This window comes from Aegilops tauschii, chromosome 2 (genome assembly GCF_002575655.3).
Source record: "Aegilops tauschii subsp. strangulata cultivar AL8/78 chromosome 2, Aet v6.0, whole genome shotgun sequence".
Taxonomy (NCBI): Eukaryota; Viridiplantae; Streptophyta; class Magnoliopsida; order Poales; family Poaceae; genus Aegilops; species Aegilops tauschii.
Genome location: NC_053036.3, coordinates 60,542,458 through 60,614,546, shown reverse-complemented (window position 1 = coordinate 60,614,546; position 72,089 = coordinate 60,542,458).

The window sequence follows — 72,089 nt, the reverse complement described above, 5'->3', positions numbered from 1 at the left end:
GCAGCCGGGATGCATCCGGCCGGGTGGCTAAATGGGCCATTGCGCTTGCACCTTACACAATCTTCTACCAGCCCCGCACCGCCATCAAGTCCCAAGCATTGGCCGACTTCCTCGTCGACTGGGCCGAGACCCAGTACCTACCGTCGGCTCCCGACTCTACTCATTGGCGGATGCACTTCGATGGGTCCAAGATGCGCACCGGCTTTGGAGCCGGCATCGTCCTCACCTCTCCCAAAGGCGACAAGCTCAGATACACGCTGCAAATCCACTTTGCCGCCTCCAACAACGTGGCTGAATACGAGGTGCTCATACACGGGCTCCGGCTAGCCAAAGAGCTCGGCATACGCCGGATCCTGTGTTATGGCGACTCGGACTTGGTGGTCCAACAGTCATCTGGCGACTGGGACGCCAAGGATGCAAACATGGCGAGCTATCGATTCCTCGTCCAGCAGATCAGTGGGTACTTCGCAGGGTGCGAGTTCCTTCATGTGCCACGGGCCGGCAACGACCAGGCAGACGCCCTGGCACGGATCGGCTCCACCCGACAGGCTATACCAACCAGTGTCTCTCTCTAGCGGCTCCTCAAACCATCTATCAAGCCGTCTCCAGAGTCGGACTCTATCTTCGTACCACCCGCCCCCGATGCAGCCGGATCCGACTGGAGGAACCCAGCAAATGGCTCGGGGACTTCGACAAGCGGCCCAGGGACGGTCGCAGTCGCACCCGGCTCAGGGACTTCAGAACCCGGCCTGGGGACAACAGCAGTCGACCCGGGGACTGCACCGACACAAGAAGCGGTGGCCGACTCCAACTCTCCACCACCCAACCCACCCATCCGAGTCACAGTGGCCGTACTAACAGTAGAAGAAGTCACAGCTCCATCATGGGCCCAGCCCATCCTCAACTTCCTAGTCAACAGAGAGCTGCCGACTGATGAGATCTCGGCAAGACTAGTGCAACGCCGAGCCGGAGCATATGCAATAATAAACAGAGAACTTGTCAAGCGTAGCGTCACTGGGGTCTTCCAGCGCTGCGTCGAGCCAGAAAAGGGTGTAGCAATCCTCAAGGATATCCACCAAGGCGAATGCGGCCACCACACAGCTTCAAGATCACTTGTGGCCAAAGCCTTCCGCCACGGTTTCTTCTGGCTGACTGCCTTGCAAGATGCCAAAGAAATAGTCAAATGCTGCAAAGGATGCCAAGTCTTCAGTTCCAAACAACACCTGCCGGCTTCCGCACTCAAGACCATCCCCCACACCTGGCCCTTTGCCGTCTGGGGCTGGACATGGTGGGCCCATTCAAGACAGCCCGCGGCGGCTTGACACATCTGATTGTCGCCATGGACAAATTTACCAAGTGGATCGAAGCGAAGCCGATCAAGAAGCTGAACAGGCCGACGGCCGTGACATTTATTGCCGACATCACTACTCGGTATGGCGTGCCGCACAGCATCATCACTAACAACGGCACAAACTTTGCCAAAGGAGCACTGGCACGTTTCTGCGCGACACAAGGCATCCGACTGGACTTAGCGTCCGTTGCCCACCCGCAGTCAAACGGCCAGGTCGAGCGAGCAAACGGCCTCATCCTCTCCGGCATCAAGCCCCGCCTGGTCGTACCGCTGGAGCGCTCGGCCGGCTGCTGGCTCGACGAGCTGTCGGCTGTCCTCTAGAGTCTGCGTACTACCCCAAACAAGTCAACCGGCTTCACTCCGTTCTTCCTTGTATATGGTGCCGAGGCCGTCATCCCAACTGACATCGAGTTCGACTCGCCTCGGGTCACCATGTACACGGAAGCGGAGGCCAAGGAAGTGCGAGAAGACGGCATCGACCTGCTGGAAGAAGGCCGGCTGCTAGCACTCAGCCGGTCCGCCATCTACCAGCAGGGTTTGCGCCGTTACCACAACCGGAAGGTCAAGCCAAGATCCTTCCAAGAGGGCGACCTTGTGCTTCGGCTGATCCAGCGAACAGCCGGCCAACACAAGCTCTTGGCCCCTTGGGAAGGCCCTTTCGTCATCAGCAGGGCACTAGGCAACGACTCCTACTACTTGATCGACGCACAAAAACCAAGAGCGCGCAAGAGGGATGATTCCGGCAAGGAGTCGGAGCGACCATGGAACGCAAACCTCCTGAGAAGATTTTACAGTTGAAAGCAGTATGTATTATGCTACCATTCTTTTTTTATGAGACAAACGGGCCCCCTGAGGCACACTCGGGAACTGCCCTCCTTTATCTATGAATGACGAGTGTCATACTCATGAATGTATTATTACATTTGGTTTTTTGTCCGGCACCGGGTTCGACTAGTCGGCCCGGGGACTGGCCGCCTTAAGTTATATTAAAAGTTCTACCTGAAGTCAGACAAGTAGTGTGCCGGCACCCGAGCAATCTCTTGTCGAAAGTCGCAGCTCGAAGAACCGACTGTCCGACTGGCAAGAGCCAAAGGCAGAAAGGATGCCCACACGAAAAACGGCTAAGGACCAACGAACTTATATAACGCAAAGACGACCTCCAACCATGCCTACCGGTTGTCAAAACAGCCGGCTGGCCGGCCTGCCATCACTTCTCTATAATCCAATAAAGCTAGAGTACTTGCCCTCACAAGCACTTCCCCAGCCACAGATTATAGAGCAGCTGTCCGGCTGGGAAGGCGGCAACCAAGGGAGGGCGGCAAAGGAAACAGCCGAAGGATGAAAAGCAAAGAACAAGGGAAAGCCAAACGCATGCATAATTATATTTACACATAAGGCCCCCAACAGGCCGGCAGTCAATATAGTTCGAATACACCCCCAGCGGGTGGAATTGTGCAAACTTAACAAAATACTGTTCCAAGAATGGTGAAACAGAAAAGTAGAGGCAGCAGACTAGACTAAGGGCGCAGCAAGGAAGCCGGGCTGGTCGGTGGAGACGGCGCCACCGGCTGGAGGAGTGGTCGGCTGGTGGGTCTCGGCTTGATCATCGCCGGCTGCAGGCAGTGCACCCGCGTGTGCCTTGTTGCTGGAGGCACGGTCAAGCTGAGGCTGACCGGCCGCTCCACCATCTGGCGCGGCGTCTTCACCCTCCACCTCCTCCTCCTCGCCCTCGTCGCTGGAGTCGATCTCCTCCGCCGAGTCCTTCTTGTCTGCCAGGTTCAGCCCGAACCACTCCTCCGGCTGGGCAACGCCGTTGTCGTCCACCTCAGGAGCGAAGGCGCTGGTGTCGGTGTAGTCGGCAATCGCCGAAGCCCGCTGGATGATAGCCGGCCGCGCCTGCTCCAGCTCCATGTCGTCCTCCTGGCGCCAGGTGGCCAGCTGGTCCAGACTCATCTCGGGATACCAGGCCTTGGCGAACTCCAGCGCCCGCCTGGCGCCGGACCGAGACGCAGAAGCCTTGCAGGCCTTGAAGCGGCCGACCGCCACCTCCAGCCAGTCGGCAGTCCGACTGGGGGTGCGGGGAATCACCTCACTAGGCCAAAGAGCGGCCAACACCTGCGCGCCAACACGCTGAAGCCGGCGGAGCATGCGGTGAGCCGGCCGGAGGCGGGCCTGAATCGCCAAGAGCTGCTCCTCCAGCGACCGGCGAGCGTTCGGCGCGATCTCGGTGCCAGCCTGCCTTCGTGCCTCGCGGTGGGCCTCGACGACCTGGTTGGTGGCGGTAGAGTAGCCAGGGAAGTACTCTGCGCAAGAAAGAAAGAGAAAGAAGAGAAAAACACCAAGTCAGAAAATGAGCCAAATGGCAAGCGGCAAGCAAGGACGAAGAAGAAGGCGGCCTACCGTCAACCAAGTCTTCGATCTGGCCATAGCCGTTGATCAGTGTCTGCTTCGCTTCGGCCCAGCTGGCCGCCTCTGTCTCATACTCGGCTTGGAGGGCGGCCTCGCTGTCCTACACCGCCTTCAGGGCCGCCTTGTGGCTCTTCTCCTGGTCGGCCAACCTCTTGGCCAGGCGGTCACGCTCCTGTGCCAAGGCGTTAAACTCGGCCTCCTTAGCACGGAGGGCGGCCTGAGCCCCGCCCAGCTGCTCCCTCAGACTGGCGTTGGCCGCTGCAGGGATGGCAGAAAAGAAAGAAGCAATAAGGAAGAAGTCGTCAAGGAAGATCCGACCCGACTGCTCAGCAGTCGGCCCCAATCTCGGGGACTACACCCAGTGGGTGCGCTGACGCGCCCCCACGTGAGATAAAAGACGAAGCACTTACCCCAGCTCTCAAATAGGTCAGCATTCTTCTGGGTCAGCTCCCGAGCCTGGGAGTTGAAGGCAGCGGCGCGGAGGTTGTGATAGTCCTGCAAGACAGGCAGAGGAGCGAATGAGAACAAGATAGCAAAACAAAGCCCGCTAAGAAGTACCAAGCCGCCTGCTCAGCAGCCGACTCGGAACTCGGGGACTACACCCAGTGGGTGCACTGACGCGCCCCCACGGAAGAAACCAAGATCAAAAAAGCAAAAATAGGAAGACTAACCCGAATGGACGCCCGCGTCGCAAGGAACTCGTCATTGTATTTCCTCAGCGCCGCAGCCTGGGACTGAAGCCGGTTCCTGACGTCCTGAGCTGCCACGTTCACCACAGCCGTCCCTCCACCCGGCGTCCACCCCGAGCTGACGCTGGCCGCCTCCACGTCTTGGGCCGATGAACTGAGGCCCGCGGCTTTCTGCGGGTCCGATGCGGCCTTCCCCGTGCGCTGGCGCGATAGCGACCGGACCACCAGGTCCGTCCTCGCAGCCGGCTCGCCCCCAGCCGATTGCGCAGGCGGCATGTTAGGCCGGCCGCCTTGAGCCGCCCCAGTCGGCGGAGCCGGTGCCGCCTCCCTCTCCGGGACGACGACGTCGTCCTCCCTCTCCAATCCCGGCTGGTCGCCGTCGGCTTCCTCTGGCGGGGGCTCTGGGCCTCAGGCGCCGCGACGCGCAGAGGGGTGACGAGCAAGGCCCCCTCGCTATTGCCGCGGCCGCAGCCTCCGCTTGGGCCTTAGCCGCTCCGTCGGCGCGCGCCTTCACTGCCTCCTCCTCCCGTGCCGCCTTGGCGGCAGCCGCCCTCAACTCCTCCGCCTCCCGCTCCTCCCGCGCCTCCCGCGCGTTTCGCTCCGTTGCTGCCTGAAGCTCGGCGCGGGGGTCCATGCGGCGGGTGCTCCTGGATCCTCCCGGCGATCCAACGACGGAGGCGGCAGCAACCCGCTCGAGCGAAAGCGGAGCCCTGATTTTTTTGAGAAAAGGGCATGCATTCAGAAATCACCAAGAAAAGAAGAAAGAATGTACAAAGTAATATACAATTACGCCGACACCATCTGCGGCTGCTTCACCACCTTGCGGAAGCGGGCCGCCTTCGCGGCCGCCTCATCCCGCCTGGTCGCCGCCGCCCCACCCTTGGGCTTCTTCGGTCGGCTCCCGAACAAGCCCGACGCGGCACGGCGCTTCTGCCCGCCGCCCCGAGTAGGCGGCGCGGCGGAGGAACCCGCGCCGTGGCCAGACGCCGGCTGGCGGCGTGGGACGACTTCCGCCTCGTCGTCGTCCGGCAAGTCGTCGAAACTGGCTCCAAGCCCGGAGCCGCCTGCTTCGCCGCCACCCGCCTCGGTGTTGTCCTCCATGGCGACCGCCCCCAAATCGTGGTCCTCCAGGTCATGCTCCGCCTGGTCGGGGAGGAATCGGCGCTCCGCCACCGACGCGGCTGCAGGTCGAAGGAGAGGGCTCTGCCAAGGCGTGCTGACTGGTCAGAGACGGCAAGAAGGAATTCGGCAACAAAACTAAAAAAGAAAAGGAAAAAGAAAACATATCGTGGGCGGAGGATGTGCACGAGAATAAGGTCCTTGCCAAACCGGCACTCTGCGGAGAGCTTGCAGTTCGCAAGGTAATTCACCATGTGGGCCACCTCGTCGTGCGGCATGTCCTTGGTGCACATCCGACTCGGATCGAGCTGGCCGCTCATCTGACAGATCAGGTGAGGGCGGCTCTGGAGCGGAAGCACCCGGCGCACGACGAAGGCGGCCAGCAAGTCGGACCCAGTCAGGCCCTCTGACTGGATCATCACCCGTAGTCGGGCGACGGCCGCGGCTCCAGCCTGCGTCAGCGTCGCGGCCCGATAGGACCAATGGGGCCGCCTCCCAGCCGGCGGGCCGGCTACATAAGCCGGCAAGTTGACGTAGTTGCTTTGTGGGGCGACGTTCTTCACGTAGAAATATGACTTCTGCCAGCGCTTCACCGACTGGATTAACGTGATGACGGGGAAGGGGTTGTCGGCCGCCGACCTCCGCATCGCGTTGAAGGCGCCGCTCTGGGCAGGCACGCCCTGCATGCGGGTGCCCAGCTTAGATTGGAAGAACTCCCCCAGAGCTCGAGGGTGGGGAGAACGCCAAGGAAGCCTTCGCACAAGGTGACGAAGGCGGACAGCAGCACCACCGTGTTCGGGGTGAGGTGGTGTGGCTGGAGTTGATAGAAGTCGAGGAAAGAGCGGAAGAAAGCGCTCGCCGGCAAGCTGATGCCGCGCAGGAAATGCGAGCGGAAGACTACCCGCTCGCCTTCCTCCGGCTCCGGCGTGATCTCCTTCGCAGGCGTGAGGCGGACCCGCACCTGGTCCGCGTCGGTCAACCGCCGCGTCTTGTGGAGGAACTCGATGTGGTCCATGTGGACGTTGGAGCCGTCCCAGTCCCCGTCGTACTGCATGGTGGCGAGAAGCTAGCGAGGAAGAGTGCGGCGGCGGAGAAAGCACGGCCCTGCGGCGGCAGAGCTGCGGGGCGGAGTGAAGAATGGTGGGACGGCGCGGCGGCGAGGCGGTACTGCAAGGGAAGGCAGGAGGAAGAAGATGGCGGAGAGGAGAGGAGCGTGCGAGCGTCTGCCGCTTCCCCCTCCTCCCCCTACTTATAGCCTCGTGCGGCGAAGCCGAGGAGGCGAGGCGTGGGGAGGAACGTGGGATTAACTACGCCCACTCCCCCACGTCCCGCAATTAGTGCGCCCTAATGGCGTGCGGAAACCGCCGCCGGAAGACGTGCGGACGGCTTTGGGCCGCAAAAAATCCGCGCCTGGGCCTAGGCGTGGGAGTGGTGGGCCCTCGGCCTGCGGCGACGTCTTGTCACGCGCGTGGGTTGGCAGGCTCTTCTTCAGCCAAGGGACGCCACGTGGTTCACACGCGGCGAGCGGCTGGCCCGCAGCACGACGCACGCGCCAACAGACTCCCGCCTTCCTACTTTAAAATTTTCGCCAAGACGGCGCGCCCAACCTAAGCCGGCTCCCAGCTGCTGGCTCGTCAAGATAAGAAGCTGACTGAGCTTCTCGACCTCCTCTCAGCCTCGAAGCCCAACCAGCTTCGGAGACTACTGTCGGAGTAAATGGCCACGTGTAGCCTAACCGACTCCCCCTGGCTCTTCGAAAAATTATCAGGGCGTTCAGGCCTTCAAGCATACAAAGCATAGGGCCACCTTCCCCCGGCCGGCTATCCCCAGGGCCGACTCCCAGAAGGCGACCCAGCCTCAGAAACCTCCCCCAAGAAAGATACAAGATAGCCGACTCCAGGGAGCTGGCCCCAAGAGGACCGACTCCTAGAAGCCGGCCATGAAGAAAGCCGACTCCCAGAAGCCGGCCATGAAGAAAGCCGGCCAAGACTGCACCTACTAAGACTGTACCCACGTAACGGAGATAGGATGGGGCGTGGCCGCAGTACAGCCCACTACCCCTGAATCCCGGAACAGGCATGGCCACAGGGCGCCGTACGGGCCAGCCATCCCCCGTCCGGCGCGGCACTATAGCCATGTTGGCCTCGATGTCACCCACGACAAGTGCCAGTACGGCCCATGGGCGGCGGGCCCCTTTGCCAGAGAGACATCTGAAGATGGCCTGGCCTCCTCTAGTCGGCCAGGGATGTGGCCAGCTCCCAATAGCCTGCTACCTCCCTCCCTCGAAGCATGCGCCCCATTAAGGAGACAAGACGAGGTAAGGCTACAGTGAGAGCTCGCAAGGCGGTGACAATGTAGCCACGCTTACCTCGACAAAGCCCTCATCATCAGAGGCGAGGCAACAGTAACCAGCCGCCGACAAAGCCCCCAAGTAGTGGGGCTGGCCTGCCGGCCAAGAGGCCGGCAGCAGGCGGGACCCACCAGTCGGCGGGTCCCAATGACCGGCGGAGAAGCCGGCGAGCATAGACACTGACGGCTGGGACCCGTGCCCAGCCGGATTACCATTGTACCCCTGGGGGGTAGGCCTATATAAACCCCCGGGACACCCATGCAAAGGGTTGATCTCATAGAATCCCACACACCACATAGAGAGAAAAGGAGAGCTAGCCTTGCCCTTCAAAGATTTAGACAAAACTGAGCTTGGATAGAACTGAAGAAGATTCGACAGCTCCTGACCTCTGTTCCTATGGGGGAAAGAAGGTGTGGCTTTGGACCCCAAACTCTTCCATGACATCCCGTTTCCAGGCACCGGCGATGTTTTACTGGCTCCCACAATGATAAGCCACCCGTTGGCATATGTCGCACCTACCACCCGACAGTCGTCGAGCCACTGACCAACGGCGACGGCGGCGCCTTGCGCCGTTGTTCGCGTACTCCTGGATGTTGGCCTAGCTTCAAGGAAGGCCAAAATGTTCTGGACTTCGGAGCGAGTCAACTGGCGGGAGGAGGCGACTGGCGTTGGTGCCAGGAAGCGGTCGACGGCGGCCATCCATGCCGCTGAGGGGGGCACTGGCAGCTGCGCGGGGACAGGCGCTGTCAACGGCGCGGCGGAGACATTCGTGTGTGCACGGGCTCCGTCACAGGCGCGCACGTCAGTGCACGCGCAGGCGCATGCGCTGGCAGGTGCACGGGCACCGGTACGGGCGTGCGCATCAGTGCACGCGCAGGCGCATGCGCTGGCAGGTGCACGGGCGCGTGAAAGTCGGCGGGGACCTCGTGGAACCCCATGGCATCAAGCTCGGCGACAATGTGTGGCTCCCAGCCCATCAATACCACGGGGATGGGCGCTGGCGCAGTTGGGGCGGCGGGAGCCGGAACGGGAGCGAGGACATGCACGACGTCTTCCCGCAAGGCCAGTTCAAGCTCGTCCCAAAGTGCCTTATGTTCTTGAGACTCCGGCTGGGTGTCTTCCTCAGGAAACTGGAAGACTAAGGGCAGACCATCGTGATGCAGCATGGCGTACGTTTAGGTCAGGCTGGTTGGAGGTAGACGACATGAGAATCGGAGAGGAAGAGAGAAGATTGTAGCGATACCGGGTAGTGCGGGGTTGATTTTAAACTGCGGCGCTGGCGACATTAAAAGTGGGAGTAGTTGGGACGAAGGTGGGCGGTGGAGCCTGGTCAAAGGGCTCGCCTCCCGGTGAGCCTGCACAGTGGTCTGCTCGCATGCCTCCCTGTCAGCCGGTGCAGCGGTCTACTCGCACGCCTCCCGTCGACTCACACGCTTGCTCGGACGGCACCTGCCGATGAGAAGCGGGACTCATGGCGGCACATAAACGCCCACGGTTTCAATAGTGAAAACGTTCGCCTTAACGTGACAGGTCTTTGTTCCAAAATACCTTGGCTCTTCATTTGTGCAACTTGTCATAAGCAGCTTGTCTCAAATTGAAGAAAAAAATTACAAAGTAATATTTGTGCCATATCACGTGACCATGCTCAGTTTCAAGAATTTATGGTCACTTTTGGATTTTCTGAAATTTAAGATCCAGAATTCGAAACAATATCATAACCTGCATCATGCAATAAATTTTCAAGCCATACATCTGTCCTGCTGTATTCCTTAAGAAAGGATTTGGTCAAACATTTTGCTTAGTTAGACTTCAGACAAGATATATATGCAGAGCCATCCTGGTGTAGTAGTAGTACTAGGCAATGCAGTTGATGGGTGACATTGGCGAGCGGCGACCGAGGGAATTGAACCTTGCTCGACACGGTAGGTAATGCTGTCTAGTTACTAAAGCATCCCTCTGTTGTTCATCGGTAGTCATTATGGACCCGGGACATGAGGGGAATTTCCTAGGGCTGGAATTCTGGCCGCCAGATATTTTGACTCGAAACGCGGAGGCTCGACTGGTTGGGGTCGCCTAATGTGCGTACCACGCACGCCACCAGAAGGACACGAGCCCGGTTTTTTTTAGGATCAACACGAGCCAAGGTCTGGCTGGTACGCCGTTGGGTCCTACCATTCGAGAATACAAAAGGAACCTTTTAAATTGCCGAACGAATCTATGTGTATTACAATGCCCGTATTTTCCTTGCAAATACTAATCTCAACGTGGTAATTGATTTATGACGAGTTGTTGAATTAGATTGAGTTTGTGATATAGTGATCTCAACGTGGATTTCACATTTCATGGTATCCCTGGTAAGTTTTTCAATGCAAATTCAAATTTAAAAGATGAACAATATGGAGGTGAGAAAACATTGTATGTATCAAGCATATGACCACACACACGCACACACACACACAGACACCCACACACGAACACAACAACAATCCAATAAGTATAGTGCATCTATTTTTCCAAACCATGCATGTATGACACGAATTCAAAAATACTCCTTATGTTCCTAAATATTAGTCTTTTAGATATTCGAACAAGCGACTACATACGGAGCAAAATGAGTGAATCTACACTCTAAAATATGTCTATCTACATCCGTATGTGCCAGTCCACTTGAAATCTCTAAAAAGACTAATATTTTGGAACGAAGGGAGTAAAATGTAAAACATGCATGGTCCTCAATTAAATATTTAAAACGAACATGAAGCTGAAACATGAATATTAAGTCTAGTACTACAGTACATGCAAATGTTGTGTTTAATTAGGCGGAGCTATGATTGTCGGGGGTCACCCCCTCAACCTTAGATAAAATTGTGAAGTTCTGTTTAGGGTTGTTTAGATTATATTTGTCCCCACCTTCCCAACCACCGATTGGTTGTGCACCCCCACCCCTCCTCCCCGGGAGAATATCATGTGCCCCCATACCTTAGATATGCCGATACGAGTTGCTTGGAGCTTGTAGATCTGAGATATAGCAGCTCACATGATGTCTTAATATTTTTACAGGAAACCTTGATGAGTTTGAGAATTGCACACAATTTGTACAAAAACTACTCAGATGCCCTTGGATCCCATATCCAACGACCTCGAAGCTCGTATCACCGTAGCATCTAAGATGAAGGAGGACATCATATTCTCCTGTATGTAAGAATATCATGTGCTACCACACCTTAGATGCTTTGGTGATACAAGCTCTTCGGAGCCGTTGGATTTGTGACCCAACTCCTCCTCGGTGGTTTGAATGGTTTTTTTTGCAGAAAAGCCCCCAAAGAGTTTGGCCACTGCTTACAAGAACAAAGACTGCTCAGATGCCATTGGATCTCAGAACAAACGACCTCGAAGCTCGTATCACCGTAGCATCCAAGCTGCGAGAGCACCTTATGTTTTCTCGCACGGGAGAATATGAGGTGCTCCCGCACCATAGATTCTATGGTGATACGAGTTCACGGAGATCTAACGGCCCACAGTAGGAGGTTTGAATGTTTTTGCAATATACGGCTAAGAGAGTTTGGGAATTGCACAGAAAGTACAAGTACTACGCATGTGCCATCTGATCACTGATCATACGACCTAGATGCTCATATCACCGTAGCGGGTAATTATGCTACGGGGAGCACCTAATATAAGCAACGGGCAGCCGTTGGATCCAAGATGCAGCGGCACACACGAGGCCTGAATGTTTTATTTGCAAAAAAACCTTTGGAGTGTTTGCAAATTGCGCATAATTACAAAGACTACTCCCAAGCCATTGGATCTCACTTCCAACGGTGTAAAAACCCGTATCACCATAGCATCTAAGCTGCGGGGTGGATGTGATATTCTATGCCGCTGACATTTTTGTTCGTGAACTTGCAAAATATGTGTAACTTGTGCCGTTACTTGTCTAACTGCGCAAAGTGTTTGTTCAAAAAAACCATCCTACACTGAAATATGGGGGTCCCACTTGTCATTAATCAAATTTGGACCTAGAACTAACAAATATGAAAGACGAGATTCGAACTGGCAACCTGGACTACAAAGCGTAAGTCGATAGCCTGAAACAACAACGGTTGTTGTCTTTGTCCCATAACTTGATTTTATACAGTATTACGTTGAGTAGAGTAGAGGGAGTGCCTCGTCAACACGTGTATGACCGTTGACTCACTTACTGGTGGGTCCCAGGTCTGCGATCTCTCTCTTCTCTCCATCGTCTAACCTTTGCACGGGCACACACGAAGAGCGGCGCTAACTTGCCGTGGCGTTATGACAACTAAAAAAAGCTTGGAAAATAGAAGAATCGCCTAGAACAAGAAACGTTGTCGCTGGTCGAGACGGAGCTAACCACACCTATCCACCGTGCCAAGTTAGCGTGATGAAGCTGTGTGGCTAGTGGGGTGTTTTCGACCGACTGGCTGGGTCCCGAGGTCGAACCATAGGTACTACGTCTGATACAGTAAATTTTTACACGCACATTTTTCCTTCGTGCCGAGACATGGCACACCCTACCGCGGGGTTTCGGGGTCATCCTGGGTGGTGCACACATATATTCTTCCTGACGTGGGACGCCCTACCGCGCATTTTCGCCAAAGCAAGTAAATGAGTCATCAAATCACGAAAGACCACTTTTCCCGCCGAGTACATCAGTGAAGCACGGTGGCTAGCTAGTTGGGCTAGTTCGACCGATTAGCTAGGCCGCCGCCACATTTGTTTTTTCACCCTTTTTTTATCTACTTGCCGGCAGGTATAATTTAAATATCCACCGCGGCGTTGCTCTGGTGTTTGAGTGCGGCAAGATTTTTAAGTTTTTTATTGACGGGAGCAGGCGCGGCAGGATTTTTAATTTTTTGATTGACGGGAGCAGGCGCGGCAGCAATTAGTCACGATGACTCCGCTTGTAAAACCAGCTGCTCCCTGATGTGAGAAGTTGTCGACTAGTGTTTTACCATGGTGAAAACCAAAAGATTCCCCGCTCCTCGGCTGGCTCCCTCCGCCTTCCCGTGGATTGCATTGCCTTTCAGCCGTTTCGCCCCCTGCATCACCAACGTCATGCGCCTCGAGAAGCAGAGGGACTTCAATGGTGTTTAGGCGCCCTCTGCATGGGCATGTCCATGTCTCGGCGCAACATGGCCGTTGGATCAAACTTAGACGGTGCAGATCAGTCACTGTAGCACAAAGCGTGTGGGTGTGTTTGGTTGCATTCTCATCTCAATATACTCCTCTGTCAAGGTGTGCAAGTCACCTTACGAAAACCAAATAATCACAAAACACTTAGGCACGGTACATTAACTCCCTCCCCGTTTCTTGTTTTGTGACATATCAACCAATAAGAGACGTGGGCCGTGCATGCTTTCAATGACTTGAGACTAATAAACATGACATGGAGTGGTTAGTTCATTGCATGCAATGCTATTAATTAGCAAAAAGACCTTAAGTTTTCTCGTTTTCCTCTCCGCCTTGGTCGCAGTGCACAACGTAAGATGACTTATTTGTGTTAGCATACTAGTGTGGACTCATGCACCCTTCATGCACCGTGCCAAACACCCAAAAGTGGGTCGAGAAGGGAACTTTTGCTCCCATCCCGTGCACCCTTCATACACCCTGCCTAACACTATTCGTGCTTCATATGGTTCATGTTTCATGGAGTACTGTAGAACTGTACTCTCCGTGCGCTGTAGACCTGGTTCTGTTAACATTGATCTCACCGTTCATTCTCGACCGGACAGTCGAGAAAGCTGTACTATGTTACTACATTACTGTTCATATATTTGACATGCGCACAACATCATTTGTTGTCGTCCTATCTTACTACACTAGCAACAAGATTATGTAGTACTGACGTATGAACCACTGCACATGCCTAGTCGTAGGAGCACTACGTATGTTCAAGTGGCTGCCGTGTTTCGCACTCCTCCGTCATAAGAGTGGAAACGCTTGCTGTAATCATATTTTTCTTCAGAAAAACAGTGGACACGCTCTACCATGCGGATCCTCCTCCAGCCATGCACTAAATTACTCACTTTCGCCGATGTGTGGGACAGCCAGCATCGGGGTCCACCAGCCATGCACTAAATTACTCCGTAGTAGAGTGGTGGTAGACTACCCCGATCGAAGCGCCGCAGTAATGCCCAATGAGCCGTCAAATCACAAAACCCCCTCCTTTCCAGCAGTAAGTTGGACGGACGAAGCAACCATCATTTCACTCTTCTCTCTCAGCATCCTCTCTACCCAACTCACTTCTCCCTCATCTTGTTCCTCATTTCTTCAAGAAAACCCCGACCTGCTTCTGCCATTGTTCTTCTCTCCCAATGAAGGAAAGGTGAGCACATCAATGGTGTTGATTCTGGCCAAGGCCCGGTCTTGCAACCCCGAGACTGATCCTATTAGTCCCTCTCTTTTCTTCTTTTGGGTTTGTGATTATGGTTTCTTTTCTTTTATTTCTATTTGACAGCTTCTTGATGGATGCTGGAGCACCGGCCGAAGTGATGTCTATGGCTCTGGCCAAAACCGTCGAGGCTCATGGTACGAAGAAGCGCAAGCACCCCTCCGAGATTACCACAGAAAAGCTCAAAGCCATCGCCCTGTCCAAGCCCCCCTATCCGGGATCCCTCATTAAGCAAGTCCAGGTAATATCTCTTCTTGACGATCTTTTTCTCGATCTTGATCATGTTTTTTCATCTAACACGCAGTACTAGTACTAGTAGTACAACTTTATGGGTGATCTTGCATGTGATTTTTGTGTGCCAAATGACGGTTCTAAATTCGTCTTTTGACCAAAGCATGCGAGAGGTTGACACTGATTTCTTATAGATTACTTTCAACTACTCCCTCTGTCCCAAATTTCTTGTCTTAGATTTGTCTAGATACAGACGTATCTAATACTAAAATGTGACTTGATACATCCGTATCTAGACAAATCTAAGACAAGAATTTTGGGACGGAGGGAGTACTTTATGAACGTCAATGCTACCTTTGAAGAGGGTATATTTGCCTCAGTAACTTGTGTTATGGATATTGCAAGTAATCCCTCTGCTCTCATGCCTTTGAAGACATGTTCTAGTGTCTTTGTTCACTCATTTCTGTGCGTATATGTAGTCATATATGGAGTATAATATCGAAAATCATCTTATATTTCTGAACGGACGTAGTAATAAAATTTGGTTTCTGTTTGAATTAGAACCAGGTCCGCGGTGGAGATGAAGTTCTCAAAGTCATGCCGTGTGAACTGGAAGACCAGAGGATGAGTTGAACTGCTAAACTATCCAGCTGCTATGTCCTTGTCGCCACGTGTCCTGAACTAGTGTTTTCCTGTAGCATTGTTGTCAGGCGTGTTCTTGAGGCTGTACTTGACCACAACAATTTCCTGGCTATGCCTTCAATTACGAAGGGTGTGGTTCTTGTAAAGCTTCCCAACAAATCTGATGCGGCCTGTCTTCATGATCATGTTTATGAGTGGAAAGACCACTCTGTTAGGTTCTCCAAGGTTGAGGAGATGGTGATGGTGCATGTAGACATCTCTCACGAAGTCCATGGCCTAGTCAGTAATGCGGGGTTCATCCCGTAGGTCGGTGGCAAGAAATAGTCTGCAGAGTTTAATTAGTGCAACTTTGCTTGTCTGTAGTAAGTACTATTGTTCAGTACTTGATTTGTGTTTGTGAACCCTGTATTGTTTATTAGTACTGCCGCTTTTGGTGTGTGGTCAGTCCTGAAAACTGTCTATGTTAATGTCTGTCCACTCAATTCAGTCTGTATATTTTGAAGTATCCATATCATATTTTTTATGAGGACGGTTTATCAATTATGGTTACACTCCAATATCTGTATGCATTGCAGAGTTTATCGTACCCACCAGGATTTCTAGTCCCATGGATGTTCGGTCCATACGATTTGTCATGACCTTTGGACTGTCCTGCTTGTGGGAGTAGGCGGACACCTGCATGCCACCCATAGTTGGACGATCAATTTTTGTTTAGTACTTCAACATAGTGATTTCCTGGTTAGGATTCACTGATGTCACATCAGGTAAATCTTATCGATTTACTATCTAAATCTTATTGATTTAATGTCATGTTTTCTTTCTTTTCCTGCAATTTTACGATACAGGTTTTGCCATGTGAGACTCATCACAGAATAAACCATTTGGTTTGCTCTATGATGGCTATTTTTGCAGGTTTCACTTCTTATGTCATGTCAGTAATGAATGCACTGTCCATCACTTATATTACTCGAAAAAATTGGATCAGTCTGTTGTCTGAGTACAAGCTGAATCCCTATGATGAACTGCAGTTTGGTTTAACAAAAACGCCACAATTAGTACTTCTCGCGTTTAAAAGAAATGAAGAAAAAAACTTGATCATGGTCACGAAGCCTAGTCAAGTTAGAAAGCTGATCATAGCAGACCAGACACGATCGCCACTGTCTCGCACATCGGTTCCACTTTCAGCAACGGATCGAGCACCGGCAGTTGCTCTAGCACTGACAGCGGCAACAACTCAGTCTGATCCAGCTGAGGATTGGGCACCGACCGCGTCAGCAGATCAGGCTGATCTACCGGAGGATCGGGCAATGACACCGGCACCTGCTCCGACACCGGCACCAGCTCTACAAGGAGCACCATCTCCGGCAGCAGTAGCGGCTTCGGCACCTGCACCAACACTTGCACTTGCATCTGCTCCGGCCCGTGCAGTGGCAACCGAACGAGCAGTTGCACCGGCAACAGACTGGGCTGCAGTTCGCACTTCATATACCAAAGTCCTTACAAAAACCGACATGTCCACCTTCTTGGTAAGCATTGGCCGCCCAAGTGTTTCATTCTTTTTTCTTTCCATGTTGTTTTGCATGATTCACTGTGTTGATCTAACTGTTTGGGTATGTCTTCTTGTTTGCAAACAGAGAATTCCTAGAGCAACGAGGCAGTCGTTCAACAATCCGGGCGACAGCGGCCAAGTTTCTCTTACCATGCGCAGCCTTGGTGTGAATGAACCTGCTCAATATACCGTAAGTACAAAGGATGGTCGCATGATGATTGATGCTAAAGGATGGTCAAGGTTCAAATCTAAATCCTATCTTGCCGTAGGGGATGATCTCAAAATTGAACTTTCTCGGCAAGGAGAGCTGGTCCAAATCAACTTTGAAATTCTTCAGTAGCAGCACGCAACTGCCGAACTGATCTATCCTACGTGAGATTTTGATGTAATAATCTGGCATGGTGAAACAAGTGTCCTGTGTGTATAAGTAATATGATAGTATTATTTATCACATGGTATATCATTGTTAGAATTGCAACTCTCATTGCTGGTTAGGGCCGTCGTTCGATTTCATTCCAACAGCTGCCGTGCTTTATTCAATTTTGTGTATTCGCCTTGCAACAACATCTAAAACCAGTGCCGTACCGATCGCTTGCAATATGAAAAGCTCTGAGGTAGAACATATGGGCCCCCAAACGTGCAGGGTGGGCCTGCGGCCCAAAGCCTAGAACCGTGAGCCTGTCTGAGTATTATATTCTCAGCTGAACCCCCATAATGCCCGTGTGTTGCACGTAACATCAAGATGCATTTGTATGAGTATTTTATCTTGTGAGAGAAAAGGATGAACGAGGGAAGGCCTTAATTGCAAATGTGGAGAGGTGTGTGGGTACCTTTTTGCAAAATTGCCATAGTTTGCTTCCTATCCGTCAGATATAAATCGGACGGCCTATATTGCAGGATGGCAGGCACACCATCATCACCAACTCGTCTATACTGTGTTAAAAACAACTCTGTTTTTTATAATTATATATATATTCCCCTTGATTTTTCTTATGTATAAAGTTGTGATATATAAGATTTGTATATTTCTTTACAGAGGGACTATCTCTCTATCAAAAATATATTTTTGTGTAACTAGTTACTCCTGTCTTTCAACTTCCTTTCGCTGATATGTGGGGCATCCAACAACGGGGCCACGTGCCATATGCACAAATTAGAGTGCACAACTGCACGGTAGACACACCCCGGTCGTAGCGCCGCAGTAATGCCGAATGAGCCGTCAAATCACAAACCCCCCTTTCCAACTTTAGCAGTAAGCTGGATGGACGAAGCGGCAATATTTCACCGGGCCTGAATCCCCTTCTCCCTCGTCTGCTTGTTCAGAGAAAACCCCCTCTCGGCGATTGCATAGGGTTTTCTCATGGAGAACCATGTACGAATTCTTCATCCATCCCCGATAAATCCAAGTCCCTTAGTCGCGGGTAATCCTAGGATGGCAGCCGCCGCCGTTGATGCATTTTTCTTCCTACTGAACCTAGTGTGTTTCATTTGCAGTGCCCAAAGTGCGAGGACCCTACAGGTTTCTGCGCCCTCGGCGAGACGCCACACTTGTTCCTTCACATCCTAACACAGGATTTTAAAACGCTCATAGTATGTTCCTAGAATCCTCTTTTCTATCCGGGAGGGTGAGGTTTTTTTGAACACGCTGTTGACTAATTTGGAAATTTGGATTGCTATATTTGGATAAAAGGTACTCCCTCCGTTCCAAAATAGATGACCCAACTTTGTACTAAAGTTAGTACAAAGTTGGGTCATCTATTTTGGAACGGAGGGAGTACTACCAGTACGATGGTCAACACTGACGTGAAGGAGGAAGTTATTTCTAGATTTGGATAGGGAATACATTGTGTTCTCATATTATTTTTCCTGCAGTGCATTATTTGCTCTGCCAGAACACATGTACTCAAGATGCTCGGCCTTGCCATAACTGAATACACCAGTTTAATGGTCACAGTGAAGACAAGCCATGGATATAAGTTTCGAGTCGGGTTCATGAACCAAGAAGATCGCTGCTTTTTTTATGGCCGAACTTGGATAAACTTTCTCAAGTGTTACAGACTGAAAGTTGGCGCACGAATGTTGATGGAAATAGCAGAACCTGGTCTCATCTTCACTGCGATCTTCCACTCCGATGTCGTTCCAATTGTTCATCCATGTTAGTTTTTTTATCTGGTTCTTGCTTGTTGCCTCGATTACTTCTTAATCCACCTGTTCTGTCTAACTAATCACAATTTAACTTTAGAAGTAGCAACGAATCTCTCATGAAGATGCTACTTCTAACAAATATTTTCTTATAATTGGTGGCATGTGTAGGTTTTTTCAGAGTTAAGCAGGCTGCTCGTTTGTTATTCTGTAACAACTCGGCTGTTACTGATGGCACTGAAGTTGACTGAGACGACATTCAGAAGTTCCTACACTTTATTGATCGTCTTGAGGTCCTTGTGGGGCGTTTCAATGGTGGAAGGCCACGTGGGATATGTGTGCCACTGCTGCACTCGTTGAACAGGTCCAACTGTGTCGAGAAACTTATGGTACAAGTTGTTTTCTGTTATATATGTTGTTCATAAACTATTGCTTATACACAGTTTTATAGCTGTGATCTTCTTGAAACAGAAACTACCCAGTTCTATTGTTCCTATACAGATGCCTGACCATGGTCGGGTCAGACTTGCGGTTGGTCACAACATGATGTTTATGTCGACCTACTCCATTCCCCTTGGAGGTGAAAAGATACTTATTCATAGGTGGTCTCAAATAATGAAGGCCCGTCCATCTTGGAGAATATGACAGAAGATTATGTTCCTGCTTTTCCATGGCTCTAAAGCGAATATCCTGTTTATTGACCACATTGTGAGATGAAGCCGCTTTCAGAAGGTTGTGGATGCACGGGGTGGCGCCTGGGCCTTGTCCTGGGGCTTGGCGGCCTCACCCTTGGTTAACTGTAGGCAAAGTAGCACTGTTCGAGGCGTGCTTTGTACGGTTGAACCTGTATAAGTACTCATATTGTTTTCAGCTATGGTTGTTAAGTGCCCCTGCTGGTTTCAGTTAAGGTTGTTAAGTACTCCTGCTGCTTTTACAGTCTGTCGTGTTTCTTCAGTCCTGTCTTCCTCCAGCCGCCAAAACCAGACCAGCGCCGGCGGGGCCGCCTGCTTCCGCCTCCCACGGCTGGCTGCGCCTCAACGCACGCATCGCCGCCCCACCATCTCCTAAATCGTTAACGCTGACGTCCGAGGCCTCGCCGTCGTCCTCTGGGCGCTTTGGTGCGCTCGCCGCGGCGCCGCCCTCTCGCGTTGTCAACATGGTTAACAAATAACAGGAATCGACAGAAGTACGTGGAGAGGATGACAATACGGGCCCACCATGTCGGCGTATGGAAAAATAAAATGCTTCCTCCTAGTGTTTTCCTGACATCTGGGACCCACGACATTGTGAGCGTATATAGTCAATAGATAAGAGAACAACACAAGATCGGCTGACACCTGGGACGTAGCTGCTCGAGCAGTATTTTTTTGTTATTGTTGAGACGGAGCAGGGTTTGCACTGGGCTGTGGCCCGTCTAGCCCAGGCTTATATTTTATGTTCACCATGTGACCAGCCCAGCTATTTTTTCTTTGTGAAAATGAGCCCAGTTTATTTTTTCTGAAGAATACCTAATCCAGGCCTATTTATTTTTCTACGCCCTGATGGGCTGCAACTCTTTCAGGATGCCTGCAAATCTTGAAAGTAATATGAAATTGGTTGTAAATATAAAAACATATGACAAATTGGCAATTACTTTATAATTTATGAATTTTTTCACATTTTCAGATTCCTATTTCACTGGGCATTAACCTAATTTAAATATATCTTCAAAGTACTTTAAATCTGGCTCGACATTTCGGTATTAAAAATAGTTTGGAACCCACAGAAATATGCGAAATTGGCCCTGGCCAACCAAAAAAATGGACTACAATAAATTGCATAAGAAGTCGCAATGAACTATATATAAATTATTAAAAAAAGAGGGAATGGTCTGACTTATGGGCCTATTAAGTTGATGCGTATGCAAGATTTTTTTAGTTATTATATATGTCAACAAACGATTCTAGCAGACGTAACCGTTGGATGTCAATCCAACGGCCGTCGTGTTTCTTCAATCTCTGACCTTCCTGCTCCAGCCGCCAAACCCAGCGCCGGCGGGACCGCCTGCTCCCGCCTCCCGTGCAGGCCTCACCGCCCCTACTACTCCCACCGCTGACCAGGGTATCCCTCTACTCACCCACACCCCCTGTTATTCTGCGGCGACGGCAGCCTCACACCGCAGCCGTACCAGTGAACCCTCGTACTCCTCTCCGCGTGGGCATCCACTGCCGCGTCTTCCCCGACTCCGTGTCGTCCCCTTCCTAGGCCCCACTGTCGTCCACCGCCCTGGTGCTCTCGGCGCGGCGTGGTCAACGTGGTCAAGGAACGACTTCCATCGGAAGAGTACTGTCATGGAGAGGCTGACAGCTGGGTCCACGGCAGCCGCAAGGAAGTGCCTCCTTATTACGCGGAAAATAATTATTCCTCCACCTGACAGTAGGGACCCACTGGACGGGCAACCGTATTTGGCGAAAAAAAACGTTCCCCCCTGACTGCTGGGACCCACCGGACGAGCCTCCGTTTTCGTGAAAAAAAACGTTCCCCCGCTGTCAGCTCGGACCCAACGGAAGTGCCTCCTTATTACGCACAAAAAAAATGAATACTCCCCCTGCTAGTTGGGACCCAGTATAGTGGAGGCTGACTTGTGGGCCTACTAAGTTGACGGGGACGGAGGGCTTTGTCAACTTAGTCAATATGCATGATTCTAGTTCCATTGACCGTACGATGTCCATCCAACGGCCGTAGTGCTTCTTCAACCTCTGGTCTTGTTGCTCTAGCCGCCCAAACCAGCGCCGGTCGTGCCTCGTGCTCCTGCCTACCGTGGCCGGCTGCGATGCCGCGGAGGCCTCACCACCCCCTACTACTCCCACCGCTGGCCAGGCCATCCCTCTACTCACCCACACCCCCTTTTTTCTGCGGCGACGACAGCCTCACACCGCAGCCGAACCAGTGAACCCTCGTACTCCTCTCCGCGTGGGCATCCACTGCCGCGTCTTCCCTGCCTCCACGTCGTCCCCTTCCTAGGCCTCGCCTCGTCCACCGCCTTGGTGCTCTCGGCGCGGCGTGGTCAATGTGGTCAACGACCAACTTCCATCGGAAGAGTACTGTACGTGGAGAGGCTGACAGCTGGGTCCACGGCCACAGCAAGGAACTGCCTCCTTATTACGCGCAAAATAATTATTCCTCCAACTGACAGCGGGGACCCACCGGATGGGCCACCATATTTCATGAAAAAAAAATTCTCCCCGACTGCTGGGACCCACCAGCTACATCTTCGCACGCAAGGAAGTGCGTCCGGGCAAAAAAAATGATTCGCCCCCCTGACTGCTGGGACCCACCAGCTACATCTTCGCACGCAAGGAAGTGCTTGACAGTTGGGACCCACCTGGTCGACGCGTACGTAGCATCGTCATTTTGGTCGCGAACGTGTACATACATATTGGTCGATGTAGAGGCGCGCACATGTCGTAGTAGAGGCGCGCACGTAGCATGTACACGTACGTACAGCGGCCAGTGTGCAAGAAAGAAAATACGGCCACGTACGTACATACGGGCAGGGTCTCGAATGCCTACTCGCTTATACGTATGGCCAGGGCTCGTGTACATGGCTGGGTCGGAACGGAGAAACAACGTCGTCGTCATGTTCATGGGGAGCCAACCGGCTGGGTCGGAACGGAAAGCGTCGTCATGTTCATCGGGAGGGCTTGGACGGAACAGCCGATGGAAACGAGGCCTGGCGTACCACAGAATGGAGGAAACGGCCTTGTGTTCAACCGGCCACGTTCGAAACGGATCCTGTTCATCGGGAGGGGTCTAGCGTATCGCAAAACGGAGGAAACGGACCTCCTACGGTCGAAACGGGGGTCCTGTTGATCGGGAGGGGTGTGGCGTACCGCAAAACGGAGGAAACAGACTTGTGTTGGAGCGCTACGGTCGGAACAGGGGTCATGTTCATCGGGAGGGGTATGGCGTACCGCAAAATGGGACTCCACGAGATACTGTTCATCTCCACCATCGACCCCCTCAAGCCTCCACGGGCTACTGTTCATCCACCGTCGACCTCCTCCAGCCTCCACCTGCGGCTGTTCATCCACGGGCTCGTGTTCATCCAGCCTCCACCACGCGCTACTCCACCGGCTACTGTTCAACCAGCCCTCTCCACGGGCTCCTGTTCAACCACCCCTCCACGGGCTACTGTTCATCTAGCCATCCACCGTCTACTGTTCATCCTGCCCTCCACGGGGTGGTCCTGTTCATCCTGCCCTCCACGGGGTCCTGTTCATCTAGCCCTAACCGGCTCGATCGATCGGGGTCCTGTTCATCCAGATGCAACACCACGGGGTCCTGTTCATCCACCCCCACGGGGAACTGTTCATCCAAACACCCCCAGCAACGCTCATTGTTCATCGAGAGGCACCATCGATCGGCTTTAGTTAGCAGCAGTAGCGAAGGAATCACTCGATCGGGTTCAGTTAACAGCCATCGATCTATCGCTCGGGTTCAGTAACGCGTAGCCTGCAGTGCAATCGCTCGGGTTCAGTTTGAGCCCAACGCCTCGCTCGGGTTCAGTTAGAGCCCAACGCCTCGCACCCACGCGCGTGCGTGTACGAGAGAAACGCGCATCGCTCGGCCCCGACCACCCACCGTAACCGGGAACACCCCGATATTTTCCTCGCCCTCGCTTCTACCTCGGTTTTTTCCGTCATGGACGGCCCAAAGAATGTCATGCAGCTGCGTCTCCGGCCCGCCCAGGACGAAAAGCCCATTTTCTGTCATGATTTCTTTCATAGAAGTAGGACCCCACCACATCTATGATGATACCGGGTTTTGTCACAATTATCGTCATAGAAGTGTCATAAGTATGACTGAAAAAAATTCGTTCGGCCCAAAATGTCACGGATGTGTCTTTTTTTTGTAGTGATGGTGGGTACCCAGGATATAGTTTATTGCTCTTCTGAAGTGGTTACATTCCGGACTTGTTTTGTTGTCGCGTTTATTTGCACCTGTGGCCAACTTAGACGCCTAGTGTATGTAATATGCTACTTTGGTGTTCCCTATATTTGCACTGGTGGCCAACTTAAAGGCCCAGTGTATGTAATATGCTACTTTGTTCTTCCCTATATTTGCACTGGTGGTGAACTTTGATCCCCGTTGGATGTAATGTGTGTAATCATCGTAATCCTAATAGCTTAGCATTAGTTGCTTGCCTATTTATTTCCTTATAGTCTTGTTTATTTGTTTGCTTGTAGTCATTACAGTTCTTTTTCCTCAGTTTGCTAGTGGCCTCAATAACCATGGGCCACATATGGACCGTGGTAACCATGGGCCTGCTACCTGCTCTGGTGACCATCGGCCTCCTACGGGCCGTAGGATCCTTGGGCCAAAAATGGGTTGTACTATTCATGGGCCAAAACCAGACCACAATATGGGTCGTAAACGGGCCAAAATCGGAACCATCCGTTTATGGGCCCAGATCATAACGGGTCATTGACAGGCCGGAAGACAACACATGCTTAATTACATCGACATGCATAACAGGTTGTTAATGGGTCGGAATACATGACGAGATGAAAATGGCCCAATGGGTTACCGGGCCGATTGTAACCATGAGCTGAATTTGGCCCATTAGAAGAACTGGCCAGTAACAGACCGTAAGTAATCAAGGGCCGAAAATGAGCCCAAAATTTTATGGGCCCTTAGAAGGCTGAAAGATAACACAATGCGGAAAACGGCCCAATAGAATCATGGGCCGTTAATGGGTCCAAAGCAATGTACTATTCTTTACGGGCCAGGATCACCACGGGTCGTTAAAGGGGCGAGAGATACAAAAGGCCTCATATGGGTTGAAAGAAGTCACGGGCCATACATGGGTCAAAAGTGACAATGGGCTGGAATCATATTGGATGGCCGACATGATGCTACTGGGTCGAATTTGGAAGGGGCATAACGGGCCGTGAGTATAGGGGGCGTTAATGGGCTATATGCGAACAAGCCGTTAATGGGCTTTCCATGGTCCGGCCCGCTAACTTTTGACCAAGCCAAACAGGCCGACCCTTTTAACCTAAATGGGCCACTCATGGGGTCGTTCCACTTGTCGACCTTTCATTGGTGCGTCATGTCCATAAGACGGTTTACATCTGTCACAACGCCGAGCTGACATGTGGTACCATCACTGGTACGCGTTGGTGCTATACAAATGATTTTTAACCCCTCTCCGCGACGGCATTTGGAACCGTCGCCTAGTGAGTGACGGCGATAGGGGTCCTTCCCACACGACCCAAAAACCATCGGGGATATGCCCTCCTGGCACACACGCTCGGCAAAATGAGTTCGTGTGCGACCGGCGAGCGCTCAAATACGGAAATACGTACAGTAGAGCTAAAAAAATACAATTATACAGGCAAAATTGTTTCCGGTCGCAAGTACATCCCACACAGTCAGTCCCCGCTAAACATTTCCGTTCGTATGTACATCCCACACAGTCGCTCCAAGGAAAACATTTCCATTCACAGGTACATCACACACAATTTTTCCTGTTAAATCATTTGTGATAGCGTTGCCATTGCAGACGATATTAACAATTTTATCGTTTGTGTCACTGAATGCATCACACATGGTGTGTAGAAGAAACTGTGTAGCAAAGGCTGTCCATCACACACAGTTTTTATGTGGTAAACGTTTACGCAAGGTGGCCTAACGTAGATAGTTTTCAAGAGAAAGTCATGTGTGCAGTGGAGATTGATCGCACACGTAGTGGATCCTAGAAACGTTTCTGATCTCCACGTCTATCGCAGACGTTTCGCTTTCGCAAACTGTGTGCAGTGTAATCCCTAATTTAAAAATCACATGTTTTGAATTTGAAAGTAGGCAATCACTTATTTCATATCCAACCATGTTTATTACAAATATAGGTTCAACCATGAATGCATAATTCGATGCACATGTACATATACTAAAGAACTACAGAAGCACCAAGTAAAGAATGATGAACCACAGTTGTACTAAAGACTGTAAAGAGAGAGGTGAAAGACATTCTGGTTGCTGGAGAAGGTGAAGCGGAATGCCCATATTGTGCCCTCCTCCATGCGTAATGCGCGCACGACTCTAGGCCAACCCCTTGTGATGGCTGCCCGTCCATCCTTCATTGTCTTCATTATGACTTCTCGATGCTCATTGTAGTCTGGATGAAATACTTTAACCTTCATTGCGTGTCCACCAATCATGTACTTTGAGAGGTAATCTTGAATGAACTGCTTCGGGAACCACTGGGAACGAAAAAGATTCAGACATTGTTGTCTAACAACTCATTATGGGCAGTGAAAAGAGAAGGCTGCAGAGTTTGTAGTTACCATCCTACAGCTCACTGTTGTGTTGGATAGAGCATAAACAAAGAATTTGCTTGCCACCATTCGTATCTTTTTGCTAATAATCCTTATCAGTTTCCTCACTTGATGCTTGTTCATCAATATCTCATTGCCCCATACGCAAAAAGGGTCGATGCGTGGATCCTTGCCAAGGGCATATGTATCTACAAGCAACAAGTAAATATTAGAAGCTAACAAGTGTCCATGCCTGCATCTATATGCACTACATTATGGAACAACGGGGGGAGTACAAGCTGAGGGATGAAGCTAACCTCGGCGAAAAATAGTGGCCACTCTCGTTGTTGTCCTGCATAAGTAGTGGAAAGGCATGATAAGTACAACAACCTTAACATCAAAGAAATATAGCAAAGGTAAACAACATCATCTCCAAATGATAGCTTGAATGTGTTGGTTTCAGCATGTTGTTAAAGCAGATATAAAATGGAAGGCAGTGGTACCGACAGCAGGCTTAACAACCATCAAATATTGCAATTCAAACTGGTATTGTTGAAAATGAATAGAACGTAGGTAATGCTTAAACATCACACTGGATAAATGTGTAAAACTGAAATAAAGGGCATGTGTTAACTAAACCAGGAATAACTGGAACCAAATATGGCGGTTCAAACTGGTATTGACGTAGTCGAGCGGCACAGTTCCGACATGCACAAATGAACAACACATTGTGAATGACTGAAATAAACAATAAATAAATGACCAGTATAACAACCAAATATAGCCATTGAAAACTGGACAGAGTCTCACTGCAACCAACCTAACAAGCACATATAGATAAACAGGGCATATGCTTGAAAACTGGACAAATGCTCACTGCAACCAACCTAACAAGCAGATAAAGATAAACAAGGCATCTGCTTGATAACTGGACAAATGCTAAAAAATCAACCTAACAACCAAATATAGATAAACAAGGGATTTGCTTGATAACTAGACAAATGCTAAAAAAAGCAACCTAACAACCAAATACGGATAAACAAGGTATCTGCCTGTTAACTGGAGAAATGCTCACTGTAACCAAACTAAGAACCAAATACAGATAAACAAGGCATCTCTTCGATAACTGGAAAAAATGCTCACTCCAACCAACCTAACAACCAAATGAAGATAAACAAGGCATCCACTCACTATAAACAACCAAATATAGCCATTCGTGAAACTGAAGTGGACAATTCATACTTAAACATCACATAGCCCTATTGAACAATACATTTTTGCATAACTGAAATAATTAAACATGGCACAGTTAAAGCACCGCACGGCAAATGATACTACAACAAAGGGTACGGGTTGGCAAGCTAGAAAAGGTAAGATTTGCTGATAGAATATTGCCTCACATTTCATGGACGGGATCCTTCCAGTTGGAAGAGCACAGACCCATGGCGCGCTCCCTGATGTCACAGACAGGCTGTTTCACCTTGGAAGAACCTTCATGGGTGCCCGCCTCGTAGTCGTGGTCGATGAGATCTGACTTGGCAATTGACGATCCTAAGCCGCCGCCGTAGAACGTGTCCTTCAGAAATGACAAAATGGGCTCGATGGCGTATAAAGCTCGCAAATCCTTGACCGCTTGGCGGAGGAGATCAGCGGCAGGGCCGTCGAAGAGGTCAACGGCAGTTGAACCAGAGGGGTTGGGGATGGACCACTTAACATGTGACATGGCCCACGCGAAGCCGTCGCTGTGGACGAGCTTGATGTCGTAGCCAGCTTTCCCGAGATACAGTAATACGCTAGCCCGCTGACATGAAGCCTTCGGCATGACAACGTAGTCAACATCTTCGCCGGCTTCAGCGGTGATGTGCTGCTCTGGGATCGACAGGTCGGGGTGAACGGCGTCCACCTCGCCAATGTCCGCCGGAGAGGCCATGATAAACCTCTTCTTGGCCGAACACTCGTCGGGCTCCTCGGGATACGTGGTCGAGCTTAGGCTGCGACATTCTGGAGCAGGGGATGTGGATCTAGCGGGGAGGGACACCGCAGGCCTCATCTAAAAACTCAGGGGAGTGGGGCGATGGTATCGGAATCGTTGGGTAACCTGAACTTATTATGTAAGCTAGGAGGGACGGGCATACCGGCAGGGGTTGGCGGAGGCGCCGGCGGTCGCCGCAAGCTAGGGTTTGAGGGGGGGAGGGGGCGGGCGGTGGACTGTGGAGGGAGGCGGTTGGTGTTTGAGGATACAGAGCGGCTACTGAAAATTTTAGGAATGGTGGGTGGAGATGGTGGTGGACAAGGGAGGACGACGGTTCAAATGCCTCGGCTATTGAAATTTTACTATAAGGCCGGTGCTGGAGGAGTGTGGGCGACGGTTGAAGTACGACGGCTACTAAAATTTGGGTAAAGGAATTGATGTGGGGCGGGAGTGCCCAAGATCACGCACAGTCCAATAACAATATGCGTGTATGATAATAAGGAAAAGTGGCGCGAAACCGCTGATTTTTGCAACGCTCAAGGCGGATAGTTTGTTTTTTATATTTGTAGCTAGATGGTCTATCGCACATGGTTCATCCTAATTTCCAAATAAACTTACCCGCCTTTAGCTTGCACATGTGGTGGTTTTACAACGTACTTGCGTCACACATGGTTAAGCTAGTACCTCCACCCTTTGCTCGCATTTGCGCGGTCCTGGTGATTTCAGCGCACTTGCATCGCACACGGTTGAGCTAGTACCTCCACCCCTTTGCCCGCGCTTGCGCGGTCGTGGTGATTTCAGCGCACTTGCATCGCACACGGTTGAGCCAGTACCTCCACCTTAATTTGCTCGCGCTTGCGCGGTCGTGGTGATTTCATTGCATCGCACACGGTTGAGCCAGTACATCCACCTTAATTTGCTCGCGCTCGCGCAGACGTGGTGATTCACAGCGCACTTGTATCACACACGGTTAAGATATTATACCTGTGTCTCATCAGAGTCTTTGCAGCAAAAAATAACGTTAGAGAGGGTCAAAAGACAGCCACACCAGCATGTGGAACAAATATATATGAGTGAAAAGGGTGGTTTGTGATGTTCAAAATTCCAATGCACAACTTTGACCAGGCGGGCCCACAGTTGGGCGCGTCATTGAAGATCTATGAGAGGGGCCAGAAGTCAAGAACCACCTGGAAGTGGCCAAATATATGTAGAAATATTGGGGATGTTTAAAACTTTAAATACACAATGCATAACTTTGGTGGCACCTGCCTCACAAACCCGAAAGCACCCCTGGATATATATATTTATATATATATATATATATATATATATAATGACATAATGTCGTACCTAGCTAGGATGCTTGGCCCACCACGTCCCAGTTCGTGTCAGCGGGGCGGATGCACGTAATGATCGATACTTTGGTCATACATGCATGTCGCCATGACCTACCGTAAGGCGGACCAATGAATCTATCTTTTGGTCAAATGACAGTTGTTGTTGTCAATAAACCGCTTGGGCCAATAGATTGAACCATCATAAAAATCGCACGAGAGGGACCACAAAACCAGCACCTCTTGCATGCGGCCCAAAATGATGTACGTTGGGAAGGGGTGATGTGTGTTTTCAGTATAGAATAATGTACAATTTAGATGTGGTGCCTACCTCTTGATACAGACAACAACCATGAACGCAAGGTAGTTAAGGACAGGATACGCAGGGTTTGATCTAGGTCGAACCCAGCAATCCGAGCATGTGGGAGGGAATCCTGACAACTCATGAGCTCGAGTTTTGGTTGAGCGACATGTGACGGTGACCGGCCCTAACACGAACTAGGAGGAATCCATTCATGGCCAACACATACCCCTCATTATTGGTCAAAGGGATGATATATATACACTCGGGGAGCCCACAGATCTGTGTGTCATCACAAAAAACCGCACAAGGGAGACGTGGTCGATCAGAAGACCCCATATACACTGCATGCGGCCCGAAAATCTGTATGGGTACGGTGGTGTATGATGTGTTTAAATCCCAAATGCACAACTTCGATGGGCCACCAACTACATTACAAACCGAACACCGTACCCGACTCCAAGACTGGTTCAATACGTACGATGTCAGTTTTCCAACTTCGAGGCGGCAGGGGGGGTCGTCCCATCCATGCGCTCAAATTTATTTTGTCTATCATGGGACACATCTATATATATCTATACATCTATACACCTATATAGTGTGCGAATAACTTGAAAGTTGCTCGTTGGATGAAGCCAATCCGACGGTACAGAGATGGCAAATCCGAGCACTACTGGTCGTTGGATATCATCTACATTCCACCAGATTTTTCCACATGTACAATCTAGAAGACTCCATGGTTGAACTTAAGCATAATGCGCAAACCTCAAAACACAAGCACTTTTTTGTTCTCTAGAATCTTCCATATCTTAATTCCCCAAACTTTTCTTTTTCTAAATGAATTGTCACCTTTTGTTTTTACCTTTACAATGCACAATTCCATGAATCTTAAAATAGATTTTTTTATAAAACTAATTGATTTTGGATGAGATGAACTATAAGAATTAAACGAACATCTACATCATGCATATATGACTCAAAGCTTACATGCTATAGTGTGGTATTTATTCATAATTTGGTTACCAAATCTCATGCGTGCAATGCACATGTACCTTACTAGTATCAATAGGAAACCATCATGGTTAAACCCTTCTCGTTGTTGGGTCAAAGGGATAGATTGTGTGGAGCCCCCAAATTGTCGGTAAAGGATAGTATATATACCTCGGGGAGCGCGCAAATATGTGCCGCGTCTATAAGCCGCACAAGGGAGACATGCTCGAGAAGAACACCCTACCCCTTATACCCTGCATGCAACCTGAAAAAGGTTTATATAATGGCCATGACAGGTCAAGTCAACCATTCTTTAATTTTTAGAGGAAAAAATAACCCATAAAAACATAGTAGGTTTATATAATCGCCATGACAGGTCCAGTCAATCATTCTTTAATTTTTTAGAGCAAAAAATAACCCATAAAACATAGTCTACAAATTAGCAAAACAAGGATCCCAAGGTTTATATAATTACCATGATAGGTCACTATAGAGATATAATATATCTCTATAATGACCGTGTCATAGCATTTAAATGAAGCTTGAGATATGCAACTTCCCACCGGGTCAGCCATCCTTGGACTACTCCAGCCCGAGCACGCTTAACGTCTGTGTTCTATTCGACTAGGATAGCAGATGGGAAGCCGGCCCTTGCTGATAAGAATTGCCTCCTTGCCTTTAAGGCGTTTCACGCTGGTCACCCTATGGGACCTACTCCCTCCTATCACATACATTTGTGCTTTTAGAAACTGTGTGGGATATTTTACATGGCCTGTGTGTCGCTGCTAGCCTTTAATGAGCGCTGACACTGGTAGCAGGGAAACGATGGGAGAAGAGGCGGGAAACCAATGAGAGGAGTGGCGAGAAACGGTAGCCTGTTTTGAATGAAAACCTAGTAGAGAAGGAAGCGTGAGCTACATGACGCATGCGCACAGTGCTTACCCATGTATTGCATGTGCTGTCGAAAGGGCTCAGGGTTGCCGTTCGATCTGGGAGCATCCAACGGTGCACACGTACGATCCGTGGGGTTTGGGTTCTGGCCAATCAGAACGCATGACTCAGATCACACACGCAGCAGGGGGGAGAATATCATACGAAAACAAACATTCGGTGGAAACTGGTGAAAACCACAAGAAAAAGATGTTTTGAAGGTTCAAAAAAATTTGAGAAAAATGTGGGATGTTAAGAGGATGATGTTTTATTGCCACACAAAATTTCAAGTTGAAACATGTTACGAGATGTGAGCTATGAAAAAGACAAAATCAGCGTTGAATAGTATCGAATGGTAATGTCACTATTCAGGGCTGAATTTGTCTTTTTCATAGCTCACATCTCGTAATGTTTTGTTTCAACTTGAAATTTTGTGTCGCAATAAAACATCACTTTCTGAACATCCCACATTTTGAAAATATGGTTTCCACGAAGTTTTCATTGAATATCGGCTTTCGTGAGTGAACCGTGTGCTATTCGAAAACATTTCGTGAGAAGAATCTCGGTTTTTAAATCCCCGTAAATCCAAATCTAAGCCGAAAATCGTGAAACCTCGTGGGCTATATGTCCAGGAATTTTTTTCGTCCATTGTGGCGCAAGTTTTATTACAAGCCTCTTACAAACCGGAGCTTCTCTCAGAGAAGCCTCGTGGTTCCGATAGGGACACGTGTCCCACATGTGGGTGAAACGTAATCACTGCCTCATTTCGCCTTGTATTTTCTTCTACGGACAACATGGAACGACATGATATCCGTGCTGAAATTTAAAATTATTCATGGTTCGTTTGGCCTTTTTATACACTAATTGAGTTTCCTAGGCATTTAATGTCCATAATTCAAATCTGAACTTCAAATACATGCTCCAGTTCACCAAAATGGCTAGAAAATTTGTACATGTGTCCTCGGGTGCATGTTTAGGTCCCATGCCAGGAATGGGAACGAATTACAACCGTACCCGCGTCCTAGCTCGTCCTCAAACATTTGGAATCTCTGTTTTTAAATCTCCGTAAATCCTAAACTCACGAGAAAGTCATCAAAGGTGGCATGGTGTCACGTCAAGGCACATATATGTCGTGGTAAAAACATTGTCCAATTTGGGCCAAGCTTTATTACAAACCTCTTACAAAATTGGAGCTTCTCTCAAAGAAGCCTCGTGGTTCTGATAGGGAAATGTGTTCCCCTTGTGGGCGAAACGTAATCATTGCCTCTTTTCGCCTTGTATTTTCTAACACGGGCAACATGGAACGACATGATATACATGCTGAAATTTAAACTTATTTAGGGTTCGTTTGGCCTTTTTATACACTAATTGAGTTTCCTAGGCATTTAATGTCCATAATTCAAATCTGAACTACAAATAAATGCCCCAGTTCACCAAAATGGCTAGAAAAATTATACATGTGTCCTTGGGTGCATGTTTAGGTGCCATGCCAGGAATGGGAACGAATTACAACCGTACCGGTGTCCTGGCTCGTCCTCAAACATTTCGAATCTCGGGTTTTAATTCCCCATAAATCCAAAACTCACCAGAAAGTCATCAAAGGTGGCATGGTGTCACGCCATGGCACATATATTTCATGGTAAAAACATTGCCAATTTGGGCCAAGCTTTATTACAAACTGGAGCCTATCGCAAGAACCCTCGTGGTTTCGATAGGGAAACGTGTCCCCTTGTGGGCCAAATGATAATCACTCCCTCTTCTAGCCTCGTATTTTCTTCTACACACGACACAGAAAAACGGGAGATTTGCGCTGAACTTTGAAATTATTCAGGGTTTGTTTGACCTTTTTATTCATTAATTGAGTTTTCTAGGCATTTAATGTCCATAATTCAAATCCGAACTACAAATACATGCTCCAGTGCACCAAAATGGCTAGAAAAAACGTACATTGTTTCCTTGGGGTGCATGTTTAGGTCCCATGGAACGAATGGGAACGAATTCAACCGTCTCGCCGTCCTGGCTTGGCCACAAACATTGTGAATCTCGGTTTCTAAATCTCTGTAAATCCAAAAACCACTAGGAAATCATGAAACTTGGCATGGTGTCACTACATGGTACATATAATTGTCCAATTTGGGCGAAGCTATATTACAAGCCTTTTACAAACCGGAGCCTGTCACAACCCTCGTGGTTCCGGTAGGGAAACATGCCCCTCTTGTGGGCGAAATGATAATCGCTGCCTCTTCTCGCCTTGAACTTTGTTTTCTACAGGCAACATAGAATAACAGGAGTGTCGGGCTGAAATTTGAAACTATTCAGGGTTTGTTTGGCCATTGTATATATATTACTAATTACTAAGTTTTCTACGCATTTAATGTAGTCCATAATTCAAATTTGAACTACAAGCACATGCTCAAGTGAAGCAAAATGGGTGGGAAATCGTACATGTGTCATTGGGTGCATGTTTAGGTCCCATTTAAGGAATGGGAATGAATTACAAACTTGTCGTCATCTTGAAACATTGAGAATCTCGGTTTTTAAATCCCGGTAAATAAAAAAGTCACGCAAAAACACGAAACTGGGCATGGTTTCATGACATGGCACATATATGCCGTGGTAAAAAAATCGTCCAGTTGGAGAAGAGGCGCACACATTAGTAGCCAACGAAGTCCTTTTTGAAACAAAAAGCTGACACGTTAATATCGCAAATGGTTGTATTATTATTAACCGTGTCGAAATTTAACCATACTAGGTGGCGTGCGTGCAGCTGTTTGATTAGACGGGATGAGCGCGAGAAGTCCGCCGTGCAGGCTCGACGGGACGCGTGTGAGCAGTCCGCCACACAGGCTCGACAGGACGCGTGCATCCTGTCCACCTCGCAGGCTTCACGGGACACGTGCGAGCAGTAAGGCCGCCCATGCTCACCGGGAAGCGAGCTCTTTGACCACCATGCACCAGCCGCCGCCCGCCTCGCTCACAACTTCTCCATTAATGGGTTAATTAAAGCACCTGGACGGAGGGTGTTTGCACCGAGTCGGCTGTTTGCCACGTATCACACACATCTTGTTAAGTTGAACCGTTTTTGTTGTGTTCGCTAATCAAAAACAGTTCATCCGAGTGAACCGTATGCCCTATATCACACACACCTTTATCTAGCTAACCATTTATGTTGCACTCCCTAATAGAAAATGGTTCATCGGAGCGAACTGTATGCCGTATATCACACACACATTGATATGGCTGCCCGTTTCTGTTGTTCTGCCTCATCGCAAACAGTTCGAACGGGTTAACCGTGTGCCCTGAATCGCACACGCAACTAAAATCTGAACCATGTTTGATGGCTCCGCCATCGCAACGTTTTGCACCTTTTTGACGTTTTTTTACATCCCCATTTGTGATTAATGCATCGCACATAGTTTCGTCAAAGGGTCTCTGATCGTAGTGTCGCGTTAGCAGCATCCTGCAGTAGTGCATGGGCGAATGAGAATTTTACACGTGGAAAATCACGATTGGTCCGGGCTGTTAACGGGTTATCGGATCCAAACCCGGAACCAATAGCATAATGGCGACCCGTTATGGTGGATGCCACGTGTCGTTTACAGTTGACGAAAACAATTCCATGACACACCATTTATCGTCATGGAAGTGGACACTTAATTTGAGTATTGTCATGGAACACTTCTACGACAACACGGGCATGACTATCTAGATTCTGTCATAAAATCATCATGGATGTACATGCATGACAGAAAATGTGACCTACTGTGAGTCTGTCACAAAGACTTATCATCGCGGAAGGGGTTTTTGTTGTGCGGCGTGGGGCTTGACGAATGTGGACCACCAATGATTGTCTTTGGTCCTCAGCTCAGCCCACCTCTAGGAGTCGACGTGGTTAGCAACCCCCTATGAGAGCACCATCACTCGTGGTCACACTCCATATTCTCCGCATTTGTCCCTCTTCTCCAGGCTTCAGAGTTTAAGTTCACCCTACCTTAAAAAATTTCCGTCCTCCGCAACTGATGTAGATCACATCTTCCCAAATAGTGTGCCATGGCTGAATAGCGATCCATATTTCTCCTCCGCAAGTTCCTCAAATCCTCATCCATGATGACCACCTCCTCCCAGTGCTCACAAAGTGCAAGTCCCCTTAGGGCCTCTCCAACACGAACCCTCAAACCGCCTGTCCAGACGCACTTTTTCCCGCATAAAATGTGTGTGTGTGGGGGGGGGGCTTTGCGGGCATCCAGACTGCTGCCACGTCCACTCGTGAGTGCTCTGGCCCACCCAAACCCCCTCCCCCGCACCCGCGCGCTTCCCACCTGAAAATGTCAGCGCCGCTCCAGAGCGTCAATGCCGCATTCATGCCTGGTCAGAGCGGACATCACCTCTCACTGTAGCATGCCCGCGCCGCTTCCTGGTGCATGCGACTTCTCTATGTTCAAACGACATCAGGGCCATCTGTCGCCCTACTTTAATGACAGGCGGTTGCGAAGGAACCAACTCTGGCGTCGCCCGTCCATCAGTTTGCCTCCCATCATTGCTACCCGCTCGCGATATAAACTCCGTCCCCGGCCATAGCCGCAGCCATCCTCCTTCGGCCCCTTTCTCCTCTCTGCACCACGCCCACCATGGCCTCCTCGCGCTCCAAAGCCCTTTGGTATGAACTCTCATCAGAGCAGAAGAAGGAGGTAGCCGCCATTGCTGCCCGCTGGCAGGCCAGCAGGCATGCGGAGGCCGTCGACGTCCCACTGGAGGACGCGGTCGAGAATGAGCCGGTGCCAGCCTCCTCGATAGTGCATGTGAGCATCAGCATCGGCGAGGCCCGTGCCCACTGTATCGACATGGTGTGGGAGGCCAAGTTTTGGGAGGTGCAGGCCGACCAGGCCTACAACCTCAACCTCCTCAACGAGCGCCGGCACGCGGAGGAGAACCTTCCGCCAACACGACCATCATGACGGACATGGACGTGGCGGAGTAGGAGGTGCTGCTCGAGTCCTATTGCTCCACCAAAAAAATCCGCCGTGACCTCTGCCAGTCAAGCCTCCATCAGGGGGAATTACATGCCGCCTTCAGGGTGATCAACGAGGCGGTTGACGAGGTGTTCAGCAAAAGCAATGATGAGGAGTACATCGCCAGCTGCGCAGCCGCCGTGCCCTGCGGGCGCTGCCGGCAGCAGGGAAGAATAGTGCATCGTAGGTCGTGATACGTCTCCAATGTATCTATAATTTTTTATTGTTCCATGCTATTAAAGTATCATTCTTGGATGTTTTATACTCATTTAATAGCAACTTTATATCATTTTTTGGGACTAACCTGTTGACATAGTGCCCAGTGCCAGTTGTTGCTAGCTTTTTACTTCGCAGAATATCAATACCAAACGAAGTCCAATGCCACGAAACTTTGTGGAGATTTTTCTGGACAGAAGACACCCAGGGAGCCAAGGAAGTGCACCAGAGGAAGCCCGCAGGGCCCACTATGCACCAGGGTGCGCCAAAAGTCCTAGGCGCGCCTGGTGGGTAGTGGGGCCCACGGGAGGCTTCTCCATCGACTATCAGCTCTATAAATACTCTGAAATCGCAAAAACTCTAGGGGAGTCGATGAAACACAATTCCAGCCACCGCAAGTTCTAGAACCATGACATCCAATCTAGAGGCCTTCTCCAGCACTCTGCCGGAGGGGTCAACGATCACGGAGGGGTTCTTCATCATCACCCTTGCCCCTCCGATGATGCGTGAGTAGTTCACCACAGACCTACTGGTTTGTAGGCAGTAGCTAGATGGCTTCTTCTCTCTTTTTGATCTTCAATACAATGTTCTCCTCGATGTTCTTGGAGATCTATTTGATGTAATGACTTTTTGCGGTGTGTTTGTTGGGATCCGATGAATTGTGAGTTTATGATCAGTTCTATCCATGAATATTATTTGAGTCTTTGTTGAACTCTCTTATGCATGATTTCTATAGCCTCTCATTTCTTCTTCGAAACTTTGGTTCGGTTTGGCCAACTAGATTGATTTTTCTTGCCATGGGAAGAGGTGTTGTGATGGGTTCAATCTTGTGGTGCTCAATCTCAGTGACAGAAGGAGAAATGACACGCATGTATCATTGCCATTAAGGATAAATAGATGGGGTCTATTCCTACATGAATAAATCTTGTCTATATCATGTCATCGTTCTTATTGCATTACTCCATTTTTCCATGAACCTAATACACTAGATCCATGCTGGATAGCGGTCGATGTATGGAGTAATAGTAGTAGATGTATAATCGTTTCAGTCTAATAATCTTGGATCAGTTGCCTATATAAATGATGACATCCCTGGATATCATCATAATTATTTGCTCTTCTATCAATTGCCTAACAGTAATTTGTTTACCCACTGTATGCTATTTTCTTGAGAGAAGCCTCTAGTGAAATCTACGGCCCCTGGGTCTATTTCCTATCATATTGTTTTCAGATCTATGGATCCAAAAATCCAAAAATACCTTGCTGAAGTTTTTATTTATTTATTTTATTTTATGTTTTTGCTAGATCTATTTATCCAATTTCATTCAATTTAATATATCTCAATACCGAGGAGGGATTGACAACCCCTCTTACGCGTTGGGTTGCAAGTTTTTTTGGTTTGTGTGCAGGTGTTGTTTACATAGTGTTGCTTGGTTCTCCTACTGGATTAATAACCTTAGTTTCATAACTGAGAGAAATACTTACCGTTGCTTTGCTGCATCATCCTCTCCTCTTCAGGGAATTACCAACGCAGATACAAGCTATCAGGTCGCTGCTACTTGTGAGCTACGTTGGGATTTTCCCCGAAGAGGAGGGTGAAGCAATATAGTAGCGGTCAATATTTCCCTCAGTGAGAACCACGGTATTCGTACCAATAGGAGAACCACGCGTAACCTAATAAGCAGCACCTACACACACAGGAGCAAATACTTGCACCCAACACGGGCAAGAGGGTTGTCAATCCCCTTGAACTCGTTACTTGCAAGGATTATATCTGATAGTGTCGTGGTTTTGTCACAGCAGATGCCCTTGTCAAAGTACTTAGGTGTGGAGCCATCGCAATGTAGGTTAGCTCGAAGGGGTTGAACGGGACAAAGGACACAGAGTTTACCCAGGTTTGGCCCCTCACAACGAGGTAAAAGCCTACGTCCTGCTTCTAGTTGTATTGCTTGAATATCGATCAGAAGGGGGCAGAATCGCCACCAGGTCTCGCCTTTATATACACAGGTAGAGGCTCCAAGGCTTACAAGAGTCCAGGCCGAATGACATAACATGACCAGCTCGGTTTCTAAGTCGCCTTGCCTTACTAGGCAAGTTACTATAGGTGGCTTACACTTCCGGGTCTTGGGCCAACACCTAGCCCGCCTCTTAAGCCGCCACCTATCTTCATACTTCGTCTTCTTGGACATTCTTGGACCTTCTTCGCATTGTACTACCAACGGTGTCACCCGGCCCCTTCTGGGCGGGTCACACCTCGGGGTATGTCCCCAACATTAGGCCCCAGATTGATTTGAACTCATTCATGTGAATCTCCACTGCTTCGGTTGGCGAATCATCCTTCCTAAGCTTAACCTTTAAAAAATCACTATAACCCGTCATGATGTCACGCAAAGTAAATCCATAAAAAGCTCATGACATCACAATGGTTCTTTTGCATTAAGTGGTCGTCTGAGAATCGAGGCGCCTGCGCTGTTGAAATAATCATGTTGCCTCCTCAATTTTCGTGCATGCCATTTTACAGTTTCCTTATAAATAGGGACGGGGGGCGTTTTTCACTTTTACTCCTGCTCATCTCCCTTCTTCTTCCTTCTCACATTGTCCGCCGCCGCCGTTCTGCACCAACGACTTCAACTGGACCGCTGCATCAACCTGATTAGACCAGATAACCGCGACGCACGCCCGCTGCTCCTTAGCATCACCAAGTATTCATCTTCCCTCACTTCCAATCTACATTAGATCACCCTAGTTCGTCGGTGTTCGTCGTGTTCGTGCAAGTTCATCATAGCTTCTTCCACCCGTGCTTAGTTCAATCCAAAAGCAATACTGAAGCCTCACGGTAGCAGTTTTAGCTTTTATCTTGCATCTTATGTAGATCCCCTTTCTTCAGAATCCATATATGGCTCGTCTACTTTTTTCCTTACCGTACCTTAGGTTTTAGAATTATTCTTCATTTCTTGAACTGATGTATATCCAAAATTTTAGGCACAATCCGTGAAACTTGTTTCATCTCATACTTAGCATAATCTCAACCATCTTGATTGATAGACAACCGACCCGCCATTCATTGTTCGGGCGGCTTAAATAACAACATTTGTGACCTGCCAGAACTTGGTCGGTTTAATCATAACTTATAACTTGCCAAGAAATCCAGAGCTTTGTATGACTCGCCTGTCGGGGGAAATCGACACCTATGGGATCACTGGGATCCCTTCTATGGTTGGCGGGCGTGGGGTTGTGCAAAGCGGGTCTGACAGGAAGCACACAGATCATTTACCCAGGTTCGGGCCGCGAAGATGCGTAATACCCTAGTCCTGCTTTGGTGGATGTATTTGAGTGTTCTTGAGGTAGCTACGGGGTCTGACTTGCCCAAAAGATCTGAATCCTTCTCCTGGTCGGCTCGGGCCTCCTTTTATAGGTAAAAGGGGTTGCCACAGTGGCACACGGGAGGTGGAAAGGTGTACAGTGGATGAGTCTATCCTCTGGCACCGTCGGACAAACGCATTTAATGCTCTACCGACGTGCCCCTCTTGCTTTATCGGGGATGGCAAGGAAGCACGTCCCAGCTGTCGCCGCTTCGCCTGGCTTCGACACGCGTCCGAACTGACGAGGCGTCGCGGTGCCACGTTGGCTGGCTGCTGGGCTGGCACGGTGGTGGAGCCTTCACGAAGATCTGCATGCCACCACACAGATTCTTGCTGGGTAGGTGTAGAGGCCACTCGTCGCCACGTAGGTGCCTGCCCAGCTGGTTGAGCTAGCAGCTGCATGGGGACGGCGATGGTGTCTTGGCAGGCGTAGGCCTTGGTATGGTCCCACTGACGCCCTCGGCAAGGGTCCTGCCGGGGCCCCGGCAAGGGTCTTGCCGTGGCGTCGTGGTCGTCCCCGGCAAGGATCTTGCCGGGGGTCTTGTGGACTTCCTCGGCTAGGATCCCGCCGGGGGTCGTCGTCTTCTGGTCCTCATGTGATCTCGTGTGTTTATGATCTTGACAAAGATCCGCATGCCACCACGGAGGTGCCTCCCGAGCCTTGGTCCCAATGTGGTTGATGGCATTGGTACCCTTGGGCTCAAGGGAGGCGCGCTCCGTTGGCGTCAGGCAAGTTGCCCCAGCAAGGCTCTTGCCGGGGCTGCGGAGGCCGTCCCGGCAAGGGTCTTGCCGGGGGAGTCCACCTCGCCCTCTTTCTCTTTGTGTCTCTGGTCTTGGCGTTACCTGGGCTATCTTGTGCTCTCGCTTCCCTCCTCTGCCCTGCTAAGTGTGGCCGCGGGTGCGGCTGTTACTGCCCGTGCACAAGTAAAGGGGTCAAAAGGAGAGCCCCTACTTTTGTACACCCACAGGAGCCCCCGGGCCTGGGCCACACATAAGCGTGACGTGTTGTTGGGCCAGGCCCAGAACGGTGCGTGGGCAGGTGGGGCGGATTTTTACCATAGTAACTTTTTCGTACACTGCGCTTCCCCACGACCCGCGTTGAACGCGCGACGTGGAGGGTCGTGCGTGACGTGGGGGTCATGCGTGGGGCGGTCTCCACACGCATGTGTCACTTCGCAGTTAGTGGGAAAAGAGGCGGCCCACGCCTTCCCCGTAAAAAGGAATAACCACGGGCGCGCTGCTCATTTACCCTTTGCGCCTTCTCCAATCTCGGAACCGCCGTCCCCTTCTTCCTCCCTCTCAAGCTCTTGCCTTTGCTCGCCGCCGCCGCGTCTTCGTCGTTCTTCCCCCTTCGCCTCTCGCAGCCGCCATGGCACCCAAAACCAGTAAAGGCAAGGGAGTGGCCAAGGACGCCGGGGCGAAGGAGCCGCCCGAGAGCGAGTTGGCGGCGCGGCGGACGCAGTCCGCCTACTTCCCCACGACGGTCAACGCGGTCCATCTCCGGGACTACTTCAAGCACCTGTGGGGGTGCAAGACGGGGGGAGACGACGGGGCACCCGGCCACGCGCGTCATCCCCGCCGCTTTCGCCGAAGCCGGCCCGAATCGGTACCCATTCTTCGTCGACTACTTTTCCTGCGGCCTTTGCCCCCCCTTCTCTGATTTCTTCAATGATGCCATGCACACCTACGGCTTTCACCTTCTGGATTTCACTCCAAACGCCATGGCGTGCATGGCTCTCTTTTCCCATCTCTGCGAGGGCTTCGCCAGAGTGTTCCCCAACATGGCGCTCTTCCGCCACTACTTTTATCCTCAAATCCAAAAGGGAGGCGCCATCTCTGGTTGTGTCGCCTGGATCCCAAGGACCAAAGGGACATACCCGGAGAGCGCTCCGAAGGAGAGGTGGGAGGAGTGGCGGGGCCGGTGGTGCTGGATTGAGGAGGAGGACCCGCAGGAATTCTGCAAGGTTCGCCGGGCGCCGGTTCACAGAAACGACTGGGGTCATGTTGATGCCGACGATGTGAAGCTCACGGTCGCCACCACCAGGATTCTTCGTCTCACCGAGGCCGGGGTCACCCTTGAGATGATCGGGGCGGATTTCATCCTTCACCGAATTGCTCCGCTGCACAACAAGGGGAGGCCGTCCTGGCTCTTCACGAATGCGGCCGACATCATGAGGCTTCGCCCCAGCTTGGACCACAACCTCGCGGTGATGGGGCACGGCCACTTCTGCCAGCGGCTCTTCCAGCTCGACGTGAACCGCGAGGGCAAGGTTGAGTGGTCCGGCAAGGCCGTGAAGGCCGGCAAGGTCGTCAAGGGGCCCTTGTTTGGGTTGCCGGCGGGGGTGGTCCCGCTGCTCAATAACTCGCACCGGAACGACATCATCGCCATGATGCCGGAGTTCAACGCACACGGCCTCGTCCCAAATTGGGCCGAGCCGCCGGCAGATCAGGTGCAGGAGTTCTTTGATACCTTGGAGGAGAAGTACGTCCGTGACGAGCCGCGGCTCGTCCAGGACACCACCCAGGCGGAGCTGGACTACATCGCCGCCAGGGCGGCGGAGGTGGAGCTCGCCAGGGAGGCCGGCAGCGCCGGCGGCGTGGAGGACAAGGCCGCGGTGGCCGCGGAGGAAAATGAGCTCGCCCAGTGGGCGGAGTCCGCTGGGGAGGCCAGCAATGCCGGCACCAGGGCCCCTCTCATCGAAGATGTGGTCGACGAGTCGTTGTTGGAGGAGGTCGAGACTGTCGACCCTCCGGTCACGGGGAGAGGGCGACTCCTGCGGTGGGCCAGCTCTGGCGAGCCGGTCCAGCCTGGCAGGGCCGTGCAGCCGCAACAAACCCAAGAGGCGTCCGTGCGCCAGACGAGGGCTGCGGCGGTGAGGAAGGTGGTGAAGGCCGCGGTGGCGAAGAAGAAGGCAACTACCTCTTCTTCGTCCAAGCGTCCTCGGACTCCATCTGCTTCCCCTCCTCCCACAGACGACGACACGGAGGTTGTCTTCGATTTTGGGTCCCTCAGCCCAAGGAGGAAAAGGAAGGCAACAGAAGAGGAGATGGAGGATGAGCAAGTATCTTGCTCTTTTTTGTCATCTACGTCTCCTCAGACTATGCTGCTTATCTTGATTTGTTCTCTTCTTTGTAGAGACGCGGAGACGCTAGCCCAAAGCGTGAAGAGGGCTTCGGCGGGCGGCCAGCCCCCGGCGGGCACTTAGAGTACGCCGCTGGTGGGGGTGAGCATCCCGGACAGCAGCCCCCAGCACAGCCCCCAGCATAAGCTCATCACTCGCCCCTCGTCGACATGTGTTGGGGGTAAGATCCCTTGGTGCTGACCTTGCCGCGGTTGCAGGAGGAGGACAACAGCAAGAGAAGCCACCGAGGGCTACCCCCAACACGCCGCCCCCATCGACCACGCCGCCCTGAGGGGCGTCCCCGGCAAGGGCGCCAAGCACCGAGCCCATGCACATGGACGAGGAGGAGGCAAACTTGGGCGCTGGTGGCTCCGCCTCGACGCCAGATTTTGGCGGGGAGGGGGCTTCTTCTTCCCAGCCTGGCACGGGTAAGTCATTCGCCTTCTGTCCCCGTTCTTTTTTTCTTCTTCTTGAATCTTGGTCTTGGCTTCGCTTCATCCCCTTCTCGATATCCAGATCCTCCCTCGGCGGACCGGGAGGACATAGACACCGTCATCGAGGATGTCGCTAAGGATGCCGCGGCGGAGGCCGAGAAGATCGCCACCGAGGAGGCCGCCAAGGATGCTGCTGAGGACGCCGGCAAGGGGTCTGCCGGGGAGCCTGGCAAGGCTGCTACGGAGGAAGCCGGCAAGGGGCCTGCCGGGGAGGCCGGCAAGGCCGCTGTCGAGGAGCAGGTGGTTGACGACCAACCTTCCTCCTCCGCTGCCTCTGGCTCGAGCAAGTACCTGAAGGTGAGCGACGATCTGTTCGTCCACCTCCCAGGGACGGCGAGCACCAAGGCGCCCACCGAGGGAGAGGTGTTCGTCGAGGAGGTGCTTGCCGCCGCCGGGCTTGAAGTCGTCGACGAGCCGAGCACCGACGGCGTCGGTTCCCAGGAAGGGCGGCTCCTCCAGGCCATGGGCGCTAGCTTTCGGAAGCTCCAGGTGCTCCGTCGCGCCCGCCTGGACAGGGCCAAGTCCAGGATGGCAGTGGTGGACAAGGCTGAGGCGGACCTCAAGGGGCGCATCACCGAGACGCAGGCTTGGTTCCGCCAGGCCTGTGAGGAGCTGAATACCGCCCAGGACGAGCTGGCCAAGCGCAAGGCGGAACTCGCCATGAAGCAGGCCGACATCGAGAAGGCCCAGGAGACAGTGAAGAACCAGACCGCTAAGGACGAGGCCGCTCGGTCCCAGCACCAGGCCACGCTGAACTCCCAGGAGGAGGACCTTGCCGCGTGTGAGGAGAAGCTCGCCGCAACGCTCCGCGGCAAGGACGAGGAGGTGGAGAAGCTCGTCGTGCAGCGGACCCATGAGCTGGAGCAGAGGCACAAGGAGGCACTCAATGCCCAGGATCTAGTTCACGCTGGCAAGGTGAAAGAGCTGGAGGTGGAGCGGGACGGCCTGAAGGATCAGGCCCTAAAGCTGGCCAAGGAGAAGGATACGCTCAACGGTGCCCTGGTGGAGGCGCAGGGCGCGGTCCTCAGCAAGGCTGAGCATCTCTCCAAGGCCAACGACTCCATCAAAGACCTGAAGCTGAAGCTGGAGGGTCTTGAGGAGACGCTTTCGGAGGCCAAGGCCCGGGAGGAGACCCTGTCCAAGGATCTAGAGGCCGAGAAGCAGCTGCGGAAGAACGAAGCCGCAACCACAAGGATTTTGTGGAGGGCAAGAACCGCTGGATCAGCCGCCTTGAAAACGTCAGCGGCAGGACCACCACATAGCTGGCTACCATGGGGATGCCAAATGTGAGGTACACCCCGGAGCGCAACGTGAGTCCTAACGCCAAGTTGACCCTATTCTTGGAGGGTGTCTTCGGGGCCCTGGAGCAGCTCCACTCCAATCGGGTGGCCTCTTTGGCCAATGAGGCCCGGAGGCTTTGCCGAGGTGCCATGACCAAGGTCCTCACCAAGGTGGCGCACTGGAATCCCAACCTCGACTTCGACGCCGCGCTGGAGAGCTTGCCGGAGGATCCAGACCTCGCGGTGCTCAAGGAGCGTATCAAGCCCATCATCAGCCATATCGACGGAATCCAGAGGATGGAGGGCCTGCGCTGGGACTAGGCACCCCGTTTTTCACCGCCGCTGCGGGTTCATGACCAAGACAATTTTTATCTTTAGTTAGAACCGCAGTAACAATTGATGTAATATAACTCTGCAGTACTTTTACAAACGATGCATGTTATTTTCCTGTTTGATCTCCCTTTGTATGTCCGCCCTATGTAATCGGATAGGCTTGCCGGCGCGTAAACCCAGGCCGCGGTGCCTTGAGGACGGATCCCCAATAGCCTGTCGGGTGTGCTTGCTGCCAGGCGAACCACCTTACCGCTCTTAATGCGGCCTCTTGAACTGTCGAGCTTGACTCGAGTCAGAATCAAGAGCGTTGCCAATTGCGGCAGGCTACCCTGCCGTTCTCGACGCAGCCGCCCGAACTGTTGAGCGGACTCGAAACAGAGCAAGGGCGTTGCCAATAATGGAATGGCCCCTTTGCGTGCAGGTTTTCCATACATAGGTCAGGATCTCCGAGGACGATAACCTTATATGTAAATAGAAATTGCTTAAAGTTTCGCACGACTTAGCTTATCTATCGTTGCATGAGCATCCACCGCATCTGCAGATGGTGCCATCAAGCTTGGTCGTCTTCTTCCTTGGAACGACGGCCACGATGAAGCCGCTGCTCCGATCAAATCAGATTTCCACAACTACGCCCCCTACCTGGCGCGCCAAAGATGTCGGGGGAAATCGACACCTATGGGATCACTTGGATCCCTTCTACGGTTGGCGGGCACGGGGTTGTGCAAAGAGCGGGTCTGACAGGAAGCACACAGATCGTTTACCCAAGTTCGGTCCACGAAGATGCGTAATACCATAGTCCTGCTTTGGTGGATGTATTTGAGTGTTCTTGTGTTCTTGAGGTGGCTACGGGGTGTAACTTGCCCAAAAGATCCGAATCCTTCTCCTGGTCGCCTCGGGCCTCCTTTTATAGGCAAAAGAGGTTGCCACAGTGGCACACAGGAGGTGGAAAGGTGTACAGTGGATGAGTCTATCCTCTGGCACCGTCGGACAAACGCATTTAATGCGCTGCCGACGTGCCCCTCTTGCTTTATCGAGGACGGCAAGGAAGCACGTCCCAGCTGTCGCCGCTTCGCCTGGCTTCGACACGCGTCCGAACTGACGAGGTGTCGCGGCGCCATGTTGGCTGGCTGCTGGGCTGGCGAAGTGGTGGAGCCTTCATGAAGATCTGCATGCCACCACGCAGGTGCTTGCTGGGTCGGTGTAGAGGCCGCTCGTCGCCATGGAGGTGCCTGCCCAGCTGGTTGAGCTAGCAGCTGCATGGGGACGGCGGTGGTGTCTTGGCAGGCGTGGGCCTGGCTATGGTCCCGCTGACACCCTCAGCAAGGGTCTTGCTAGGGCCCCGGCAAGGGTCTTGTCATGGCGTCGTGGTCGTCCCCGGCAAGGATCTTGCCGGGGGTCTTGTGGACTTCCTCGGCTAGGATCCTGCCGGGGGTCGTCGTCTTCTGGTCCTCATGTGATCTCGTGTGTTTATGATCTTGACAAAGATCTGCATGCCACCACGGAGGTGCCTCCCGAGCCTTGGTTCCAATGTGGTTGATGGTGTTGGTACCCTTGGGCTCAAGGGAGGCACGCTCCGTTGGCGTCAGGCAAGTTGCCCCAGCAAGGCTCTTGCCGGGGCTGCGGAGGCCGTCCCGGCAAGGGTCTTGCGGGGGGAGTCCACCTCGCCCTCTTGCTCTTTGTGTCTCTGGTCTTGGCGTTACCTTGGCTATCTTGTGCTCCGGCTTCCCTCCTCTGCCCTGCTATGTGTGGCCGCGGATGCGGCTCTGACTGCCCGTGCACAAGTAAAGGGGTCAAAAGGAGAGCCCCTACTTTTGTACACCGACATCGCCGGTCAATGTTTGTCGACTTATATTTATCAACTTAACCATGAACTCATGATTCACCAGCTAACGGTCGACTTAATCATGAATTTTATAATCACTAGGCAGTTCATCATCATGACTTTAACCCGCCATACTTTTATTCCCAGGCCATAGGTCTTAACCCGCCAGCAATGACTAAGACTCCCACTTCTTGTGACTGGGTCGCCTCCCAAGTCTCTGAACTCTCATTACAGGAGTATGTATATATGGGGATTTTACCTTCCAGAGGTCATACACTGGCGGGTCCCTGGCTCTGAAACAACTCCAGAACCCCAAGAGGGCAAAATCGTGATCTTTGCAGACCACCTTCTCCGTGGTTTTTCCCCGCCCGGGTCAAAGTTTTTCAGTGATGCTTTTTTACCAACTTCATCCCCAAGATATTGGCCCCAACTCTATCTCCAATTTGTGCAATTTTCAAGTATTCTGCGAAGTGTACCTTGGAGAGGAGCCTACTATTGACCATTTCAGAGAGTATTTTTATCTCAACCGTCAAACCGAGATGACTGATGGACCCAGCTTGGAACTTGGGGGAATTTCTATCCAGCGGCGAAGAGACATAATGTTTCCTAAAGCCAAGCTGCCTAGTCACCCCAAGGATTGGAACTTCACTTGGTTCTATTGCAGAGATACTTCTGCGGCCAATGAAAATCATTTACCGGGTTATCACCCCTTCTGGCTCAACACCCACAACAAACTTCCAGCCCGGTTAACGGCCACAACGTGTTAAGTACGCCCCCACCTTCTAAAAAATAAGGGCATTGGTAGCCAATGGCTTAACTGCAGTGGACCTGTCCCGCTGCTGGGTTACTAGGAGATAACACCTTTAAGCCAGTGCGGCGACTTAATGTGTGAATACACTAGAGATACTAAAGATCCACAACGTTTCAATCAGAAATCCTTGAGTGATAAGGATGTCAACGATGTAGTCAAATCACTGCTCGGGGATCCCATGGACAACTGCCACAAAGTGGGATTGAGCCCTTTCTGCAAACTCAATCCACCTCAGGCTGTAAGTATTTTACACCATCTTTCCTTTGCTTGTTTACTTCTTGTATATCATATTCCTTACATTTCCTGTCTATGTTTAAACAAGCCAACTCCCCTTTTTGGAAGAAAAACTGCCTGCTGCTGCCCCAACCAAGAAACCCAAAACCAAAACACGAGGTCCGGGTCATCCCAAGAAACCATCCGCTGAAGAACTGCTTGGTCATCTTTTTATGCAACTTATTGACTCCGGCTCTTCTCAGGACGACGCGGAAAGAAGTCACGCTGATGTAGCAGAGGTAATCCCTGTCTCCTCCAACTCAGAAACCTTGGCAAGACAGCAAACTCAGCGGGTCATCCGGAAGGTGAAATTTTCTCATCCTCTTGCTTACTTGGATCCCAACTTTCTTTTGAAGAAACAGCAACATGAAGCAAGGCACCCGACCAGGAGCAGCGGTTCTCAGGACCTTAATTCTAGCTTACCGAACACGCATGTTCCTCGCAAGCGTCAACAGGAGGTACCGCATGATCCATACCCTCTTTATCCATTAGCCGGCTTCATACGTCAGCCTCTTAATCCTTCTAACTCAAATTATCAGAAGACACCTCCGTCGTCTGGTGACTCTTCCGGAACCCAGATGTCTGTCTTCAAAGTTGCCCAAGGGTAAGTGCTTCCATTTGTTTATCAATGATTTGAAATGTCATACTCATATACTTTGTAGCTTTGTTGCGGAGGTATTGCCAAAGCAAGCAAGAAGCAGAATCTTGGCGGGTCTTCGGAGGATCCCAAGACTACTGAGCTAGAAAAGCAAACTGCAGATATTTCTGAGGCCCTCACTCAAGACCCGAAAGAGCTCATTAATGACCTGCCACCATCAATCGATGCCACCATCCCTGATCAAATGGATACGGAGTTTAACCCAGCGGCTAGCCACGACCCGCCGAGCCCTAAGTCGCTGACTACTCGAAAGCCAGCTGAAGAAACCCCTCTTGAAAAAGACTTAGATGACGTGACCATCACTGGTACGGCTCGCGCAACGCCAGGAGTCTCGACGGTGCTGGCCAAGCACAACACTAAGGAAGAATATCCTTCCTTAGAAAAAGGCAAGGCAAGGCTGGATCTGGAGAGCTATGCTGCCCCCAGCGCGAGCGACATCCATGCAGGTTATCGCAACCGTCTTCATACTAGCCGTGACTAGGAGGCCGGCTTAGTGAACCTTATGAAGGAACGCTATGAGGTATGTTACTAATCCCTTTCCATATGTACTTATACATCCACCAAGTCTTAAGTATAGGAAAAAATATTGAATATGCTTGAGACTTCATGACAATTTCCAAACTGTAGCCTCTCAAGGTTGGCTTATCTTATTAAGATGAGCCGGGTTTTCAAATATTGAACTTGAATAAACCTTGTGCAGCTTTTCAACCATTATTTTATAGTGATAAGATGAGCCATACTGATAATTAACTCTATGGTCCAAACATGTAGTCCCCAAGGGCCGACTTAAACTGAGAAGTTAAAATGGGACTTATAGCCATTTAAGAAATCCAAACATGTAGCCCCCAAGGGTCGGTTTAAACTGACAAGTTGAGCCGGGATTTATAGTCATTTAAGAAATCCAAACATGTAGCCCCCAAGGGCTGGCTTAAACTGACAAGTTGAGCCGGGTCATAAGAAATTTTGAAATGACCTACATTAGCCCCCAAGTGCCAAGTGTATTGCTTGCAGTGTGCTTGGGACTTCAATTAAATGCATTACCAAAACTTGCTCCTTGTGATATAACCATTTCCTTATTTATTCTAGGCAGACAGAAACCTCGCAAAGTCAGATCTGAAGACCTCATTAGAATAAATTGAGAAGCTGAAAGCATATTTTGACATTGAGAGAGCCGCCTGGGAAACTGAGAAGGCTACTCTTGTAAAAAGGGCCGAAGATGCTGAAGCCGCGCTTAAGCCGGTAACCGAAGAATTATCTGGCTTAAAGCAACACATCTCTCATATGATAGCTGCCATCTTCGTAAGTATAATGTGCAATTCAAATTATGTAACTTGCCTGGCGTCTCACGTATATACATTGCTTAACTCACCTGGCGACTCGTGTATAACTTCTTAACAGGCCCCAGAAGTGCCACCCTTGGTCAAGACATGTTGCTGAAGCTGAAGGCGATTTACTCACTGACAGAGCAATTATACAGTGGCACTCTCCGTAGTATTGTCGCTCTGTTAGGTGGGAAGAAACCTCTGACGATGATCAAAACCATGCTAGATCAATCCTCAATTGTACTGGCTCAGATTGAAGAATATAAATTGTCAGCCAACTGAGCTGGCGCCATTGTGGCACTAGGCTGAGCCAAAGCATGGCAACCAGATCTTGACCCGGAGAAGATAGCCACCGGATGCCCAGAATTTAAGGGCGACGGGTCAAATTTTGAAGAACAAGACTTCAACAATTGCGTCAGAGAAATGCGACCCATAGCTTGTAAGCTTGTTGAAGAGCTAAATCTGAACCACTACACTCCGGCTTATGACGAAAACAACCAGAAGATTAAGCCGCCAAGTCATGATTTCGTTAATCTCATTCCTCCTCGTCGTACGCATATCTTCGCCCCTGACATCGATCATTCCATTATTCTAAATGATGAAGCCACTTTTGAAGCTTTAACCAGCATCGATTGGACGAGGGCTGATCTTCAGATGATCGACGGGGAAGAGCCGACGCAGGATGACCCTCAATCGTCAAGGCAGCAAGAAGAAAACTGATCATTAGGATGATGATCCACGCGGCTCTTGGGCCGGCTTAGAGGAGTGCAGCTCCAAAAACATCTGACGTTAAAACTTTTGCAGGCTCAAAGCATAGCCTTGTAATAGGATAGTTGAAAAACAATGATGTGCCATGTCATGCCTTCATGCATGTTAATCTTTGACTTTTGAAACACCAGTTTTAATCTTTATGATAGGCTTGATCTGATCGTTCATTCGAGCCATAGCAGTACACTTATTTATGTGTAAAGATTTGCATATCCTGCGAAAAAGGTTAAACATATGTCCTGGCGACTTAAGGTCAACAACCAGGGCAGGTGACAACCCAAACATATATAGCCTAATGTAATTATTGACAATATAATCAAGGGATTCAAGTCAGAATATACTGACGACTTAAAGTCAAGAATTAGGGCGGGTTACCAAACCTCGAATATTAATATAACAATTGATAACATACCTGTAGATTTGAATCATACTGACAGCTTAAACCTCAATATCTAGTGCGGGTGACAACCCAAAGACTTGCAATCGCATGACCTCAATTGTTCAAACCAAAGCATACTGGCGACTTAAAATCCATAGCCAGGGCGGGTTACCAAACCCAAATACTCAAACATGAGTCACACAATCGGAGCTTTATGACCCGGATTGTCAAAATTCACTTAACAGAAAAAATCTTTAGGAGAAACAAATCCAAAGGACTCAAGAGAAAAAAAATCAAATAAAAATGAAATAATTGCCTGGCCAGCTTACCAAAGCACGACAAAACAAGTTGGCTCACAGGCCATTGATAACTCACAAGTATAGGGGATCACAACAGTTTTCGAGGGTAGAGTATTCAACCCAAATTTATTGATTCGACACAAGGGGAGCCAAAAAATATTTGTAAGTATTAGCAGCTGAGTTGTCAATTCAACCACACCTGGAGATTAATTATCTACAGCAAAGTGATCAGTAGCAAAGTAGTATGATAGTTTTGATAGTAGTAGCAACAGCAATAGTAGCAGTAACAGTGATCGCAATGATTTTGTAGCAAGTGCAACAGTAACAATAGCAGTAGTAACTTAGCAAGAACAATATGAGAGAAATTCGTAGGCATTGGATCGGTGAATTCGTTGGATGATATTCATCATGTGATAGTTACAACCTAGGGCGATACGGCACTAGCTCCAGTTCATAAATATAATGTAGGCATGTATTACATAACTAGTCATACGTGCTTATGGAAAGAACTTGCATGACATCTTTTGTCCTACCCTCCCGTGGCAGCGGGGTCCTATTGGAAACTAAGGGATATCAAGGCCTCCTTTTAATAGAGAACTGAAACAAAGCATTAACAGATGGTGAATACATGGACTCCTCAAACTACGGTCATCACCGGGAAGTATCCCGACTATTGTCACTCCGGGGTTGCCGGATCATAACACGTAGTAGGTGACTATAACTTGCAAGATCGGATATAGAACATAGATATAATGGTGATAACATAAACGGTTCAGATCTGAAATCATGGCACCCAGGCCCAAAGTGACAAGCATTAAGCATGGCAAAGTCATAGAAACATCAATGTCAGAACATAATGGATACTAGGGATCAAGCCCTAACAAAACTAACTCGATTACATGATAAATCTGATCCAACTCCTCACCGACCAGCGAGCCTACGAAGGAATTACTCACTTCCGGTGAGGAGCATCATGGAATCGGCGAGGGAGAAGGGTTGGTGATGACGAAGATCAAAGATCCCCCTCTCCGGAGCCCCAAAGGGACTCTAGATCTGGCCTCCCAATGAAGAACAGGAGGTGGCGCCGGCTCCGTCTCGTGAAACGCGATAATTCTTTCTCCTTGATTTTTTCTGGAAAAATGTGATTTTATAGCGTCGGTTTCAGGGTCTGTGGGGCCACTAGGTGGGGACAACCCACCTGGTCGCACCTGGAGGGGGGGCGCGCCCTGGTGGGTTGTGCCCACCCAGGTGCCCCCCTCCGGTGGTTCTTGGCTCCAGAAATTATCTTTATTTGTATAAAAATTCCTCGCAAAGTTTTGTTCCAATCCGAGAACTTCTAGTTCTGCACAAAAACAACACCATGGTAGTTCTGCTGAAAGCAGCGTCAGTCCAGGTTAGTTTCATTCAAATCATGCAAATTAGAGTCCAAAACAAGAGGAAAAGCATTAGGAAAAGTAGATACAATGGAGACGTATCAGCCATATGCTTTCAAGGCCGCACAGTCGGTGAGTTAATCCTAGCTCACCGTAAGCTGGCTCTCGCGTGACACAAGCCGCCATTTTAACCTTAATGAGTTCAGCGTCTGAAAAAGATTGACTGTTAAGAGTTCGGCGGGTCACTTGGTGGAGTAGTAAGTTGCAAACAGGCAGGATAACTCATAATTTGGAGTCCACGCCTGGTCAAGAGGGTATGAAAGCTAAACCCGGTGGGTTGGAAGCCCCCAAGTGACCTTATGACCAAATAATAAAGACTCAGATGCATAGAAATGAAACGACAGAGGCCCTGAATTTTTTAGGAAAGCCGGCTTTATTATATTGATCACAAAATATATATATACACTGACAAATGTATGTACAAAGACGAGAGCCGGTGGCTCAGGTGTAATAAGGCCGAAGATGAGCAATATTCCAGGGCCGACGGGTCTCCTCCTCCGACTTGCGTGAATCCTTGTGTTCTCGTATATCAATGAGGTAATAAGACCCATTATTCAGGTTTTTGCTAACCACAAAGGGCCCTTCCCAAGGAGGTGATCACTTATGCATATCGGTCTGGTCTTGAATCAGCTGGAGTACCAAGTCGCCTTCTTGAAACGCTCGAGTTTTAACTCTACGGCTATGATCGGCACAAGTCTTATTGATATATAGCTAAACGAGCCGCCGCAAGGTCACGCTCCTCATCCAAAGCATCAAGTGCGTTTTGACGTGCTATCTCATTATCAGCTTCAACATAAGCAGCCACGCGGGGCGAGTCATGACGGATATCACTTGGAAGAACCACCTCTGCACCATAGACCATGAAGAAAGGCATATAGCTTGTTGACCTGTTAGGGGTGGTATTGATACTCTAGAGTACTGAAGGTAACTCCTCAACCCAACAACCCGGTGTTTGCTTCAAAGGAACCATAAGCCGGGGCTTGATACCTCTCAAAATTTCTTGGTTAGCCCTCTCAGCTTGACCATTAGACTGTGGATGAGCCATACAAGAAACATCAAGACGAATATGCTCTTGTTGACAGAACTCCTTCATAGCACCCTTAGACAAATTAGTGCCATTATCAGTGATGATACTATGAGCGTAACCAAAATGGGAGATCAGTTTTTTAATAAACTGGACTGCGGTCGCCGCATCACACTTGCTGACCAGCTCTGCTTCAACCCACTTGGTAAATTTGTCAACCGCCACCAAGAGGTGGGTTTTCTTATCCTTAGACCTCTTGAAAGGCCCAACCATATCAAGCCCCCAGACTACAAACGACCAAGTAATTGGAATCATCCTCAACTCTTGAGTCGGCACATGAGCCCATCGATAAAATTTCTGACATCCATCACACTTACTAACGATATCCTCTGCATCAGCATGACCCGTCAACCAATAAAACCCATGACGAAAAGCTTTAGCCACTAAAAACTTAGAGCCGGCATGATGACAACAATCACCTTCATGGATTTCTCTTAAAATCTCACGGCCCTCCTCAGGAGAGACACAACGTTGGAACATGCCCATCACACTACATCGGTGTAACTCGCCGTTGATGATAGTCATAGACTTAGACCATCGGTTTATCTGCCTTGCCAAAGTTTCATCCTCAGTTAACTCGCCCCGGGTCATATAAGCCAAGTAGTGAAGTGTCCAATCAGGAATAGCATGGAGAGCTGCCACCAACTGCGCCTCCGGGTCAGGAATAGCAAGGTCCTCTTCTGATGGTAACTTGACTGAAGGATTATGCAATACATCAAGAAATACATTAGGAGGTACCGGCTTACGTTGAGACCCAAGCCGGCTCAAGGCATCAGCCACCTGATTTTTCCTTCGATCAAGGTGCTCCACTTGATAACCCTTAAAGTGACCAGCAATATTATCAACCGCCCGACGATAAGCCGTCATGAGCGGGTCTCTAGAATCCCATGTACCTGAAACTTGCTGAGCCACAAGGTCTGAGTCGCCAAAACACCTGGCCCAGCTCAAATTTATCTCTTTGGCCACTCGAAGGCCATGGAGTAAAGCCTAATATTCGGCTGCATTGTTAGTACAAGGAAACATTAACCTCAAAACATAACAAAACTTGTCACCTGGTGGGGAAGTCAATATAACCCCAGCCCCCGGGACTTCGAGTTGCCTGGACCCATCAAAGTGAATCATCCAGTATGTGTTATCAGGCCTTTCCTCGGGCGTCTGCAACTCCGTCCAGTCATTGATGAAATCCACCAGAGCCTGAGATTGGATAGTTGTCCTTGGCACATATTTCAAACCATGAGGTCCGAGTTCTATTGCCCACTTAGCAACCCGGCCTGTGGCCTCCCTGTTTTGAATAATGTCTCCTAAGGGAGCAGAGCTGACCACAGTAATAGGATGACCAAGAAAATAATGCTTCAGATTGCGACTCGCCATGAACACTCCATATACCAATTTCTACCAATGTGGATATCATTGCTTGGACTCAATCAACACCTCACTGACATAATAAGCCAGCCTCTGGACTGGTACTCCTTACCCATCTCCTTGTGCTCCACCACAATCGCCACACTAACAGCCTTACTATTAGCTGCCACATACAGGAGCAAGGGTTCCTTCTCAATGGGAGCCGCAAGGACGGGTGGCTCAGCTAACTGCTTTTTTGAGCGCCTCAAATGCCTTATCAACAGCGTCACTCTAGACAAAATGATATGTTTTCTTCATCATCTGGTATAAGGGAATGGCCTTCTCTCCCATGCGGCTTATGAACCGGCTTAGAGCCGCGATACGACCCGCCAGGCGTTGGACGTCATTGACACACGCCGGCTTAGCTAATGAAGTAATGGCTTTAATCTTCTCCGGGTTAGCTTCAATACCTCTCTCTGAGACCAGAAAACCCAAGAGCTTGCCTGCACGTACACCAAAAACACATTTGGCTGGGTTAAGCATCATCTTATAGACCCGGATATTGTCAAAAGTCTCCCTTAGATCATCCAAGAGTGTCTCCCTTTTCCTGGATTTAACCACAATATCATCCACATAAGCATGCACATTACGCCCAATTTGACAGTGAAAGCAATTCTGAACACAGCGTTGATAAGTTGCCTGGGCACTCTTAAGCCCAAAAGGCATAGAGACATAGCAGAAGGCTCCAAAAGGGGTGATAAAAGACATCTTCTTTTGGTCTTTAACTGCCATCTTGATCTAATGATGACCAGAATAAGGATCTAGGAAACATAAACTCTCACAACCCGCCGTGGCATCAATAATCTGGTCAATAAGGGGGAGAGCAAACGGATCAACTGGACAAGCTTTTAAGATCTGTGTAGTCAACACACATACGCCAAGTGCCATTCTTCTTGAGCACCAGCACCAGGTTAGCCAATCACTCCAGATGAAAGATCTCCATGATAAACCCGGCTGCCAAGAGCCAGGCCACCTCTTCTACAATGGCCTTACATCATTCTTCATTGAAACGACGAAGAAACTGCTTGACCGGCTTAAATTTAGGATCCACATTAAGAGTGTGCTCAGCGAATTCTCTCGGTACACCCGGCATGTCAGAAGGTTTCCATGCAAAGATGTCCTGATTCTCACGGAGGAACTCGATGAGTGCACTTTCCTATTTAGGATCCATATTAACTCCCACTGTGAACTTCTGAGATGAGTCGCCAGGGACAAAGTCAACTTGCTTAGTATCATTAGCCGACTTAAACTTCAACAAAGTGTCTTGCTCGGTGGTGGGCTTCTTCAAAGGGGTTATATCCGTCGGGTCAACATTATCCTTATAAAATTTAAGCTCCTCTATGGCACAAGCCGATTCAGCATAAGCAACATCTCCTTCCTCACATTCCAATGCGATTCTTCGATCACCATGCATCGTAATAGTGCCCTTACGCCCTAGCATTTTAAGCTGTAAATAAACATAACAAGGCCGCGCCGTAAACTTGGCGTAAGCTGGTCGTCCGAACAAGGCATGATAAGGGCTCTTGATCTTAACCACTTCAAACCATAACAACTCTGCTCTGTAATCATAGTCATCGCCAAGAGCCACTTCCAAAGCATTCTTCCCAACTGGGTATGCACGACTTACCAGGTACCACACCGTGAAAAACTGTAGAAGACGGCTTAAGCTCCTTATCAGTTAAATTCATCCGGTGAAAGGTATCATAATACAGGATATTTATACTGCTGCCACCATCCATAAGCACTTTAATGAATTTGTAACCCCCAACCTGAGGGGCTACCACCAACGCTAGTTGACCCGGATTATCAACCCGTGGCGGGTGATCCTCTCGACTCCATGTGATTGGTTGCTCTAACCACCGCAAGTATTGAGGTACCGCCGGCTCAATCGCACTGACCGCACGTTTATGAACCTTCTGATCTCGTTTGCAGAGACTTGTGGTAAAAACATGATACTAGCCACTGTTAAGCTGCTTTGGATTACTCTGGTATCCTGACTGATGCTACCGATTACCCTGACCAGACTGTTGGTTATAACCACCCTGGTTGCCCTGTCCTTGGTACCCAGAATTTGAACCACCACCACCAAGGCCGGTCCCCTATGGGCCGGATCCTGACCCGCTAGGCGGGTCATTATTGTTGCCATGATTCTGATTGAAGGTGGAATTCTTGTACTCTCTCATGATGAAACAATCTTTCCAAGCATGAGTCATCGGTTTATTGGGCAGGCTGTGTTTCGGGCAAGGTTCGTTCATCATCGCCTCAATATTAAACTTTGGCCCTCCAAAGGCCTGCTTACCATTGCCATTACAGCGCTGGCTTTTATATCCAGTGTTGGCTACAAGATCTGACCCGCCATCGGGGTGTCTGCGCTTACCACCGTTACCCTGGTTGTGACCATTATGCCCTGTCACGTTCTGCTGCCGACCCTTACCATTACCACTCTTCTTTCCCTTGTTGGATTTTTCATCATCAGATCCAGGATCCTTGGTAGTATCAGAGTCGGCATATTTGATGAGAGCCGCCATGAGCTCTCCCATTCACTACAGTGACGTTTAAGCCGCCCAAGCTTTTGCTTAAGGGGGGGTAAAATGACAATTCTTCTCCAAGACTAGAACAGCTGAGCCCGCCGCAATGCTATCTGATGAATGGATAATAGCTGAGACACGGCGGACCCAATGGTGGGCCGACTCATCCTCCCGCTGCACACAGTTGTCCAAGTCAATAATCGTCAGAGGTTGCTTACATGTTCCCTTAAAGTTCTGAATGAAGCACGCCTTTAACTCAGCCCATGAATTGATGGAATTGGCAGGTAATCCTTTCAACCAGGTTCGAGCCAGTCCATCCAACATCATGGTGAAGTACTTGGCACATACCACATCATTAGCATCTAGCATCTCCATAGCTAGCTCATAGCTCTCAATCCAAGCCTCAGGTGGAAGATCAGCTGTGTAATTAGGGATCTTATGAGGGCCCTTGAAATCCTTGGGTAAACGTTCATTGCGCAGAGCCGACACCAAACATGGCCGAAGGGTTTACTGGAAACTGATGATGAGCCCCCAATTGAGCCGCCAATTCTGCCTCACGATGGGCTGTAGCTTGATCCACAAGTGCCTAAGCGTTGCTCAGCTGATTATCATTACGGGGCGGGTCATCATTACGAAGCTGGTTACGACGATGTTCACTGCTGGAGACTGCCAGCGACTCAATACGCCAGCTATAGCTTCGACTTTGGCGGCTGGTTGAATGAACACGCTCATGATTGTACGAATAAGCCGCCTGCTGTGCGACCACCGTCTGAAGAAGCTCCACAACATTCCGGGTCTCCACTGCAGCTGGAGACTCGCGCTTGATCGGGATAGCCGCCAGCTTTGTCGCTGCTGCTATCATGTTATCCAGTAGGTTAGAATAATGGCCAGAGGGCGTTGGAATCCGTTGAGGCGGTGTCTGATCCCTACGGGGCGGGTCTGGTAGGTGAGGCTGAGCCGCCGCCCCAGTCCCTGGTGCCTCTGCGGCCCGGGTTACACTGGGCGGGTTACTTGTTCTTGCCCCAGGTGTGTTTAAAAGATTTCGTCCCTCAAACTGCGAAGGTAGGCAGCTCTAGTGCCTCCTTCAAAGAATAGCATTGGACGCATTCTGATCCAGACTCAGACGGAAAGCTTCCGTTCTTATCCGCTATGACTCGGCCTCCATTGAAGCTCGCTCCATCGCCATCCTGGCGTGCTCTGCATTAAGATCCTCTTGGGCCTTGGCCACCTCATCTCACACCTTTGCAACCTCTACATTATGTTGTGCTTGATTTGCTGGAGTCACCTCCGTGGGTAACAGAGTCGTCAAGGTGCCCAAGAGCTCAGATAAAACTTGAGTCGACGGCCGAACTGAACCGCTCGCCCCAGTGTCGCAACACAGTTGAGCCGGACATCATAGCTGCGGCCATTGATGAATTGACCATTGGTTGCGTACCAGCCATTAAAATAACAGCCCTGCTCGGCGGCTCATAAATGTCCGGAATACTGTCACCATCGGAATAGCCCCCAAGCCAACCATCCTGAAGTTGATAGATTGATTCGGTTTCTCCGGTCGAGGACTCATCACCTGAATAGATGGCCGTCTCTCCACCAGATGCAGAGCCTTCCTTAAGTTCTGCCCCATGAACGAAGTCAACAAAGACGTGCTTCCGGCCGGGTTAACCCCTGGCGGGTCATGCACGCTGAGCCGACTCGATGATGTCGGTGCAGGCGTCCGGCTTAGGCTCTGACTCGCCGATCTTGCCGATGAAGACGAGAATTCCACCAAAGGGGACCCGGTACCCGTACTCGATTGAGTCGGCCTCGGGGCCCCAACTAGCATCGCCAATGTAGATTTTGCCGCGGCAACTCTTAGCCATCCAGCCCACAGCGTATCCTTCGATCTATGAGAAGCTGCCCTTCAAGAACTCAAAACCACCGTGCTCTGGCCCCACGGTGGGCGCCAACTGTCGTGGTTTTGTCACGACAGATGCCCTTGTGAAAGGACTTATGTGTGGAGCCATCACAACGTAGGTTATCTCGAAGGGGTTGAACGGGACAAAGGACACAGAGTTTACCCAGGTTCGGCCCCTCACAACGAGGTAAAAGCCTACGTCCTGCTTCTAGTTGTATTGCCTGAATATCGATTATAAGGGAGCGGAATTGCTTGACCTAGCTCTCGATCAATTGTTTCTTGAGTTAACCCGCCGCCGGGTCTCACCTTTATATACACAGGGCGAGGCTCTAGGGCTTACAAGACTCCAGGCCGGATCACACAATGTGACCAGCTCAGTTTCTAAGTCACCTTGCCTTACCAGGCAAGTTACTATCGGGCGGCTTACACTTCCGGGTCTTGGGCCTCCACCTGGCCCGCCTCTTAAGCCGCCACCTATCTTCATACTTCGTCTTCTTGGACCTTCTTGGGCCTTCATATTAAATCGCCAACGGTGTAACCCGACCCCTTCTGGGCGGGTCATACCTCGTGGTTATATCCCCAACAAATAGTGATAAATATATAAATTGAAAAGTAAAATAAAAAGAGTAAAATTGCAGCAAGGTATTTTTGGTTTTAGTAATATGATTAAAGTAAACTCGGGGGCCATAGTTTTCACTAGAGGCTTCTCTAACATTACATACAGTAGGTAAACAAATTACTGTTGGGCAATTGATAGAAAAGCACATAATTATAATGTTATTCATAGCAATGATCACATATATATAGGCATCACATCTGTGACAAGTACGGTAGGTAAACAAATTACTGTTTCCTGCATCTACTACTATTACTCCACCAATCGACCGACTCCTGCCTGCATCTATGGTATAAAGTTCATGACAAACAGAGCAACGCTTTAAGAAAGGTGACATGATGTAGACAGAATAAAACCAACCAATATGATTAAACCCCGTCGTTTTACCCTTTATGGCAACAATACAAATACGTGCCTCGCTACCCCTTCTGTCACTAGGTGAGGACACCGCAAGATTGAATCCACTACAAAGCACCTCTCCCACTAAAGATAAATCAATCTAGTTGGCCAAACCAAACAGACTGATCACAGAGAAATACAAAGCTATAATAATCATGCATAATAAAGTTCAGAAAAGACACAATTACTTTCAATGAATAATCTGATCATAAACTCACAATTCACCGGATCCCAACAAACACAACGCAAAAGAAGATTACATCAGATATAACTCCAAAAATATCAAGGAGAACATTTTATTGAAGATCGAAGAGAGAGAAGAAGCCATCTATATACTAGCTATGGACTCGTACGTCTGTGGTGAGACACATCATCAGTAGGGCAGCAAGGTTGATGTATAAGCCCTTGATACTTCTCCAACGTATCTATACTTTTTGATTGTTCCATGTTATTATAGTATCAATCTTGGATGTTTTATATGCAATTAGAAGCAATTATATATCATTCTTTGGGACTAACCTATTAACTTAGAGCCCAGTGGCAGTTGCTGTTTTTTGCCTGTTTTTCGTTTTTCAGAATATTGGTACCAAACGAAGTCCAAATGCCACAAAACTTTTTGGAGATTTTTTCTGAACAAAAGAGACACTAGAAGCTTTGGGAGAGGGCCACAAGCCACCAGGGCGCACCCTGATGCCTCTGAAGGAAATATGCCCTAGAGGCAATAATAAAGTTGTTATTTATATTTCCTTATATCATGATAAATGTTTATTATTCATGCTAGAATTGTATTAACCGGAAACTTAGTACATGTGTGAATACATAAACAAACAGAGTGTCACTAGTATGCCTCTACTTGACTAGCTCGTTGAATCAAAGATGGTTAAAGTTTCCTACCCATAGACATGAGTTGTCATTTGATTAACGGGATCACATCATTAGAGAATGATGTGATTGACTTGACCCATTCCGTTAGCTTAGCACTTGATCGTTTAGTATATTGCTATTGCTTTCTTCATGACTTATACATGTTCCTATGACTATGAGATTATGCAACTCCCGAATACCGGAGGAACACTTTGTGTGCTACCAAACATCACAACGTAACTGGGTGATCATAAAGGTGCTCTACAGGTGTCTTCGATGGTACTTGTTGAGTTGGCATAGATCGAGATTAGGATTTGTCACTCCGATTGTCGGAGAGGTATCTCTGGGCCCTCTCGGTAATGCACATCACTATAAGCCTTGCAAGCAATGTGATAATGAGTTAGTTGCGGGATGATGCATTACGGAACGAGTAAAGAGACTTGCCGGTAACGAGATTTAACTAGGTATTGAGATACCGACGATCGAATCTCGGGCAAGTAACATACCGATGACAAAGGGAACAACGTATGTTGTTATGCGGTTTGACCGATAAAGATCTTCGTAGAATATGTAGGAACCAATATGAGCATCTAGGTTCCGCTATTGGTTATTGACCGGAGATGAGTCACGGTCATGTCTACATAGTTCTCGAACCCGTAGGGTCGCACGCTTAACGTTCGGTGACGATCGGTATTATGAGTTTATGTGTTTTGATGTACCGAAGGTAGTTCCGAGTCCCGGATATGATCACGGACATGACGAGGAGTCTCGAAATGGTCGAGACATAAAGATCAATATATTGGACGGCTATATTCGGATACCGAAGGTGTTCCGGGTGATTTCGGAGAAAACCGGAGTGCCGGAGGGGTTACCGGAATCCCCCGGGGAAGTATTGGGCCTTAGTGGGCCTTAGGGGAGAGAGAGGGCAGCAGCCCAGGACTAGGGGAAGGGGGCGCAGCCCCTCTTTCCCTCTCCCTCTCCCTCTCCTTCCTTTCCCCTTCCCCCTTCCTAGTAGGACTAGGAAAGGATGAATCCTACTCCTACTAGGAGGAGGATTCCTCCTCTATTTGGGCGCAACAAGGGCTGGCCGGCCTCCCCCTTGCTCCTTTATATACGGGGGCAGGGGGCACCCTAGGACACACAAGTTGATTGTTCCAAGCCGTGTGCGGTGCCCCCCTCCACCATATTCCGCCTCGGTCATATCGTTGCAGTGCTTAGGCAAAGCCCTGTGCCGGTAGCTTCATCATCACCGTCATCACGTCGTCGTGCTGACGAAGCTCTCCCTCAAAGCTCTACTGGATCGTGAGTTCATGGGACGTCACCGAGTCGAACGTGTGCAGATCGCGGAGGTGCCATACCTTCGGTGCTAGGATCGGTCGATCGTGAAGACGTACGACTACATCAACCGTGTTGTGATAACGCTTCCGCTTACGGTCTACGAGGGTACGTAGACAACACTCTCCCCTCTCGTTGCTATGAATCACCATGATCTTGCGTGTGCGTGGGAATTTTTTTGAAATTACTACGTTCCCCAACAGCCTCGTGGGCCCACCTTTGCTCAGTTTTACCAAATTCTGCCTCTATAAATTTTCTAAAATCGGGAAACCAATAGAGAGCCAGCCAAAATACTTTTTCCATCACCGCAAGTTCCTATACCATGAGATCCCATCTGGAGGCCTTATCCGGCACTCTACCGGAGGGACTCTACATTGATACGTCTCCAACGTATCTATAATTTTATTGTTCCATGCTATTATAGTATCAATCTTGGATGTTTTATATACATTTCCTAGCAGCTTTATATCATTTTTTGGGAATAGCCTATTAACTTAGTGCCCAGTGTGGTTACTGTTTTTTGCTTGTTTTTTTACTTTGCAGAATATCAATACCAAACGAAGTCCAAATGCCACGAAACTTTTTGGAGATTTTTTCTGGCGATAAGAGACCCTTGAAGCTTCAGGAGGGGACGAGAAGATGAAGCAGTGGCCCACTATGCACCAGGGCACGCCCTGGTTCATAGTGGGGCCCATGAGCCTCCGTTTGACCTAACTCCACCTCTATAAATCCCCCAAAACAAGAAAACCTACAGGGGAGTCCACGAAATACTTTTTTGCCGCCACAAGCCTCTGTTCTTGCGAGATCCCATCCAGGGACCTTCACTGGCACTCTGCCGGAGGGGGAATCGATCACGGAGGGGTTCTGTATCATCGTTGCTGCCCCTCCAATGATACGTGAGTAGTTTACCACGGACCTATGGGTCCATAGTTAGTAGCTGGAGGGCTTCTTCTCTCTTTTTGATCTTCAATACAATGTTCTCCTTAGTGTTCTTAGAGATCTATTTGATGTAATGACTTTTTGCGGTGTGTTTATGATCAGATCTATCCATGAATATTATTTGAGTTTTCTCTGAACTATTTTATGCATGATTAATATAGCTTCATATTTCTTCTTCGATTTATTGTTTTGGTTTGGCCAACTAGATTGATTTATCTTGCCATGGGAAGAGGTGCTTTGTAATGGGTTCGATCTTACGGTGCTCAATCCTAGTGACAGAACGGACATGACACGTATGTATCATTGCTATTAAGGGTAAAAGGATGGGGTTTACTCATACGTGAGTTTATCTTGTCTACATCATGTCATATTGCTTAAGGCGTTACTCCATTTTTCCATGAACTTAATACACTAGATGCATGTTGGATAGCGGTCGATGTGTGGAGTAATAGTAGTAGATGTAGAATCGTTTCGGTCTACTTGTCTCGAACGTGATGCCTATGTATGATCATTTCCTTGGATATTGTTATAATTATTTTATTTTCTATCAACTGCCCAACAGTAATTTGTTTACCCACTGTATGCTATTTTCTTGAGAGAAGCCTCCAGTGAAAACTATGGCCCCCGGGTCTATCTTTTATCATATATTAAAACTAAAAATACCTTGTTGCAATTTTATTTTATTTATTTGATTTTGTATTTTTGTCCGATCTATCTATAAAAAATTATACAATTTAATCTTGCTCGTAACCGTCGAGGGATTGACAACCCCTCTACGCGTTGGGTTGCAAGTATTTCTTGTTTGTGTGCAGGTGCTGTTTACATAGTGTTGCTCGGTTCTCCTAATGGATTTATAAACTTAGTTTCATAACTGAGGGAAATACTTATCTCTACTATACTGCATCATTCTCTCCTCTTCGAGGAAATCCCAACGCAGCTCACAAGTAGCACGAAGAATGTCTGGCGCCGTTGCCGGGGAGACATCATCAACAACTATCAAGTACTTTCGCATAAACTTTCATCTCCTTGCATTTACATTATTTGCCATTTGCCTCTTGTTTTCATCTCCTCCACTTCTAAAAAGTTTTTACAAAAATACAAAAATATTATCTGTTTGCCTTTTTGCTTGTTAGCTCGTTTGCTTGCTTTTTGCCTTCATGTCAACACTTAAAAACAAAAAATAAATAAGAAAAAATTAAGATGGATCCTAATCCTCTTGCTAATATTTTTAAAAGATCCAATTATGATGAACCAATTGCTAGTGAGTCGAGTGCACTATATTATCTTTATGAAGTTTTGCTTGAAATTCGTAAATTTGAAAATTGTGATGAAGTGTTTGGAGAGGAAATATAAGGTGATTCACGATAGCTCCTCGAATGAAAAGCACGATCGCAATGATATTATTACAAATTCTATTAAAGTCAACTGTGTTAATGATATGCAAAACCCAAGCTTGGGGATGATGATGATGATTTGTTATGTTCACTACTTATTGCAATGATCATGATTGGGGTGATAATGCTTCTTATGATCTTGAAAATTCATTTAAGCCTCATGATGAATATGAAAATTGATAATAATGTTTGCAATAATATGGAAAGTGTGTTTGGAAGAGTGTCAACCTTACAAAAAAGGAGTCCCACATATTTGGAGAGTGTTCAATCTTATGAAATTACTAGATCATTGAAGGCGCGCATTGCCGCGCCTGTCGGTGTCAAAACCGGCAGATCTCGGAAGGGGGTCACAAGCTGTGTGTCATGGATCGATGGGTAACAGGAGATAGGGGACACGATGTTTACCCAGGTTCAGGCCCTCTCTATCGAGGTAATACCCTACTTCCTGCTTGATTGATCTTGATGAATATATGGTTACAAGAGTTGATCTACCTCGAGATCATATGTTCTGGTCTAAGACCTAGGGGTATGATGAGTGATGTCATAATGATCTATCGACTAGCCCGGCCTTGGCTTATATAATGCACTAGAGGCCTAGGATAACAGGAGTCCTAGCCGAATACGTTTGGTGGAGAGGAGTCCTTGTCTTGATCACCAAGTCTTGTGGAATACTCCTTGTATGCGGCATGGGCTGCCCGAAGTGGCCCATGAGTGAACCGCCATGGGGGTCCTCGGCCCGATCCACCTAGTCGGGAGACGATGTGGTGAGTACCCCCTAGTCCAGGGCACCGTCAGTAGCCCCCTGAACTGGTCTTCAAGTTGGGGACACTCCTCGATCCTTCTGAACTATTCTTCATGTTCGGTCGTCGGTCTTGAAAACTGGTTCAACAAATCTTCTCATCTTCGATCTTGAGGATCGCCGAAGTAAATCCGAAGAGTTTACACATCGGGTATCCGAGGAGCCCCTTTGAGTTATCGGCCTTTATCAATGCCTAGTTATTTTTATGCCATACCTCGGGTTTGAAGTTGTTCCCGGGCGGCAGTGTCCTCTTGCGTCCGAGCTCCAACGCCGGACTGTATTCGAGGTATCTTTTGCAGCCGTGCACCAACGCCGGACCACTTCCGAGCTCCAACGCCAGAATGTATCCGAGCTCCAACGCCGGACTGTGTCCAAGCTCCAACACTGGACTATATCCGAGGTGTCATAGATCACCCTGGCTCAAAAAAGTTTCAGCTGAGCTTAATGCCGGAAATGCCCTCTAAGGAGCCAGCCACTCGCATCCGAGCTATATGCCGAACTGCTTCCGAGGTGGCTCCACACCTCGGTCATGGGCTGATTGTTTGTGGATTTTATTTCCGATGCGTATAAATTTATTTTCTGACGAGATGTATTGCCAGTAGCCCTCAAGGTGTCTGTCGGCCTAAAATCCGAGATGCACCTGAAGGAAAATATGAAATCGTTGATCCTAGTAGCTTCTGAGACTCAGGTCGTGAAATCGGCCTGAGGATCAACTCCTAGCTCGGTAGCATACATAGGAATAGAAATGCAGTGTAATATATTAGAGGTAATAGTGATCGGCGGACGGGCCCCTGAGAAAGGGTCGTGAGAAGTCGACGTGATATATTAGCTTGATGCCGGATAAGTCCCATATGGTACTTGTTGTCATCCGAAGACGCACTTGTCCATAGTTCGGTTTATGCCGAACACTGAGCACTTTGAATTTTCTGCATTGAATAGGCAATGCAATAGCCCCCGAGCCACTGGTCGGGTGGCAACACCAGATTAGGGGATCCATATGCCCCTTTAATATTTGTAAATAATGAGCGCAAAGCCCAGTAGCCCCCGAGCCTTAATGTGGGCACGGGTGGCCGAATTAAGGATCGATATCCGTTTGACAGAAAATTTTATTGTGTTTAACACAAACTTTCGGAAAGAGAATAAAGAACTCTTAAAAGAGCTTAGAGCTTGTCGAAATCCGAGCTCGCCAAGGTAGGCCCCAAGGGGTTTAAAATATGGATTGCAGTAAATGGACTTTACATCATTAATGCTCAGATCCGTATTGTACAAAACTTTGTTGACCGACCATCGGCTTCAACCTCCTCGGCCAGTAGCTGGGGATTGTTTGTCCTACTTTATAAAGCCTTTACAAGGGCAAAGTTTTACGGCAAACAAGGCAATCCGGTCATACGGTTTTATAAACAAAGGTACACGGAGAGATATGTTATATTACGTTTTAACGTAAGAAACATCTTCAGAAGAAAATAGTCCCGCTATCGGTTCCTTTATTTGGGTCGTCATGCTTATCATGATCATGAAAACTCACCTACGGTCAATGTGGGAGGAAAATACTGAGGATTTAGTTCAGGGAAAGTTCCCAAACTCTATGGTATTAATGAACCAAAAAAATTATTTCCGTCGTTGCCGACCAATGTGATCCTTTAATATTGCTAGCTTTCGACTTCACCCAGTCTGAGGTATTAACTCGGATGACCCGGTAGTAACAATCACAGAGGTGCTCCCTTTACCGCCTAGCCGAACAATCAGGAACGTAGAGGTAAGCACAGGAGCCAGGCAACCCAGCTTGGCCAAAATCTTAAGTCAAATTGATGCATATTTATGGCTTTATAACGATGATTATGGAAGGCAGCAGTTTGTATATTGAATACAAAGGCTGATGATATATGTTTATTTTTACTCCGTTGCGACCGTTTATCATTTGAAAGTGGCCCATCGTCGGCTTCCACCCTTTGTAGATGCTACGCAGTGTGTTTCCGCAATAACAAAACAACCCTTAGCCGACGTCTCGGTGCCCGGAGGCGGTTATGTTAGCGGAAACAAGGCAATCAGATATGCGGGCTTTATAACTTTCACTTAGTCATAGGAGCTTAAAGTTGGGAGGCCAGTTACTAGCCCCCGGTTAGTGTTCGGCGACAGCCGAGGTCAAGCCGTAAACACTTCGGCCAATGTTATGAACGGCCTGTCATTTAACACAGTCATAGGATTGCTGACCAGTTTACGCTTATTGTGATAGTCAGTTTTCGGCTTTCTCCATGGAGGTGCTTAACCATGCGAGCTGGAAGCACAATCGCAGTGGTTCTCCCTTTGCATACCTAGCCGAACAAAGCGGAACGTAGGAGGCAAGCACAGGAGCCGGGCAACCCAACTATTGACCGAAGACACGATTCAAAACCAATGCATATATAGCAATATCCGAGAATGTTTTTGCCGAATCTCTAAAGGTGTCCGGCATTGCACTGCGAGACTTATGCTGGAAACACACAAATAGTTTAAAAGTGGCATAGGCTTGGAAAACCAAAAAACTTCATTAAAAACTTGACGTCCGAATTAGATCAAGTATTCGGTGCCAATCCGAAAATTGGTCTTAAATTTTTTGTGTTTCTGTCGTGCATTAATATGACACATCCGATCTCAAGACTTCAAGCGGGTCAGCCGACGGCTTCAACCTCCTTATCCCGAAGGCGGAGTGCTTCTTCGAGGCTAGTTTAGCAAACTAAACTCGAGCGGCTTTAGAGAGATGCAAGGCTATCCTGCTATTGACCACACACTTGCATCGAGAAAGGAGTGATAGAAAAAGACTTTGCAATGACTAAGAAGAAAAATAGCTCATACTAATTTAAGAGCCCCCCAAGTGACTTGGGTAAAAGAATTTTATGTATAATGATTGTATGTACTGAAGTACTTATATCATATCTGTGTTCACCCGAACTTTAAACGTGTCTTAACCGACCGTCGGCTTCTCCCTCTTCGGCCAAGGGCCGAAAAGTGTTATGTACTCCACTTGTCGAGAATATCGACGGTGTTTCCGATAACTAGGCCATAAGGCTATAACAGAGAAAGCGCGCTCTAGGAACTTATGCTATATTACTGACGAAGTGTAAGAAGCATCTTCGAAGAAAATAGTACCTCCACCAATACCTTTCTTCGGTTGCTCATTGTTACTATGAGACTTGTGCAATAGATTTTTTGTACTTATTAGTTCCGTTGTGTGCCAACCATGATTGAAAGCAATAAGAGCACTAGCTTTCGGCTTCACCCAGTCTGAGGTCTGAGCTTGGATGACCCGGTCATGACAATCGCAGAGGTGCTCCCTTTACTCCCTAGCCGAACAATCAGGAACGTAGGGGTAAACACAGGAGCAAGGCAACCCAGCTTGCGGAACACTTAAGTCAACATGGTGCATATTGTGGCATAATACACGAACAAGGAACAAAGCCATACAAGTATAATCATGTGCAAGAGGAAAGGCTTCATAAAGGAAGCCCCCAAGCAAACGGGGTATTTGAATTTGTGTGTCACAAGCAAAGTTTTGACAAGCAAATTTTTCACAAACAACTTTTTGCCAAAAAAGTATAATGCTTGGTCGAACCGAACACAAGTTAAAAATTTAAAACTTTGAGCATGAAAGCGACTTAGCTGGTTAATGTGTTCGACATTGATGACGCGGTCCGAACTTGGTGCGGGACGAGGCTCCATCCCCCAAGCCGGTCTCGAGGTGGCGGAGCGAAGAGCTCGGCACTCTGAAGTGGTGACATAGCACGACCAATGCAGGCCGGCAGAGTGACGCCGAAGTCCCCGGCGTGGGTTAATGAAGTGTTGACGAAGCCCCCCGTCCAGTCGAGGTGACATGGTATGTCAGTACATCGAGGTGACAACACTGCCCGACCCGAATCATTTACCTCTGCAAAAAAATAGTGCAAACCGGAAATAATAGTAATAATAATAATTTTTTAAAAATGTAGCATAATAAATAATTTATGCAAAGTGAATAATTAAAGGAATATGGCCCGTGCGCCGAACACCCGACGAGGTAGAACCCTCTTGATGATGCCGAAGTCCCCGAGACAACCAAACATGTCGGTATAGCAATTCGACCAACAAGGTGATCATGTGAGCCGATTTATGCCGATTGGGACGACGACGTCGGCTTGCCGAAGTGACCGCGTGACGCAGTCGAAGTCGATTACCTACACACATAAAATAGTACGGTCCAAAAAATAATCATATAAATATATATATAATCCTTGCATAATTGCTTTACGCAAAATAATTTATTTAAAAATATGTGGCCTGGCGCCGAAGCCAATGTCGATGCAGGGCGTCGGCGTGATGCAGTGAAGGCGTGACAAAGCCTGAATTTGTAGAGCGATCCGGGCTCTAGATGCGGCGTTCGCCGAACTGTGGACGGGAAACTGACCGAACCATCGCGCAACCATCGTTAATGCGGCCATCATTTGATAGACCTGTGTGCAGATGATGGAACAAACCAGAGTAATAATTCCTCGGTAAAAATAAACCCAAACAAGAAAAAATTACTAGGATTAATAGCACCTGGTTTATCTGTTATAGCAATCTGAAAAAAGGTTACTCCCAAAATCGGGACTTGATCCGCACACCCATTGCTTGATGAGCGATGAAGCGGCGGCATGACGATGCTGGCAAAGGTTGGCTTGCCGAGGCAAAGCCCCCAGTCCAGCTAATGTGACGAAGCTGGTCGGCTGACGACGCTGAAGTCTTCGGAGTAGGTTGATGAAGGGATGGCGAAGCCCCCGGTCCAGACGAGGTGACGGAGCAGGCCGGTAAGGAGATGTTGCAGCTGCCATGTCAGCCGAGGTGTTGAAGTAGTTCGGCGTGATGGACATCGCCTCGAAGAAGCAACGGTGCGGCCATGCCGATGCAGGTCGTAACTCGTGACGTGGTCAATGCCGGCTTGATGAAGTGACCGTGCGGCGATGCCGGTGTGCCCGCTCCGTGTAATTCGTGGGGCGGCGATGTTGATGATGATTTATCCTTCGCGATGCCGAACTCTTGTTTGGCTTGCCGAGATGATGATCCGAAGAAGTTGAGCCCGGCTCAACAAAGCGACGACGTGTCTAGCGTAGGTCGGCAGCCGTGGAGCAACGTTGTCGGGCTGGTTTGACACCGGCGCGATGAGGAAAACTTTAAAAGTAGTGGGATGTGTTTGGGAACAAAACACAATACCCCATGCAAAAACTTCAAAAAGGATATCCGAAACCCCGTTCATAAAAAAGATGAACTCGGGTCAGATTCGTTCTCGCGCAGAAAACAGATCTGAAAAATGATGCACTAATCGGAAGGCTTCCGGAGTTTGAACCGTCGGATCGAGCTGAAATTTGGAGGGGTGGTAGATATGGGAATTCCGCAGCAGATGAACGGTTGGATCTTCCAAAAGACCTCCGAACTAGGCTGTGGAGACCACGCCCTAAACTCGTCTGGATTCTCGTCCAGATTTGACACGGCTCCGGTATATCGCAGATTGCCGGAGATTCCTCCATCGGAACTCGACAAAATT